At 43.6% G+C, this 72089-nt stretch overlaps 1 protein-coding gene across 1 annotated transcript; it reads left to right on the forward strand.

Annotated features, from left to right (window-relative positions):
* Positions 1-8006: 8006 nt before the first annotated feature.
* Positions 8007-48717, forward strand: LOC124789704. The gene is made up of 4 exons (XM_047257156.1): positions 8007-8156; positions 39056-39283; positions 43421-43482; positions 48325-48717. Exons 1-4 carry the CDS (start codon positions 8015-8017, stop codon positions 48565-48567), a joined length of 675 nt encoding a protein of 224 aa, XP_047113112.1. The 5' UTR covers positions 8007-8014; the 3' UTR covers positions 48568-48717.
* Positions 48718-72089: the final 23372 nt, after the last annotated feature.

A 72089-nucleotide genomic window follows, 5' to 3' on the forward strand; every position in this document is an offset into this window, starting at 1 on the left:
CCAGGAGCAACAGTGTCCCTAATTTGCTGGGAAGTGGCGGTGCGGTCCCCTACGGCACTGCGTAGGATCCTACGGTCTTGGCGTGCATCCGTGCGTCGCTGCGGTCCGGTCCCAGGTCGACGGGCACGTGCACCTTCCGCCGATCACTGGCGACAACATCGATGAACTGTGGAGACCTCACGCCCCACGTGTTGAGCAATTCGGCGGTACGTCCACCCGGCCTCCCGCATGCCCACTATACGCCCTCGCTCAAAGTCCGTCAACTGCACATACGGTTCACGTCCACGCTGTCGCGGCATGCTACCAGTGTTAAAGACTGCGATGGAGCTCCGTATGCCACGGCAAACTGGCTGACACTGACGGCGGCGGTGCACAAATGCTGCGCAGCTAGCGCCATTCGACGGCCAACACCGCGGTTCCTGGTGTGTCCGCTGTGCCGTGCGTGTGATCATTGCTTGTACAGCCCTCTCGCAGTGTCCGGAGCAAGTATGGTGGGTCTGACACACCGGTGTCAATGTGTTCTTTTTTCCATTTCCGGGAGTGTATATATAGCAGTTCATGACATCCATTCTTACAAATGTATTGTTTCTGATGGACACACGTCCAGATCATCCGCTCTCAAAAATCCGCCATCTCACTTCCCCACATCCACCACTGCTGGCGGCTCACCTCCAACTGCGCAACGCTACGCGCTGTTAACAGCCAACTGCCCAACACTACGATAGCAAATTCCAACAATGCCATCCAGCCACAGACTGCATACAGCACAGCCAGTGATTTTCATACAGAGCGCTACGTGGCGTTACCAATATAAAAACCTAAACAGCCTAGTTACACACTGTCTACTGCCTCCCAGTATTTATTACCTTTCAGTCTCTTTCCCACTGCCACTGTCTCCTTCCATCTTAGCATAGAGAAGTGCGAATATGTTCGCATGCCAAACGTTTTGGGAAAATTTTAAAGGTGCTCAGGAAGGTAGAGTCAGGCAGTTAGTACCCTACCTATAAGCCAAATTCTTTTAATTAAGCATATTCTAATTTTTTGTGCTCCGATAGGAACACTTTTCCGCTGGTTTCCTTCTTTTCCCTGCTGTAGCAGAGCATGTCACTTATATGAAAAGGACCGTACAGGACTGTAGAATACTGATAGTTTACTCATGTGAAATTGAAGCAACGCAAAATTAGTTTTACACCGCAGATCAGATTTTACGTGCAAAAAAATTTTGCGTATGCTTCAGTACTACAAGGGGTTTCCAGAAACCTTACGATGATAACAGAGGCGCTTTACAGCATGTTTCTCCGTGCTACGCCACTTTATAAACTCCGTTTTCGCCTCGCAACGGATTTTACTTGCGTATTTTTAAGTATACAAGTAGGAACCTCTGTGTCTCGAAAATTGATGGAGATACTGTATCTAGAAAATTTTCGGGGTTGCTCGAAATCGGGATCTTAGGAATATATCGAAAAAATTTCATCCATTTGCTGTCCTTAACCGTCTTGGAACAGCGACTCTGTTGTAGTACCCAAATACCATGTTCTTGGATTGTTTCTCGATAATGACGGGTAGTAGGCTAACTTTGAATCTCTGTATCTCAGAAATAGATAAAGATATAAAAAAAATTTCTAGATTGTTTGAGATACTGATCTTAGGAATATATCGTCAAAAGCGGAGCCATTTCTGTGCACAGTCGTCTTGGAACTCGAGGCTAGGATTTGGTACGAAAAACGGCAAAAAAAATGCTTTTTTCAGGTTCCCCAAGAAATCGCCCACGCACTAATGGCGTCCCTTAAACCCCATAATGCATATCGTAGAAAACAAACGATTTGCTTCGTTTGCCTAAGCTGTAGGAAGAGTGTAATATTCATACACTGACCCTGTAGTGTAGGATAGCGACACTAAGAGGATCCTTCTATTAGGCACTCTAACACTCTGGTCCAAAGACTATCCAAAACACTTGACCCTACTACTTCATCACCAGCAGAAGCCTAGGTACGATCCGCGGAATAATCGCAGTTTTAGGAGCAGCGTTTTGGAACATATTGGTAAGCGTGATATTAAACTACCAATACAGAGCTGACTAGCGTCGCAAGCGTGAAAAGTGCTCCCAAATACAAAACTCTCCTCTACTTCGTTGCACTGCGTACACAAGAATGCGATTTTTCCGCGTTTGCGAGCACACTTCATTAAACAGTTCACCTTCGCTGTGCGTTTATAAAAAACATCTACATCTACATTTACATCCATACTCCGCAAGCCACCTGACGGTGTGTGGCGTAGCGTACTTTGAATACCTCCATCGGTTCTCCCTTCTATTCCAGTCTCGTATTTTTCGTGGAAAAAAAGAGTGTCGGTATACCTCCGTGTGGGCTCTAATCTCTCTGGTTTTATCCTCATGGTCTCTTCGCGAGATATACGAAGGAGGGAGCAATACACTGCTTGACTCCTCGGTGAAGCTCTGTTCTCGAAACTTCAACAGAAGCCCGTACCGAGCTACTGAGCCTCTCTCCTGCAGAATCTTCCACTGGAGTTTATCTATCATCTCCGTAACGCTTTCGCGATTACTAAATGATCCTGTAACGAAGTGCGCTGCTCTCCATTGGATCTTCTGTATCTCTTCTCTCAACCCTATGTGGTACGGATCCCAGACTGGTGAGCAATATTCAAGCAGTGGGCGAACAAGTGCACTGTAACCTACTTCCTTTGTTTTCGGATTGCATTTCCTTAGGATTTTTCCAATGAATCTCAGTCTGGCATCTGCTTTAGCGACGATCATCTGTATATGATCATTCCATTTTAAATCACTCCTAATGCCTACTCCCAGAAAATTTTTGGATTTAACTGTTTCCAGTTGCTGGCCTGTTATATTGTAGCTAAATGATAAAGGATCTTTCTTTCTCTGTATTCGCAGCACATTACACTTGTCTACATTGAGATTCAATTGCCATTCCCTGCATCATGCGTCTATACGTTGCAGATCCTCCTGCATTTCAGCACAATTTTCCATTGTTACAACCTCTCGATATACCACAGCATCATCCGCAAAAAGCCTCAGTGAACTTTCGATGTCATCCACAAGATCATTTATGTATATTGTGAATAGCAACGATCCTACGACACTCCCCTGCGGCACACCTGAAATCACTCTTACTTCCGAAGACTTCTCTCCATTGAGAATGACATGCTGCATTGTGTTATTTAGGAACTCTTCAATCCAATCACACAATTGGTCTAATAGTCCATATGCTCTTACTTTGTTCATTAAACGACTGTGGAGAACTGTATCGAACGCCTTGCGGAAGTCAAGAAACACGGTATCTACCTGGGAACCCGTGTCTATGGCCCTCTGAGTCTCGTGGACGCATAGCGCGAGCTGGGTTTCACACGATCGTCTTTTTCGAAACCCATGCTGATTCCTACAAAGTAGGAAAGTCATTATACTCGAACATACTACGTGTTCCAAAATTCTACAACTGATCGACGTTAGAGATATAGGTCTATAGTTCTGTACATCTGTTCGACGTCCCTCTTTGAAGACGGGGATGACCTGTGCCCTTTTCCAATCCTTTGGGTCGCTACGCTCTTCTAGAGACCTACGTGTATTGGTTGGGAATATTTTTGCTGTTTATGGTGTTATCCACTGTCGATGTGTGTTTTTCGCCTTGTTTTGTTTGCGTTGTGATATCTACAGGGTGCGTCCAAAAAATGTATACACACTTTGAACTGTCATAGACAATTTATTTCCCGTTCTACAAGGTCAAATATCTGTGAGAAAGTAATGTTATGATTCTTCAACAGGTGGCAGCAGTGGCAAGGAAGTAACTGCAACATGGCGGACGTGCGTTTGAGCTTCGAAGCCCGGAAGCATATAATTAAGTGATACTGGAAGTTTAAGAATGTAGCTGCGGTTCGAAGACAGTGGAGAAGTGAGTATGGTACAGAACCACCTTCAAGGTTAACAATTACACGTCTACGAGACAAATTCGAAAGTCACGGAACAGTGTGTGACGTGCATAAAGGTCGATCAGGGCGACCTCGTACAGCTACAAGTGATGATTCCACAACTGCGGTCTTGGAACTGTTTCAGCCTTCGCCTCAAAAATCTTCAAAGCAAGCGGCATGTGAGAGTAATGTAAGTGCTAGTAGTGTGCTACGCGTTCTGAAGAAAGGCAAGTTTCGTGTGTACATTCCATGGCTGGTGCAACAGCTAAGTGACGACGATGCAGATCGAAGGTTAGAATTTTGTGAATGGGTTCAAGGAGAACCGGGATTTATGGGTAGCATAATTTGGTCGGATGAAGCCCAATTCAAACTCAATGGAACTGTCAATAGGCACAATTGTGTGTACTGGGCTGAAGATAATTCTCACATTGCAGTTGAAAAGGCTGTGAATTTGCCTGGTGTAAATGTGTGGTGTGGTTTGTCTGCAAGGGGACTCATTGGGCCTTTCTGCTTTGAAGGTACTGTTACTGGAGAAACGTACCTAACAATGCTTGCTGACTTCATATTCCCTGCCATTCGTGCATTATACGGTAATGATGAGTTTTATTTCCAACAAGATGGCACCCCGCCACACTGAGGCGTAGCGCCTTCGCATCGCTCCTGTCACTTGTTAGGATGATATCGTTATAGGCATGAGTCATCGACAGATGTCACCAGCTGACATGGACCTGAGTTACAGAGCTGCACGTAGTTGTACTAGTAGGCGGCAGAGGTCAGCAGTTGACGGACAGTGCTAGCAGTCGTAGTCAAAACAATGTTGTAAAGTTATGTTTGACTAATATTTAATGTATTTGCATAATTATAATTGTTTTATATGTGTAGTAATTAGCAGTGTAAGTGTTGTATGAGTGAAGAAAAACAGAAGTAAATGAAAAGTGTTTTGTTTATTCACGAAGTACCAGTTAAACTATACAGGGGATTTACTATAATTAAAGGCAGTCAGTTTATGGTACTAATAAATCGTGAGTAGAACACAAATTAATCGGTAATTTCAGAAGGAGTAATTTTATATTTCATACTTTTCTAAATTTATTTATTTAGCAATTGCCATAGAAAGAAATGTTTTACTATGACTGGTCATAGAAGTAAAGCTCGGGTTAGCGTGGGATAATGCTGCAACCTGATTTGCTGTTTGTGATATCAGCCAATCAGAAAAATGGAGGCTCGCGCCAATCTATGCTGGGAACAAAGCCTTTGGTGTGATCTAGGTCGGTCAGGACTGAGGGCTCGAACTAGTAAGATCTGATTGAAAGCAGCTCCGACGAAAGTACTGTAAAATCGCAGAAAAACGCTAATTATGAGTTCGCGAAGTAGTACAAAGCGCATTTAAGTGAACGGTATAGTGGAAGTCGTGTGGAATTTCGGACGGAATATCAAAATTATTACTTTTGACTGTTAGTTAAAACCGCGTGGCGTATTGTGCGAGCTAAGACTGGAACAGGTATTACTTGTAGAGCAGAGTGCACAACATTTGAGCGAGCATTTTCATAACTAAACGATCTAGTGAACTCTATTAACTTCGGTAACGGTTGTAAATACCATAAACTGGCTACGTGTGTGATTGTGGTGTGCGTGGGAACTTTACATTGTGTAGACACTTAGTACGGACTTGGCAGTATTAACTGTGATCTTTATCGTAAAAATACACCTGAAAATTTACATTGCCAAGTTAAAACTTTTATTTCAGTACTAGCCACATCCCATTTACCGGACAATTCTACACTCCTGGAAATGGAAAAAAGAACACATTGACACCGGTGTGTCAGACCCACCATACTTGCTCCGGACACTGCGAGAGGGCTGTACAAGCAATGATCACACGCACGGCACAGCGGACACACCAGGAACCGCGGTGTTGGCCGTCGAATGGCGCTAGCTGCGCAGCATTTGTGCACCGCCGCCGTCAGTGTCAGCCAGTTTGCCGTGGCATACGGAGCTCCATCGCAATCTTTAACACTGGTAGTATGCCGCGACAGCGTGGACGTGAACCGTATGTGCAGTTGACGGACTTTGAGCGAGGGCGTATAGTGGGCATGCGGGAGGCCGGGTGGACGTACCGCCGAATTGCTCAACACGTGGGGCGTGAGGTCTCCACAGTACATCGATGTTGTCGCCAGTGGTCGGCGGAAGGTGCACGTGCCCGTCGACCTGGGACCGGACCGCAGCGACGCACGGATGCACGCCAAGACCGTAGGATCCTACGCAGTGCCGTAGGGGACCGCACCGCCACTTCCCAGCAAATTAGGGACACTGTTGCTCCTGGGGTATCGGCGAGGACCACTCGCAACCGTCTCCATGAAGCTGGGCTACGGTCCCGCACACCGTTAGGCCGTCTTCCGCTCACGCCCCAACATCGTGCAGCCCGCCTCCAGTGGTGTCGCGACAGGCGTGAATGGAGGGACGAATGGAGACGTGTCGTCTTCAGCGATGAGAGTCGCTTCTGCCTTGGTGCCAATGATGGTCGTATGCGTGTTTGGCGCCGTGCAGGTGAGCGCCACAATCAGGACTGCATACGACCGAGGCACACAGGGCCAACACCCGGCATCATGGTGTGGGGAGCGATCTCCTACACTGGCCATACACCACTGGTGATCGTCGAGGGGACACTGAATAGTGCACGGTACATCCAAACCGTCATCGAACCCATCGTTCTACCATTCCTAGACCGGCAAGGGAACTTGCTGTTCCAACAGGACAATGCACGTCCGCATGTATCCCGTGCCACCCAACGTCCTCTAGAAGGTGTAAGTCAACTACCCTGGCCAGCAAGATCTCCGGATCTGTCCCCCATTGAGCATGTTTGGGACTGGATGAAGCGTCGTCTCACGCGGTATGCACGTCCAGCACGAACGCTGGTCCAACTGAGGTGCCAGGTGGAAATGGCATGGCAAGCCGTTCTACAGGACTACATCCAGCATCTCTACGATCGTCTCCATGGGAGAATAGCAGCCTGCATTGCTGCGAAAGGTGGATATACACTGTACTAGAGCCGACATTGTGCATGCTCTGTTGCCTGTGTCTATGTGCCTGTGGTTCTGTCAGTGTGATCATGTGATGTATCTGACCCCAGGAATGTGTCAATAAAGTTTCCCCTTCCTGGGACAATGAATTCACGGTGTTCTTATTTCAATTTCCAGGAGTGTATGTATGTTGCGACCTGCAGTAGACAGTAGTGGCCTTGTATTTTCTACTACAGCTTTTAGCTAGACAAATGAACATTGCTGGACACTGGCAGGGCGGTAAAAAGAAACGTGCCGCGCCGCAGCACTATCATAGGGACGTATGAGCACACCTGGATCACAATGTGCCAGGCCAGTGGATAGGACGAAGGGGACTAATCGAGTTTCCTGTACGCTCTCCAGACCTCACGCCGCTGGATTTCTTCTTATGGGGCACAGTAAAAGATGAGGTGTACAAACGTAAACCACGTTTGTACACACTTTGGAATGAGATTCGGGCAGTGTGCGCAGGAATCTCATTGGACACTTTGTACGACGTATGGAATCAGTGGTGACTCGTACTCAGAAATGTATTGACGCTGAAGGCCACCAGTTTGAACATTAATCACATTTGCAAAGTACATTTATTTTTCCAATTGTAATTTAAGCTTTCCATTTCCAGAAATGTAACATTGTAGAACGGGAAATAAATTTTCTATGACGCTTCAAAGTGTGTATACATTTTTTTGACGCACCCTGTATGTATTCGTTTGTTTGTTGTGTTGGTGAATGTGGATGAGAGACGTGTTTCAGTAAAGCAATTTGCGGTTGTTGTTTGTTTTTTGTTGTATGTTATTCTAGTCAATAGTTCACAAGTTTGAATCAACAGCCTAATAGTCAGTTTCCGCATTTGCATGGCGTATGCAATGTGTTTTTTGCAGGCGCTGGTGACGCAGAAGGTGATGCCTGTAACCGCAGTGGGGCCCGCCTGCCGTGTGTACGCTGCCTGGAGGTGGGGGTCTGCAGATATAGGCGGCCGAGCGGCCGGCGCCACGGCAGTCAGCAGTGGGCGAGCCATGGCGCTGGTACGAGTTGTGGCATCTGTGGTGGCGGCCGTCGTGCTGGGGCAGCGCGCCGCACTTGCGGAGGGCGCCTACTCCGTGCCCGAGCCCCGCATCCAGGCGCTCAGGCCCAAGGGGGTCCGCTTCTCCATACCAGGTACACCACGCTACCTGCCACACTCACTGCTACCGTGCTCTAGACCAAAACTAGTTTTCGTTCTATTCCACTTACAATCTGAAATTTCAAGGGTACCAGTGATCAGTTGTTTGGAGAAAAAGGTCCTCCACAACTTGTACAGAAGAATAGAAGGATGTGAAAGATAGACGTAGCTGAGAAGGGACGGAGACAGAATTGTAGGCTATTTGCCACATTGTTCAATTTGTATGCTAACCATGTAGTACAGGAAACTAAAGACAAATGTAGAAAGGAAATTAAACCTCGTGGAAACAGTAGGGGCGTAATTTTCCGTTAGAAGATCGTACAGTCTAGAATCGGTATACCAATCATGCAAAATCGCCTTGAGCATTGAGGCAATGATCCCACCGATGCATCAGGTTGAAGCTATCCGTTTGGTCCTCTTGCATGAAGAAGTCCGTAACTGCCTGCTGCACATTATCGTCCGATGCCTTTTAAGGGCCCGAAGGCATGAGAGATAAGGACTATTGGGCGGATATGGGGACGTGTATTATCAAGTCACGGTTGATTTTCGACAAACGTGCTGGCCCATACACATTCTTCATTCTCCGATGGGTGTCTATCGGTGTTTGTCCTTCGGCAGCCAAGAAGAGAACAACAGCACGTTGGTCCTGTTTCGACACATTTGCTAATAACCTCGCCATTGTTCACGTTTCCGCATTTACAGCACCCACTTCGAAAGACACAAATGCCACACTAATCCCTTGAGCAGGTGTCAGCGCATTTATACGCGCATCGGAGTCGCGCTACGTTTAGCCAACGTACTCAGATGGAAACTTTTTGATCGCCCCTTATAATTAAAAAGTTCGAGTATAATTTCTTAGACTTTCTCGGTGATTCGTTGTTGTCTAGTAGAATCGGGCGTACTCCGGTGGTCCGCATCTTCCCAACACGATGTTTCGGCGCCGTAACTCGGCGTCTTCATCAGGTGTTTCCAGAGACTGACGAAGACGCCAGGTCATGACGTCTAAATATCGTTTGGGAAGACGCGGACCACCGGCAGTACACCCGATTCTACGAGATGACAAAAACTTTGAGCTTTGCTGATGACATTATAATCTGTCAGACACGGGGAAGGAGTTGGAACATGGGCTGAACGGAATGGACAGTGTCTTGAAGAGCGTTATAAGATGAGCACCAACAAAAGTTAAATGGGACGAATTAAATGAGGCGATTCCGAGGGAATTGGATTAGAAAATGAGACACTAAAAGTAGTAGATACGTTTTGCTAGTTTGGTAGCTGGGGCTTATGGGCGCTCAACAGCGAGGTCATCAGCGCTATTTGGTAGCTAAATAACTCACTTTGACAAAAGTAGAGACGATATAAATGCAGACTAGCAACAGCAAGAAAAGTTTTTCTGAAAAAGAGAAATTTGTTAACATCTGAGTTTTTTCTGAAAACACGTGTCTTGTGTGTAGCTTTATGTGGGAGTGAAATAACGATGAATAGCACAGACAGTAGCTTTCGTAACATAGTGCTAAAGATGAACCCTAAAGATGTGGTGGCTACATCGAAAAGCTAATGAAGAGGTACTGAATCTAATAGGAGAAAGAGAAATTCACGGTAGAACTTGACTAAAAGAAGAGGTTAGTGGACAGGAGACATCCTGTGGCAATATCGTAAATGGCAGGATTCCGAGCGTGCTGAACAAGAAGGTTGGGGGAGAGGGGGGATGAGTAAATTTTTGAGGGAGATCAAGGCTTTACGATAGAGTCAACTCAATGTCAGTTGCTATAGTTGTGCAGCGAAGGAGACACTTGCATAGCATCGGCTAGCGTGAGCTGTGCGTCAGACCAGTCCTCACACTGAAGGTCAACTGGTTTAATAGAAAATAAATGCCGGAGGAGAAACTAAAGAGGGAAGAAGGAAGAGTACAGTTTAACGTGCCGCCGACATCGACGTGATTAGAGACGGAGCAGAAGCTCGGAACGTTTCGGGGATGGTTAAGAAAATCGGTCGTGCCCTTTCAGAGGAACCATCCCGGCATTTGCCTGGAGCGATATAGGGAAATCATTGAAAACGTAAACTCGGATGGCCGGACGCGGATTTGAACCGTCGTCCTCTCGAACGCGAGTCCAGTGAACTGATCACTGGGCCACCCCTCTAGGTGTGGAACTGAAGAGGAGATAAATGTTGACTGGCAATAGCCACAAAAGTTTTTCCTGGAAAAGTGAAATGTGTTATCATCGAATATAAATTTGTTAGGAAGTATTTTCTGAAGTATTTCTGTTGAGTGTATCATTATAAGAAAGCAGGCAGTGGACGATAACGGAGGCTTTTTAAAGATGCTACAGAAGAATGCTGAAGATTTGATGAATGGATCAGAAGAGGAACAGAAGCGAATCTAGGCGAAAATTGCTTTGTGAAGCAATTTGAAAAAAGCACGAGTAACGTAGTAGAACAGTTACTGAGGAATCAAGAATAGGTAATTTGTAATGGAGGGGAGTAGATAAAGATCAAGAATTGAACGTATACACAGTTTCGAATGGATGAGGAAGCATCAGATAGGGATGATGTTACCTAGTAACGAGTCTTTGGACGAACACCACGACTACTTTAGTATTGTAATACTAGTTTGAGGCTTGGTTCCACTATGAGGTATGGTCAGATAAAAACGTAAGTTAATGCTTTCCTCAGCCCAAAAGCAGTTTTAACATTGCAGTGTTTTATTAGGCACGGGGTGCTACGTCTTTTTCTTTCTCCATCCTTTGAAGTCAATTACCAGAGCAGTTACAGAGGTACCAACAGTATAACGTGCGCTCAGAACTTGGCATTTCTCACACATGCAAATCAGTGCCAGAGATTGGAGAAGCGGTAAGCAACAGAAAAAATCCTAGTGCCAATCCCCACACCACTGGGTATTTAGTCTGACACCCGCGCAGTCACCGTGCCCACATTTAGTAATTTGCGACTTAATACTTTCTTCCACCGAAGTGCCGCTTCATTTATTGGTAAACCACAAGATAACAGTTCTTTCATTTAAAGTCTGAGACAAGACAAGTGCCCTGGAAAAAATGCGAAATTCGTTGCGCCATATACTACTTGAAACTGTCCTGTCAGCAGCATCTATTCACACAGCTGTGCACAAATTCAAACTGAAGTCTTACAAGGTAACTACAGTGCTTCATCTGAACAGATAACGTTGTTTGACGTCAGTACTTCAAATGGCTATTGCAGTCTGAGCGCAATGTGGGAGCTGATCTTGAAATGCTCATTTTGTATGAGGTATGGCTGCATTTATCGAGGCGCGTGCAATCGCAGGCCAATAGATGTTGCAGTACCGAAAAACTTCAGCAGTTACATCAAGAGCATCTGCATGATCTGGAAACGGGAGTGTGGTGCGCAGTTAGCGCAACACAAACTACTGGACTGATCTTCTTCCACCAAGTCGTACCTTTTGATAGGTTTGTGAACAATATACTGCAAGCTTTTTTCAGTGAACTAACAGCTAATAAAAAGACTTAAAAGTTATTTCCTGCAGGACAATGATAGAGGCCACACCTCTAACGTGTCTGTAATAGTATTATGAGGATAGTTCCTATAATCAGAATCAACTTTTAGTATTTTCAAACTCGTATGGCTCCACAAACCTTTCGTTTTTTCGAGTAATGGTCTTCCGTAGAATTCTTTCGTCACCTTTATCTGCCAACTTAAATTTCTGTGTTCTTTTCTATACTGTGTTCCAAACGTACACTTTCAGAAACTTCTGAGTTCCGCACCAATATCAGATATCAGCAGAGCTTTCTTTGTCTGCACTTATTTGATTCTGATATATTCCTTACTTCCTCTGTTGTGTATAATCTTTCTTTCTCGTTAGCAGAATTGTATCACTTCTTCCACAACCATGTTGATCCCGACTTTGATGTCAAGCAAGTTATTCTCCTTTCAACGACTCTTCACCATCTTCGTCTTTGTTTATAATTAGCAATATTCTGCGCTAAATATTCTGTCCATATCTTACAACAGACCATCAAAGTATTCCTTAAATCCAAGCAAACTAAAAAGATTCTTTGATAGAGTAATCCAAACTATGTTGGAAATTATGTTTACATATTGATAAGCATTCAGAAAATGTGACACATATTGAAAATAGCTTCTTCGTTGTTAATCTATATCTGTGTAACATAAAGACGAATGCATGTTTGTATGTATGTTCTACCTCTCCTCCTAAACCAATGGATCGATTTCATCCAAATTAGGAACATATACTACTTATTGTCTGGAAAGAAACGGTAAAAACCACCGAAGTTCCATAGAGGCAGGGGTGGGAGTGAAAAGGGATGGTAGCCACTGACATCTAGATTGCTTCGCAGGTAGTAACAGAATGCGTTACAGAGGATATACATGCGGATGGGCATGGCTGGGATGAGAGAATGGGAGGAGGAGATGCACAGAGAGAGAGAGAGAACGAGACGGATTGCTGGAGGGAATAGGGTATGGAATGAGAGGGGGTGTAGGAGATGGACTGACTGACAGGGGAGAGGAGGAGATGGACAGATGGTGGGAGGATGAGATAGAGAGAAGCGAAGGAGGAGATAGAAAGAGAGGGGGGAGGGGGGAGGAGGAGGTAGACAGAGAGAGACGAGGAGAGATGGACAGAGAGAGGGGAAGAAGGTGGACGGAGACAAAGAAAGAGAAGATGGATAGAGAGAAGGGGGAATGGACAGACGGAGAGGGGCGAACAATAAGAGGATTATTAGAAGATGGAAGAGGAACAGGTTGTGAGGATGCAGATGGAAAAGGGGCAGATGTGAAGAGGCAGATGGAAGATGGACAGATGTGAGGAAGCAGATGGAAGAGGATCATATTGTGAGAAAGCAGAGAGAAGATGTACAAGGTGCGATGAAGCAGGTGGAAGAGGGGAAGAGAAATGGGAGGGGGAAGCTAGGGTAGGGGAGACATTTAAATTTTTCCTGATTATTTTTATGGAACAACAGCTAAGATCTACCATCATGTAGGCAGCCGGCGTGGCTCCTGTCCTCTGTAAGTCTGTGTGTTGAGAGGTAGTTGGGTTGCAAAGACAGTGACATATCAATCAGACCATCTCTGCAATGCCTGAAGCAGTTTTTCCCAAACTTGGTACACATATCAATTGCAACCTGGAAAAAATTACTCTTACAGTTAGATATCCATGGCACTCCTGCGACTGAGGTAAAGGTGAAAAGAATTGACGTAAAGGCATAACTCAGGGGCGCCTGAAGCAATTTCAACAAACTTAGTATATAAATGACTCATTTATTTGTATATAAACAGTGTGGTAAAGATACCCCTATAGCCCCTAGGGGTGGGGATGGGAAGGGAGTGAAAATTGTTCTAAAACAACCGGTTTTGGTATTTCTCTCCTCTATTTAGCTGACATAGAAAACTTTAGAAGTATGAAGTGCAATTTGTCTCTTACTTTTGCTGTTCAGTGTGTCAACCAGGTTGCGAGAATGAGGCGAGCCAATACTTTTGTCAATGTGTTTTTGGACCAAAGATTATGTCACACAGCTGAATACCACAGATAAATTCAACATCCTCTCTGAGGTCGTATGTTGTAAAACAGCAGAGATTGAGACATATATGTGTGAATTATATATATGACACTCACTTAGTAGGTGAAGCAGCGGGTAAAAAGCTAATTTTCAATATAAACTGCACGATACCGGTACTGTTTGATCTGATGTACTTATGACGTCAATTATTTCATATTCCTTTCACCGCTGATCATTCCATACCATACGCCAAGGAAAGCAAGTTCACGTTTTAACCTTAGCAATACCAACGCAGCACCCCCAGAAAAAATTAAAGAGAAACAAAATTCGTTAATTGTTGTTACCTTTGAACAACATACTTTTTAAAGAGGTACTGATGTCTTAGTAGGAGCCAGAACATGAAAATATCTTTTAGCGCACCCTTAGCAACATCAACGCACTTTCCAAAATCAACGCTCTTTCAGTAACGTGTACTAACAGAGGGGGGGAGGGGAGGGGGCGAGGCGAGTACCTTATCCCCACCCTTAAATCAAGTTTAAGATATGCAGATTTCGTTAACTTGTTGATTTTTGCTCACAACATACGTTTTAGAGAGATATTGATGTGTAAGTAAGATCTGAGCCGAAAATATTTCATACGACATTCATTGTGGAAAGTGATCGCTACTACCAGGACTTAAATTTGAGGTTAAGTTTAATTCAAAGTTTAAAACATTCATGGAATCAGAAGAATTCACCAAAAATAATGATTTTTAAAAATTTTAAAATACAAACTAACTCGATTACAATATTTCCAAATGGTGGGCGTGAAGAACACTCCCCTCCCCCTTGGCACTGCGAGCGTTAATGCTGTTGCTTTATTCTTAACTATTGGAAATTAAGTATCGGAGTGCTTATAAACCTTCCGCAGTCTTGCCTTGAGAATGACAGGGTGTGCGCCTGTCGAAATATTGGCGTTTGTCGACGACGTGCCCGGCTTCATTTCCGTAAATTGTGTCAACAGATGTAAGTTTGTTTCTGAAATACCACAGAGGGTGTTATAACGCCGTTAGTGTTTACAATGCAAGGCTTTCATAAATTACTTGTGTAGAAATCATTAATTGCGAAAAGATTAAATAATTCATATCAGTGTAAGGCCAGGAGGCGGCCACACGGGTAGGGGGAGCTGTGTGGCGTGGACTGGGCGGTTTTTTGGGTTAGAGGGTCTCAGAGAAACACAAAAAGGGCTTCAGTCTCAAAGGGTGCAGGTTGAACACAGGAAATACGTAGATCTAAGAACAATCGGGGTAACAGTTGTAAACTGTCGTAACTGTGTTGGAAAAGTATCAAAGCTCCAAGCGCTAATACAAAGTACTGATGCTCAAATCATTATAGGCACTGAAAATTTGCTTAAGGCGGAGATAAGTTCAACCGAAATTTTTGCGAAGGACCTAACAGTGTTCAGAAAGGATAGGCTACATACAGTTGGCGGTAGGGCGTTTGTTGCTGTTAGAAGTAGTTGATCTTGTAGCGAATTTGTAGTAGATAGTTCCTGTGAGTTAGTATGATTAGAAGTTATTCTTGGCAACTGGAATAAAATAATAGCTTGAGCCTTTTACCGACCTTCCAGTTCAGATGATTCAATTGCTGAAAGGCAATTCACACATCTACCGACTTAAAAAAGAAAAAAAAGGTTCAAATGGCTCTCAGCACTATGGGACGTAACATCTGAGGTCATCAGTCCCCTAGAACTTAGAACTACTTAAACCTAACTAACCTAAGGACATCATACACATCCATGTCCGAGGCAGGATTCGAACCTGCGACCGTAGCGGTCACGCGATTCGAGACTGAAGCGCCTAGAGCCGCTCGGCCACTCTGGCCGGCGCCGACTTCAATTTACGAAATTTTCAAATGTATGTGAATTCCTAAGGGACCAAACTGCTGGGTCATCGGTCCCTAGGCTTACACACTACTTAAACTAACTTATGCTAAGAACAGCACACACACACACACACACGCATGCCCGAGGGAGGACTCGAACCTTCGGTGGGAGGGACAGGTTTCAGCCCGAAGGCAGACGTAAAGCATCATCCGAAATTGTGCTAAACGCATTCTCTGAATATTATTTCAAGCAGTTAGTTCATGAGGCCACTCCAATAGTAAACTGTTGTGAAAACGCACGTGACCTCTGAGCAACCAATAATCGTGAGATGATAACGAGCATCAAAACGAATACATGGATTAGTGAACACAAGGTTTTCATAGCGAGACTGCATATTGTAACTTCCAAATCCTCCAAACATAAATGAAAAATATATCTATTCAAAAAAGCAGATAAAAATTTGCTTAACACCTTCCTGAGAGACAATCTCTCCACTCAGTCCAAACTAACAATGTGAGTGTACACCAGATGCAGCTTGAGTTCAAAGAAATAGTATAGGCAGCTATTGAGAGCTTACACCAAATAAATTAACAAACGACGAAGCTTACCCCCATGACAGAGAAAATAGGTCAGAACACTGTTGCAGAAACAAAGAAAAAAGCTTCTCAAATTTAAGCGAATGCAAGACCCCCAAGATAGGCAATCCTTCATATAAGCTCGAAATTTAGCACGAACTTCAATGCGAGATGCTTATAATAGTTTTCACAACGAAACTTTGTCTCGAAACCTGGCAGAAAATCCAACGAGATCCTGGTCGTATGTAAAATATGCTAGCTGCAAGGGGCAGTCAATGCCTTCTCTGCGCGACAGCAATGGAAATTCTATCGATCCCAATGCTGCTAAAGCAGAGTTACTAAATACAGCCTTCCGAAGTTCCTTCACCAAAGAAGACGAAGTAAATATTCCATAATTCTAATCAAGAACAGCTGCCAACATGAGTAACTTAGAAGTAGGTATCCTTGGTGTACTGAGGCAGCTTAAATCACTTAACGAAGGTAGGTCTCCGGTATGCACTGTATACCAATTTTGTTCTTTTCAGAGTATGCTCATGCACTAGCTCCATGCTTTACAATCACATACAATCGCTCGCTCGACGAAAGAAAGGTTCAAATGGCTTTAAACACTATGGGACTTAACATCTGAGATCATCAGTCCCCTAGACTTAGAACTACTTAAACCTAAGTAACCTAAGAACATCACACACATCCATGCCCGAGGCAGGACTCGAACCTGCAACCGTAGCAGCCGCGTGGTTCCTGACTGAAGCGTCTAGAACCGCTCGGCCACAGCGGCCGGCTCGACGAAAGATCCGTACCCAAACACTGGAAAGTTGCACAGGTCACACCGATATTCAAGAAAGGCAATAGGAGAAATCCACTAAATTACAGGACCATATCATTAACGTTGCTATACAACACGATTCTGGAACATGTGACCGCACATTACGAATTACCTCGACGAGAACTGTCTATTGACACACACTCAACACGGATTTAAAAAACATCGTTCTTGTGAAACACAACTAGCTCTTTACTCTCACGAAGTGTTGAGTGCTTTTGACAAGGGACTTCAAATTGATTCCGTATTTCTCGATTACCAGAAGGCTTTTGACACCGTATTTCCAAGCGGCTTGTAATCAGATTGCGTGCTTATGGAATAGCGTCTCAGTTATATGACCGGATTCGTGATTTCCTGTCAGAGAGTTCATAGAGTTGGAAGAAAGTCATCGAGTAAAACAGAAGTGATATCTGGAGTTCCCCAGGGTAGTGCTATAGGCCTTCTGCTGTTCCTTATCTAGTCGTATACAAACTATTTAGAGAAGCAGTCTTAGGTTGTTTGCAGATAACACTGTAGTTTACCGCGAAGTAAAGCATCAGAAGATTAAAACAAATTGCAAAAGATTTCGAAAATGTATCTGTGTGGTGGCAGTTGACCCTAAATGATGAAAAGCGAGAGGTCATCCATATGAGTGCTAGAAGGAATCCGTTAAACTTCGGTTACACGTTAAATCAGACATATCCAAACGACATAAATTCAGCTAAATACTTAGGAACTACAACTGCGAACAACTTAAAATTGTAAAGAACACATAGGAAATGTTGTGAGGAGGGCGAACCAAACACTGCCTTTTATTGGCAGAAGATGCAACAGATCTACTAAAGATACTGCCTACACTACTTCAACGGCAACACGTTTTTTATTATCGGGAAATAGGGTTGAGAGTGTCACGGACTTGACATAGGATTGGGGTGGACATCATTAAAACAAAGGCGTTTCTTCCTGCGGCGGGATCTTCTCACGAAATTTCAACCACCAGCTTTCTCCTCCGAATGCGAAAACATTGTTTTAACGCTGATCTGTGTGACTTGTAGAGTATCCATGTAAATCAGATGTAGATGCAGATACAGCACTGAATGCAATGTTTCTTTAAGTTCTGTTCCCGCCTAACACTGTTAGTTCCAGATGTTCCCACTAGGTGGCATGCGCGAAAGAGTTGTTCCAACGGACACCATGGAGTCGTATAACGGTACAGAGCGTGGCGAGTGTTGTTTGTGGTTTCATAAATACAAATCCGCTTCAATTCAGGACAAAACGTCGCAAGCCACCACCTCAAAGGCAAACTGTTATTACTTGGTACAATCGTTTCCCAAAAACGGGCTGTGTATCACGTAGGATGCGAGGTCACGGTCGGCTAGCAGTCTCTGATGAAGCAGTTGATCCATTCGTACATTCGTAGTCCGGATAAATCAGCGAGACATGCCGGATAAGAATTGAATATCTCTAGTGTTGCAGTGGGGAAGATATTACAGAAACGCCTGTCACTCAAACCCTACAAAGTGGAGCTGTTGCAAGCTATAAGTGAAAGTGACAAAGAAAAACGAGCTGAGTTTGCGTAGAAATTATTAACAAAACGCAGACTGCAGATAATTTTCTTTGTGAAATTGTGTTCAGTAATGAACTACCTTCCATATCTGTGGTAAAGTGAATCTGCATAATATTTGGATATGGGGTGAGCAGGAACCACATTACGCAATCGAACATGGATAGGACTCACCTAAGTAAATTTTTTTTTTCTTTTTTGTGTGTTGTAAGCTGGTATAATAAGATTTACGGTCATTTCTTTTTTGCTGAGTCAACCGTAACTGACATAACGTACCTGGATATGCCAGAACATCACCTAATGTCTCAATTACAACAGGATACGGGCACAGAATTTATTTTTCATCTAGATGGTGTGCCACCACGTTATCATCGTGATGTTGTCGCGTATCTCCGTAGGAATGTCCCGACTTGGATTGGACGCGGCGGAACAATATCCTGGCCTCCACGATCACCTGAGTTACTCCCAATGGACTTCTGTGTATGGGGTCACATTAAAGACAGAATGTTCGTTCCTCCGCTTCCTGGAAACGTCGACGGCCTGCGACAAGGAATATTACGAGGGTGGTTTGAAAAGTTCTCGGGCTCGCCACGAGAGGTCAGCGCTAGCGCAACGAGTTGTTCAAATGATATTCATTGGAGTGTTTCCAGTAAACATGTGCCACGTCAGTGCTCTTGGAAGAGAGCTGTGGCGGTGTGTGGCTCTGTTGTTGTTTCCGCGTAGTGATTTGCGACGACGAAAAAAATCGAGATTCGAGCAGTGATTAAGTACTTCGTAAAGGAAGGTATGAAAGCAAAGGACATTCATGCCGACTTTCTGAATACACTGGGGAACTCTGCTCCTTCATATTCAACTATTGGTAAGTGGACAAATGAATTTAAATTTTGTGCGGTAGCGTTCTCGCTTCCCGCGCCCGGGTTGCCGGGTTCGATTCCCGGCGGGGTCAGGGATTTTCTCTGCCTCGTGATGACTGGGTGTTGTGTGATGTCCTTAGGTTAAGTTAGCTAGGTTTAAGTAGTTCTAAGTTCTAGGGGACTGATGACCATAGATGTTAAGTCCCATAGTGCTCAGAGCCATTTGAACCTTTTTTTTATTATTTAAATTTGGTTGGGAAAGCTTAGGTGATGATCCGAGCAATGGTAGGCCAAGATGTGTCACTACTCTAGACGTCATTGCAAAGGTGCACAAAATGGTCATTGAGGATCGCCGATAGGAAGTGCGTGAATTTGCTCACGCTTGCCAGATGTCATCTGAAAGGGTATATCACATTTTAACTGAAGAATTAGAAATGAAATAATTATCTGCAAGATGGGTGGCGCGACTCTTGATAGTGCATCAAAAGCGCATGAGAATGGAGAATCGGAACAATGTTTGGCCCGTTTTAGGAGAAACGAACAAGACTTTTTGCGCCAGTTTGTAACCACAAATGAAACTTGGATGCACTACTATACCCCAGAGACAAACAACAGTCAAAGCAGTGGAAACATGCTGATTCTCCGCCGCCAAAGAAAGCAAAGATAATTCCTTCTGCGGGGAAGGTCATGGCATCAGTGTTCTGGGATGCGAAGGGGATTCTGTTTGTAGATTATCTTTTCATAATGGTTCACATGGCTTTGAGCACTATGGGACTTAACATCTGAGGCCATCAGTCCCCTAGAACTTAGATCTACTTAAACCTAACTAACCTAAGAACATCACACACATCCATGCACGAGGCAGGATTCGGACCTGCCACCGTAGCGGTCGCGTGGTTCCAGACTGAAGCGCCTAGAACCGCTCGGCCACACTGGCCGGCAGATTATCTCCCCACTGGGCAAACAATTACTGGTGAATGTTATGCTAACCTCCTGAACAAATTGCAACAAAAGACACGTAAAAAAGGCCAAGTTTAGCAAACAAGAAAGTCATCTTCCATCAAGACAATGCGCACCCGCACACATGTGCCGTCGCCACGGAAAAATTACACGAACTAAGGTATGAACTGTTGCCACACCCGACTTATTCATCTGATATGGCTCCACCAGACTTCCATCTCTTCCTAAAACTGAAAATTTTTCTTAGTGGACGAAGATTCACATCAAACGAAGAATTGGTAGCAGGAGTTGACAACTATTTTGCATGCCTACAGGAAACTCATTTTCGAGATGGGATCAAGGCACTGGAACATCGTTGGAGCAAGTGCATTAATCTACAAGGAGACTACATTGAAAAATAAAAAAAGTTTCAGTGATGTAAGTACTTTTTTTCTATGCCGTTCCGAGAACTTTCCAAACCGCGCTAGTACAAGCAGCTGCCACCATAAATCAAGACCTGCTCCATAGAATTCGGCAGCTGACAACAGTATTTGTGGTATTACAAAAAGTAGCTGCATTGAACGTTTGTAAATAAAACTTAAAGATATACTGCATTCAATGTTGTGTCAAACATTGGTGACAATTATTTACCTTTTCCACAATTAAAGGTTACTATTGCATAACTACGAGGGTTGGAACTTTAGTAAGTGGCAACTATTTATTTACAACTCGTACAAAATAGATACGTGTCACAAAGTTTTACTAACCTTCAAAGTAGTCACCAGCATTGTGTATAACCCGTTGCCAGCGATGTGGAAGTTATAGGATACTCTTACAAGGGAACCTCCTCATCGCACCCCCCTCAGATTTAGTTATAAGTTCGCACAGTGGATAGGCCTTGAAAAACTGAACACAGATCAATCGAGAAAACAAGAAGAAGTTGTGTGGAACTAGGAAAATATACAAACTGAGAAGTCCATGTGCAGCATAGGCAACATCAAGGGTACCTCGAGCTCTGGAGTGCCGTGGTCCCGTGGTTAGCATGACCACCTGCGGAATGAGAGGTCCTTGGTTCATGTCTTCCCTCGAGTGAAAATTTTATTCTCGCAAAGTTATGATCTGTCCGTTCGTTCATTGACGTCTCTGTTCACTGTAAGAAGTTAAGTGTCTGTGTTTTGCGACCGCACCGCAAAACCGTGCGATTAGTAGACGAAAGGACGTGCCTCTCCAATGGGAACCGAAAACATTTGATCGCAAGGTCATAGGTCAACCGATTCCCCCACAGTAAAACACGTCTGATATATTCTATACGACACTGGTGACGGCATGTGCATCTCATGACAGGAATATGTTGTTGACCCACCTAACTTGTACAGTTGGCGAATGGGTAAAAAGATTCTTCTACTTTGCCCGATTTAGGTTTGCTTGTTTAGGTGTAGCGTCCGCATATTACGGCGCAGTTACCTCGCATCGGACGGACGGATAATAATTGTCTGAAAATAAAAAATTAAAACTTTTCACTCGAGGGAAGACTTGAACCAAGGACCTCTCGTTCCGCAGCTGCTCACGCTAACCACGGGACCACGGCGTTCCTGAGCTTACACTTTCCTTAATGTTGCCTATGTTGCTCATGGACTACTCAGTTTGTATACTTTGCTAATTTTTTCATAGTTGCACATAACTTCTTCCTGTTTTCTCGATTGATCTTTGTTCAGTTTTTCAAGGCCTATCCACTTTGCCAACTTATAACTATATCTGAGGGGGGTGCGATGGGGAGGTTCCCTTGTTAGCAGTGCCAGTTGTGTTGACAGTTCGAGCGGCGCGGTCTATTGCCCGACGAATTTGTAGCAGTTCTGAAGCGAATGGCGTGAAGTGTTTCCTTTAGTTTAGTAGTCGAGTTGAACTCACGAGGGCTTAAGTCAGGGGAGTGCAGTAGGTGGTATAGCACTTAGCAGCCCCATCAGTCAAACAAATCAGCATTGTCCTGCAAAATGATGGTCCGGTCGTGCAGAAAGTGTCATCGCTTCAGCCTCTATGCTGTTCATTTTTGGAATACAGCCTACAACCAGCTTAGAGACAGAAATGATGACACTTTCTGCAAGACCTGACCATCATTTTGCAGGACAATGCTCAAGCACGTACAGTGCAATCAGTTACTGATTCTTTGACTGATGGGGCTGCTAAGTGCTATACCACCTACTGCACTCCCCTGACTTAAGCCCTCGTAAGTTCAGTTCGATTTCTAAACTGAAGGAAACACTTCACGGAATTCGCTTCAGAACTGCTACAAATTCGTCGGGCAATAGACCGCGCCGCTCAAACTGTCAACACAACTGGCACTGCTAAAAGTATCCTATGACTTCGACATCACTGGCAACGGGTTATACACAATGCTGGTGACTACTTTGAAGGTCAGTAAAACTTTGAATCACGTATCTATTTTGTATGAGCTGTAAAGAAATAGTTGCCACAATTAAAGTTCCAACCCTCGTAATTTATTAACACCCTGTATATATATGAAGTTGGTTTGATAAGTCTGGCAAATAATAGTAAGAAAAAATGTTCGTTTCATAAGCAACTCACCTTACTTCTCAATATAGTCGCCTCTGAGGGATATAAACTTGGTACAGCGATCGTCCAGCTTTTTCGTTCCATCGAAAAAATAGGTTCTGCAAAACTCTGTAAAATACTCGTTGACTGCAGCTATCACTTCCTCATTTGATGATAATTTCTTCCCAGCAAGCCAAATTTTCAATTTGGGCAAGAGAAAGAAGTCACTGGGGGCTAAGTTTAATGAATAGGGTAGATAAGCAACTAGTTCAAAGCCCAGTTCATGCTCTTTCGCCATTGTTATCCCTACTGTGTGGGATTGTGTATTATCCTAGTGAAGGAACAATTTTTTGCGTGCCAATTTTGGACTCGTTTCAGCCAACGCAAGTTTCATACGATACTAGCATAGTAGGATCCAGTTACGGTTCTGCTTTTTCCAAGTATCTATGGGGATTATTCCATAGGAATCCCAGAAAACAGTGACCATCCCCTTATCAACTGAGGAAATTATCTTCTCCTTCTTTGGTGCACTTTCACCGCATTTTGTCCATTGTTCTGAACATGGCTTTGTCTCTGGTGTGTAATGATTGATTCGGGTTTCATCAACAGTCACAAATCGGAGCAAAAAGTCTTGTGGACAACGATTAAAGATCGTCAGACATTGATTTGAAATGTGCTGGATGCGCTTTTGGTCGACTGTGAGCAATCACGGCATCCACCTCGCACGCAGCTACTTCATGGACAATTCTCCATGCAAGATATTATGCACTCGCTCAGTTGAAATGTCTACAGTCTCAGTACTCACGAAATTTTATTCGGCGGTCTTGCATTACCATATTATGGATTTTGTCAATGGTTTCCTTTGTGGTCGGCTGGAGCGTGATCGTCTTCGGTACCTGACCAACTGCATTTATATTCATTAATCCAAATGTAAATCACCTTCAAAGATGGTGTAGAGTCCGCATGAACTGCATCCAGTTATTTTTTGATTTGTGTGGTAATCCAACCCTTCGATTGAAAATGTTTAATAACTGCACAAAACTCCATTTTCAATCACAATCGACACTCTGGCAATTCCGGCGGCTGCCAATAATGAACTGTGCAGTGTACATTGTTGAAAGTCCTTGGAATAATCAAGCTTACCCAACCATGAAAGTGCAACAAAAAAGTTCCATTTACCAGACTTATCAAAACACCTTCGTAAGTGATCTGGCAGATGACGTCGGGAAGTTGCAACTCCAGAAGACAGCAGCGAAAAAACGATTGATGCAGGGACAGGCAGCTGGTTCTCAACGTAAATAAATGTGACGCATTGTGCATAAATAGGCGAAGAGCTCCACTATTGTTCCGTTACACTTTCGTGATAAAGCACTGGAATCAGCAACTACCATAAAATAGCTACGAGTAAGCTTCTGGAGCGAGTGAAACGGCCACACAAAGCTAGCAGCAAGAAAAGTAGGTGCCAAGCTGAGACTCAGTAGAAGAGTCTTAAGGAAATGTGATTCATCCACGGAAAAAAAGTCTTATGAAACTCTTGTTCGACCGACTGTTGAGTATTGCTCGTCTGTATGGGACCCTTACCATGTCGGATTAATGGAATATATGGAGAAGGTCTGGTGAAGAGCAGCGCGGTTGGTCACGAGATCGTTTAGTCGAGGCAGAAGCATTACGGAGATGCCGAACAATCGTCACTAACAGACGCCACAAAAGAGGCGTTGTGCATTAGAAAAGGAAACATACACTCGGCTTCTTAATCTCCTGCCTGTCGGGTTCCGTTATTGAGAAGGCTACTATATCTCCGACAGGAAACACCTGTGTCAGTACGAAAGAGATGTTAGTTAAGCTAATAGGCATCATCCAACTGGTAATTAACAACATGTGGCGTCTCACGAGGTTTCATCTAAGGACCTTTACTTTTTATAGTGTACGTGAATATCCTTTCATCAGTAACATAGCCAGATGCCAAGTTTGTTTTGTTTACAAAAGAGACAAACATTTGCAAAAAAATATCAAATCGAGTGTAACCCTAGAAAGATCGATTAATGCAACTGTCATGGACATTAATAAATGGCTCGCAGCCATTTCTTTGTCACTAAACTTTGAAAAAAAAAACACTATATGCAGTGTAGACTCGTAACAAGTTTCCCGTCAGTGCTTATATATGGCTAACATATTACGCGAGCAGATACAAAAAGATGACAGTGTTAGATTCTTGGGATTACAGCTTGATAATAAATTCAAACGAGAGGAACATACCACAGAACTTCTGAAACCCGTAAACAGATCACTATTTGCAGTGCAAATGTTGTCAGACAAGGTGATAAAAAAATTAAAAAGGTAGCATGCTTTGGTTAATTTCATTCCATCATGTCATACAGGATTTTTTTTTTTGGGTAATTCATGAAGCCAAGCCAACGTTTTCCGAGTCCAGGAACGTGGCATGTAAAAAGGATTATTTGCGGTGTGAAAACAAGGACGTCCTACAGAGGCCTGTTTGTGGAACGAGGGATACTAAGGTAGCGGTCGTGGTTCAGGGACACTACGAGGTGCATTCAAGTTCTAAGGCCTCCGATTTTTTTTCTCTGGACTGGAAAGAGATAGAAACATGCGCATTGTTTTAAAATGAGACCGCGTTCATTGTCAATACGTCCCAGAGATGGCAGCACTGTACGGCGAGAATGAGAACTGTTTTAAATACTTAAAATGGCGACGTTTTTCTTACTTGAACAGCGTGCAATCATTCGTTTTCTGGATTTGCGTGGTGTGAAACCAATTGAAATTCATCGACAGTTGAAGGAGACATGTGGTAATGGAGTTATGGATGTGTCGAAAGTGCGTTCCTGGGTGCGACAGTTTAATGAAGGCAGAACATCGTGTGACAACAAACCGAAACAACCTCGGGCTCGCACAAGGCGGTCTGACAACATGATCGACAAAGTGGAGAGAATTGTTTTGGGGGATCGCCGAATGACTCTTGAACAGATCGCCTCCAAAGTTGTCATTTCCGTGGGTTCTGTGCACACAATCCTGCATGACGACCTAAAAATGCGAAAAGTGTCATCCAGGTGGGTGCCACGAATGCTGACGGATGACCACATGGCTGCCCGTGTGGCATGTTGCCAAGCAATGTTGACGCACAACGACAGCATGAATGGGACTTTCTTTTCGTCGGTTGTGACAATGGATGAGACGTGGATGCCATTTTTCAATCCAGAAACAAAGCGCCAGTCAGCTCAATGGAAGCACACAGATTCACTGCCACCAAAAAAATTTCGGGTAACCGCCAGTGCTGAAAAAATGATGGTGTCCATGTTCTGGGACAGCGAGGGCGTAATCCTTACCCATTGCGTTCCAAAGGGCACTACGGTAACAGGTGCATCCTACGAAAATGTTTTGAAGAACAAATTCCTTCCTGCACTGCAACAAAAACGTCCAGGAAGGGCTGCGCGTGTGCTGTTTCACCAAGACAACGCACCCGCACATCGAGCTAACGTTACGCAACGGTTTCTTCGTGATAACAACTTTGAAGTGATTCCTCATGCTCCCTACTCACCTGACCTGGCTCCTAGTGACTTTTGGCTTTTTCCAACAATGAAAGACACTCTCCGTGGCCGCACATTCACCAGCCATGCTGCTATTTCCTCAGTGATTTTCCAGTGGTCAAAACAGACTCCTAAAGAAGCCTTCGCCGCTGCCGTGGAATCATGGCGTCAGCGTTGTGAAAAATGTGTACGTCTGCAGGGCGATTACGTCGAGAAGAAACGCCAGTTTCATCGATTTCGGGTGAGTAGTTAACTAGAAAAAAAATCGGAGGCCTTAGAACTTGAATTCACCTCGTAGATATTGAGCGTCAGTGACAGAGGGGAGCAAAGGTCATTATTTTGTCAGGAATGGTGGGAAGGAAGCGACACTTTGTGGGCGGTACAGTGGACTCTTTCCTCGGCTCAGTAGGGGAGGTGTGAGTGAAACATTGGTGGTTTCACTAACAGTCATGTACTGAAACATAAGACCCTTTAAACAAACAGATTAATACATTGTGTTTTAACTCGCTCAATTCCTCGCGGCGGCAGATCGGCGGAGTCGCAGCGTGCTGACTCCGGTAACAGCCGATGCAGCGACGGCTCGTGCTGCTGCGGCGCGCTGGTGGCTTATTCTTCCATTGAGTACTGTGCCCGTGACTCACTGCGGCAGCGGCGTGGTCTTTGCTCGTTGCGTTAGTAACAAGCGGCTACGGCGTGACGAGGAGTGATCCGTCCCGGAATCGAACCGGCGACCCTCAGGTTGGGCGTCTTCTGGCGAAGTTCATCAACCTCTGGGCTCACAGGTCACCCATATGGCGAGGCCGCAGCCCCTTCGTCGTCATCAGCCACCTGGGTAAGTACCACTCGAACTTCTTTCTGGTAACATCTGGGATGGCATCTTTTGCGTTGTCCTATTGGCGCGGTATCGACTTCTGCTTCTGTCGAGCAGCGTTGCGGCTAAGTCGTCTTAACGAAGTATGACGTCCGCTGACTAACCATCGGTCTGTCCATCCGGACGACGTTTCTTCGTGTCTTCTAGCACCCCTTGAAGGACCTCCTCAAAGGACCACCTTACACCCGTTTGTCGGAGGTATTTATTCGGTGTTTTTTCCAATGTCGCAAAGTTTCTAGGGCGGCGACTGACTCTTCTGTCGTTGATCTATGCTTCTCACGTTGGGCGTAAACGTGACTCATGTGTCGGCTTTCCATTGTTTTACCTCTGTGCTGGTGTGGTCGGGCATTGCCCTGTCGTCTCCTCCGCATCGCCAGATACGTCACGTACGTGAGTTCAGCATGCTGACAGTTCCTGGAGCATTGACCACTGATGTGCGAACAGCGCTGGTCTTTGTTCTCCTTCGAAGCGTTGCCCGTCTGCTCGGTCGCCGATCTGTCGAAGTACTGCTGCTGCGCAAACTCCGCTAATCATCGGCCTTCTCACGTTGAGCAGAAACGTGACCAATGTCACACACGTGGCGGTTTTCCTTGTTCGACTGCTGCCGCTTCCGAATATTGTGGCTTAAGTCTCTAAAATGTTCACTTAACCTATAATAAGTCTCTCTGATTCGAATAAACATAAACAACACATAATTATTATATATAATTATTATACACTCTATAGTAACTACTGCTTCCCAATATATTTATTCCTTAATTAAATTGTCATTAAAATATATCTCTTTTTCTAAACCAATATTAGAAATAAGAATAAATTTGACAAAGATTAAAAGTCACATGCTTTGTCCCTGAAAGGCGTCCATTATCCACGAACACAAATTTTCAATGATTTGGCAAATCCATAAAAGCTTTAACTACTTACAAAGTTCAGTTTAAGAGAAGTCTAAAGGCTTTAGTTTTGGTCAACGCCTTCTACTCTGTTGTATTTCTTAGCAAAAGCGTTTGATGTGTACATATTACGAATATTTTCAGTTAACGCGAGTAGTGCGTACAATCTAAATTCGGTACAAATTCAGTGCCGTAATGTGATCATCGTAATGTGTAAAAGGTGCTGGGAAGGAATCACTAACTCAGATCTGCATATTTAATAATGGTAATATAAAAAGGATAAAAACTTATAAACGATCAGCACGTAGCCATGTGGACAAATTAATTCGTGATGTGAATACAAACCGACTCTTTCCATGTCATTACGATTTATCGTGCAAATGATCCATGAAACATGAAGCAAACTAACCAACTAAGCGTTGTAGAGTGATTCTTCTATTCGGTGACGCATGGTTGCAATAGCCTAAGAATTATGATATGAATATATTTTGTGATAAGTTTATTAATACCTTCGAAATGAAATTTAACATTTATTTGTCTAGATCTCGAGTTTAGGAAATATGACCAGTTTAGATCGTGCTAAAAATCATCTTCACACCGTAAGACGTCATTGCAGAATGTGTGTTACATGTTGTGTATCAAGTACAGTGTCATTAAGACTTTTTAAATGAAAAAAATGGTTGAAATGGCTCTGAGCACTATGGGACTTAACTGCTGAGGTCATCAGTCCCCTAGAACTTAGAACTACTTAAACCTAACTAACAGAAGGACATCACACACATCCATGCCTGAGGTAGGATTCGAACCTGCGACCGTAGCATAAATGAAAACATGTTAAAAATTTCTTAACATTGCACATACAGGAGGATAATTACACTTAGGATCTGTGGAAGAGACGGCCGCTGTGGTCGAGCGGTTCTAGGCGCTTCAGTCGGGAACCACGCGGCTGCTAAGGTCGCAGGCTCGAATCCTGCCTCGGTTATGGCTGTGTGTGATGTCCTTAGGTTAGTTAGGTTTAAGTAGTTCTAAGTCTAGGGGACTGACGACCTTAGATGTTAAGTCCCATAGTGCTTAGAGCCATCTGTGCAAGGTACATTAGAATATGTTTCTTCTTTGGAAAAATGTACTGTGTATTCTCTGACATGTTCTACTGCCTGGTGGATCTCCTCAATGTGGATCTTTGGGAACGAAAAGCACATTTGATTTAATCATCACAAAGAAGTTTACTGTTGAAATTCTGAGAGGGTACTTTCAAAGGATAGTTGAGCAACATTCCATTTCTTCCTATATACATCTCACAAAACGAAATGATGAGAAAATTTGAGTAGTTATAGGCCATACGGTGGCTTACCGTCTGTAATTATTCCCAGCTCACAACTGTCAAATGGACTGATAGGTTTACGAAAGTGTTCTCCGCTACACACCGTACGTTGGTTTGTGGAGAATAGATAGCGATGAACTACCTGTCGAAACAGAAGAGGGACGCGTTGTATTTTAAGAGTAAGTCATTTCTCAAAGCCGACTCCCGATGCTACCGGTCATTATCTTGATGGATACTTTGAGAAAGATGCTGAAGTGGGAGAGAAAATGGAGAGTGCCAGGGGGACGCACAGGTACACAGAGTGGGCGCCAGCTGTGGCCCTGACCTTTGGCGCGATGGGCGGAATTCCCCGCGGCTGGCGGGAGACGCGTCCATCTCGCCTAGCCCGTCACCACGCGCTGCGTCTTCTGCCTCGGGCTGGCTGCAGGGTCGGCGTTAGGTAACGCCGCTAAGAGGCACCCACAACCCGCAGGCTGGGCTCCCTGCGGTTTCGCCGCTTCCTCTCTGCGTGAAACCGTGCCGGAAGCTTGTGCTTACGAAAGGGTCCACTGCTTTTCTGATAGCTCACATCTGGTGCGATATGGAAGTTGGGAAATACCATACGGTGTAGACTATCTTCACAACACTGCCGTGTAAACAAAACAGTTTGTTATCACAACGTAACACCAGAGCAGTTGGAGAGGACAACAACGTTTATCTTACAACTGAGGCACAACGCTACCGGACATTGATGAAATTTCCGTGGATAGCATCGTACCAAAGTCTCCGACAAAATGGGTATACGGACGTCCTTGGAAAGAGAGGAATGCACAACAGGCAGCCATACATACCCAAACTTAAGGCGAGTACGTATAAAATATGGATGGATGATTAGACTTTAACGTCCTGTCGACGGGGTCGTTAACTCGGACTGTGGAAATTATAGAAGGCAACCCATCGTCCTCTTTCGTCCCAGTATTCGCCTTAAGAGATCTAGGTAAACCACAGGAAAGATGGCTGGACGGGAATTTCAATCGTCATCCTCCCAGATACGAGTCTAGAGTCTCATATCGCTGATTTATGCTTATAGATGGCGGCAGAGGGAGCGAGCGCTCCGCCTCCCAGAAAGAACAAAGAAATTTTGTGGTTTATGGATTGGGCATGGGGTGGACACCACAGAGAGGTGCCACTGTCACGGCAACTTCCTACTCGGCCACCACGGAATAGGCGTCAGAGGCTCTTCACTTGTTTGCGAGACTCAAGTGCAGGTGTTGTAAGTCACGATTTCAAAAAAATGGTTCAAATGGCTCTGAGCACTATGGGACTTAACTTCTGAGGTCATCAGTCCCCTAGAACTTAGAACTAGTTAAACCTAACTAAGCTAAGGACATCACACACATCCATGCCCGAGGCAGGATTCGAACATGCGACCGTAGCAGTCACGTCACGTTTTCCTTGCGGCCAAGTGGCAAGCCTGTCAGCAAGTGACTTCTGCAAAAGACTGTGCAAATTGAAACACTAATTTCCCACCTGTATCATCACTCTTATCACATTAGGGAAAGAAACAACTTACGTAATCATCCGTGTATTGTTTAATTCTCACGTAATGCAAGCCATCGTATAACCAGAACAAATTACTATATTTGAATTGTTCTTTATTTTTTTTCCCTCAGTAATTTGAAAGATATTTGTTGTTTTGTTCGCCTGTTGCCATAACAGAAAATGGCAGCTGTGTTGAGAAAGTAAGACGTAGAATATCTATGCGTAAAAGAGCTTTCAAAAAGTTGGAAGGTTTGTTGACGGCAAATATAATTCCAACAGCCTAAGAAACAGAGTCACCAAGTGTTTCGTCTCGACAATAGTATTATATGGCTGTGGGTCATGGACAATCAAGAAAGGGAGGAAAAATACTTGGATGATTTTGAAATGCGTTTGTGGGGCCTACAGTTTAACGTATACTCGGAACCACGGGGCGGCTGATAATTATTATTTCCATTATTATGTATGTATACCCTGGCCGATGAAAAATAGCAGAAGATTAATATTGCCTGTTCTGACTATCTTATTCCTCTCAGGAGCCCAGCTGGTAATGGGTTGGTACATGACTGGTGATGCCGGGGTTTCTGAGCTGAAAGCTCTTCAGGACCATAAGTCTTCTGTTAACATAAACTCTGGGCAAGCTAGAGCGACAATCCTGGGGCGTGAAGGTGGAACGCTACGTGTCCCAAAGAACAGATGGTCCTGACTTCACTGCCCGGATAGCGAGAATGTTAAAGCTCCGCCGCTCTGGCCTCAGAAGGACCAATTAGGACAGACCGACTCCCTTATCAACATCAGCCAATGCGTCATTTGGATGCGGTATGGAGAAGTGTGGGCTCAGCATACCGCTCTCTAAGCCGTTACGGGATTTGCAGACGTTGGAGCCGCTTTTTCTCATTGAAGTAGCTCTTCAGTTGGCATCGTGAGGCTCAGTGAACCCCGTTCCAGTCCTTCCATCAAGGAAAAATATCTGGCAATATCGGGAACTGAAACCGGTACCTCCACACGGCAAACCACCATGGAGACCACTCAGCTAAGAGGGTGGACGAGAATGGTAAAGATCTCTATAAGAACCTATCAGTCTCCAGGAACGAGACTTCTTGACAGATTGAAACTGATTTCTGGGTAGGGATACGAACCGGGAACTGCCCTGAAAACTTTACTTCTACTTCAGAAACTTCACATAAGCTCCCCTACATACCTTGCTGGACTAACACTCCTGGAAGAAAGGATGCTATGGAGATATGTCTTAGCAACAATGTAGGGGATTGTTTTCACAATGAGAACGTTCAAAGCAGTGCACACAACTTTGCAGAGTGAATACTTTGATTCTTTGAGGATCCAACACATTGCTCTGTAAAAGATTGCAGAGATTACCGTTTTTGTACAGTGTTATCGTTGAGTCAATATTGCAATTGTGCCGCTTAAACCGTAGTTGTTATTGTGGTCTTCAGTCCAGAGACTGGTTTGGTGCAGCTCTTCATACTACTCTATCCTGTGTAAGCTTCTTCATTTCCAAGTAACTACTGCACCCTACACCTTCTGAATCTGCTTTGTGTACTCATCTCTTGGTCTCTCTCTACGATTTTTACCCTCCACGCTGCCCTTCAATACTAAACTGGTGATCCCTTGCTGCCTCAGAACGTGTCCTACAGCTTAAACTAGAGAACGATTTAATTTTGGAGTCAATGTCATGGGAAGTGTCTAAAATCAAGGAATTTTAAAAAAACTCACATCTTCGCTATGTGCTTCCTATTAAGTATCTTCTCCTGTCATCTGCTTCCCTGTAGTTTTTTTTATCCACACAGGGCGATTCTTATTAACGTTTAAAAACACCGAAGCGATGTAGATGACGCTGAGACATATAATTTAATATAAGACTCAAATGGTCACAAATATCGGAAAAAACCCAAAAATGGATGAGAAATGTTGAACATGTGACGTCACCAGATGAGGTACCTCGCCGCACGTGCAGTGGTTGGGCATGGAAGTGAAGGTATGACTGAGCGATGCAGTACTTGCATTCGATCAAACGGTGCAAATTTCGAACACCTTCTGTAAAAGGTGCAATGTGATCCGTTGTAAACGTAGACGTTACAAAATTATTGTCCTCACTATAGCCAAGTAAAAGCTTTTCTTACATTGCATTTCTTTGAAAGTAAAGAAAACATTGGTCATTTACTGGTAACGACGCAATTCGGAAGCTTACGCTCATTTATTTGTGACTCAGTGTGGTTGGTTTTTGTTGTACTGTACTTTGCAATAACCCGGAGGAAACCGCGAGACCGGCAAATAAAATTAGATATCTTATGTCAATGTAAATATAGAATTGTCTAAGGCAATGAAAAAAATATTGCCTGCTAGACGTAAGACTCGAACCTGAGCTCCACGCTCACCTGCGCACCTGAGCCGAGCGCTACACCGACATGAATACTTCATTGGCGTTGGAAAGATCAGGTGCGAAAGACGACGTTTGACGGGGTATGTCATTTGGTGATGTCACGTTTTCGACATTTATCATCCAGTTTTGGGATATTTCCCACATTTCCAACCCCATGTGCCTTGTATTAAACGACATGTCTCAGCGTTATTTATATCGGTTCGGAGGTTTTTAAACGTTAATAAGAATCAGCCCCTATAATTGAAAATTTTATGCTTCTCTTATTAAATACAGTTCTCGGACTCGGTTTTGTAAATCATTTTCCGATTCTGTTTTACTCCGCTTGTCATAAAAGTTGAATGACAAATTAAAAAAATTTAAAAAAACAGGAAATTGCACCTACCAAGTAATGAAGCTCCTATCGAAGTAGTTTCCTTGACTATTTTCACACAGTTGCCAACGTTTCTGGAGGTCATGGAAGGAAGGAGGGAAATTTTCAACTGCGATGCTGGGAAACTACTTTGTCTCAGCCCATTGGATTCTCCGATATCTTTATGAAGCTTTCCTTTCAGTAGCCTTTTCACTCGCGGATACAGGAAAAATTCGCAAGGCGAGAGGTCGGGTAAAATTGCGGATGTGGGATGGCAACAACAGAATGTCTAGCCAGATATTCGGTAACAGATAAAGCAGTATGGGGGTCTTGCATCGTCGAGCAGTGAGAAGTAGTCCTGAGAATGCCACAAATCAGGGCGGCGACGTCGCGTTGCTTGTCGCAAACGTTTCAGTACTTCGATGTAAAGATTTTGGTTCGCTGTTTGACCTGGAGGAAAATACTCATGGTGAACTAAGCCTTTACTTTCAAAGAATGCGGTCAACATTCTTTGTTCTCGAAAGTTGTTGTCTGACTTTTTTCAACTCTGGTGAGGGTCATACTACTGACTCCAACTTTCATTCCCAGCAATAATCTTTGGCAGAAATGAGGGATCACGTCTGGCTCCACAGAGTTGTTCAGCAGAAATTCTTCATATTTACTCATTCGGGGCGGCCGAGCGGTTCTAGGCGCTACAGTCTGGAACCGCGCGACCACTACGGTCGCAGGTTCGAATCCTGCCTCGGGCATGGATGTGTGTGATGTCCTTAGGTTAGTTAGGTTTAAGTAGTTCTAAGTTCTAGGGGACTGATGACCTCAGAAGTTAAGTCCCATAGTGCTCAGAGCCATTTTCCTCATTCTGTTCGTCTATTACTGCGGGAGGGACGAGTTTTGCATGAAGTTTCCGTTTCCCTAAATCTTCACGTAAAATCTGATGACACACATCACGATTCAAATTGAGTTCTTCTGATATCGCACGCACAGTTACATGACGGTCTTCTTCCAATAGCTGCCTTACACACTCCACGTTTGGATCAGTATGTGCTGTAGACGAATGATCATCTCTGGGATCGTCCTGTACTGAATCTCTGCCTTCACGAAACCTTTTGCGCCACTCGAAAACACGAATTCTTGAAAGTTCCTCGCCTGCGTATGCTTGCTTAATCATTTTCCATGTTTCACTAAGGGTTTTCCCGAGGTTAACGCAGAACTCAATGTTCACTCTTTGCTTGCAATCAGACTCTACTGTGTCGCCGCTACTAATGCGCCAAGTACCCAAACAGCCCTGCCACCTGGTGAGTTTGTGCAGAAATGCGGCGAAGGCCATTTCAAGGACGCCCACTTACTAGTTAACATAAAAATAGCATTTGTTCCTTTTTAGTATTGCAAAGTCAGAAATAAAAAACATGTCTTGGAATTTTTCTGACAACTTGTCCCCCTCTGTAACCGAGTGGTAAGTGCATCTGACGGCCGTGTGGAGGACCTAGGTTCAGTCTCGGTACTGTTGAAAAGGTGTCGGTGGTAGGAGGACTGTAACGGGGTGAATTCAGCACTGTGGTGCCAGGTGAGTAGCTACTTGAAAGAGAAGAAGCTGTTCCCAGGTCTGGAAAGCCGACGGCGACTAGGAGAGCGGTTTGCTAACTCTTTGCTCCTCTGTGCCACAGCCGAATTATGCCACATGGCAGAGGATAACAGCAGGTCGGCATTGCATGGTCCTCTGGGTTTGAGTGTACAGTTTAGTTTCTTTCTCTGGTTGTAATTACTTCGCCATTTTCAAACAGTTGCAAGTTGATGTTTGGTACCACGTTATTATCTTGGGTTGGTGCATAAGTTCGTAGCGTTTTACCATAAGTTTAATAAACAGAACAGACACAACATAACTTTAGTTATCAATAATAGGAAAGGTAAAGGCACGAGAGAGGCAATTCTGATGTTGCGGTTAATAATGCATGCAAGACTAAAGAAAAATCAAGACATGTTCGTAGGATTTGTCGACCTGGAAAAAGCGTTCGACAATGTAAAATGGTGCAAGATGTTCGAAATTCTGAGAAAAGTAGGGGTAAGCTATAGGGAGAGACGGGTCATATACAATATGTACAACAGCCAAGAGGAATAATAAAAGTGGATGACTAAGTGCTCGTATTAAAAAGAGTGTAAGACAAGGATGTAGCCTTTCGCTCCCGCTGTTCAGTCCGAATATCGAGGAAGCAATGATGGAAATAAAAGAAGGGCTCAGGAGTGGAATTAAAATTCAAAGTGGAAGGATATCAATGAAACGATTCGCTGATGACATTGCTATCCTGAGTGAAAGTTAAGAAGAATTACATGATCTGAACGGAATGAACAGTCTAATGAGTACAGAGTATGGGTTGAGAGTAAATCGAAGAAAGACGAAGGAAATGAGAAGTAGTAGAAATGAGAACAGCGAGGAACTTAACATCAGGATTGATGGTCACGAAGTAGATGAAGTTAAGGAATTCTGCTACCTAGGCAGTAAAATAACCAATGACAGACGGAGCAAGGAGGACATCACAAGCAGGCTAGCAATGGCAAAAAGGGCGTTCCTGGCCAAGAGAGGTCTACTAATATCACATATCGGTCTTAATTTGAGGAAGAAATTTCTGAGAGTGTAAGTCTTGAGTAAAGCATCGTATGGTAATGAAACACGGACTGTGGGGAAACCGGAACAGAAGAGAATCGAAGCATTAGCGATATGGTGCTACAGACGAATGTTGAAAATTAGGTGGACTGATAAGGTAAGGAATGAGGAGGTTCTCCGCAGAATCGGAGAGGAAAGGGATATGTGGAAAACACTGACAAGGAGAAGGGATAGGACATCTGCTAAGACATGAGGGAATGATTTTCTTGGTACTAGAGGGAGCTGTGAAGGGAAAAAAACTGTAGAGGAAGACAGAGGTTGGACTACATCCAGCAAATAATTGAGGACGTAGGTTGCAAGTGCTACTCTGAGATGAAGAGGTTGGCACAGGAGAGGAATTCGTGGCGGGCCGCATCAAACCAGTCAGAAGACTGATGCCCAGAAAAAAAATCTTCACCTTCACTGTTTGTCTGTCAATGCTGGGGTAACTTTTCGACTCTGCGACTGCAGAAGTCACATGGTTTTCAGGCGAAGAACTCGTCGAGCTAGGTTCAGAGAACGTTTTCATCCGACAAGGAAGTTCCTAGTAGAGTGTTCAGCACCAGTAACGATAGAGGATAGGAATGGTTGGTGTTGTTCACGAGCCCGTTGATAACGTGCAAGCAGAGACAGACATATGTCCATCCGCTGATTTTTGTGAGTTTGACTTAGAGCACGCGGTACCCATACACCCGATTTTTGAACCTTTTCCATTGCATACAAATGTCAGACGATGGTGTAATGATCACAGTTTATCATATTCGCTAGTTCTCGGATAAACTGCCGTGGATTAATGCGTTTTAACGATCTTCATCAAACCCGGAAGGGCTTCCTGAACGTGGAGATTTACTAATGTCAAAACGATTTTCCTCAAAACCAGAAAACCATTTTCTTTGCTATGCTCTGTACACTGACATTGTCCCCATACATGGCCGCCTACCCTGCCGTCACCCCGCTATTGAACTCAAACATAAGAATATGTCGGGAATGTTACGATTTCTCCATTTGGCACTCCATTTTCCAGCGTCCACAGCTCCACTCACTATCTCCAAATGACAAAATGACAATGTGTAAACTCAAACAGCAACAGTGAACTACAAGTAATAAAATGACGTGACGAAATGACAGAATGTAATATTAGACAGCAACAGTGAACTACAAATAAAAAAAATGCCAATCGATAAATAAACATAGCAGCCGGAATACCAACACGCAAAACTAAAACACTACGAACGTATGCACCAAGCTAATATTTGACAGTAAAGTACGAGTTAGTGGCGTCTTTGGAAAGAACGCACACCAGGTTTCAGCCCTGCTGGTCTATTTCTTTGTGTTTGGTATTCTTGTGAATCAAGGAAGTCGAGTGATTGTCAAAAATGGACGAAGAAGAATTTCGTGTGATGATTAAACAATACTTTATGGAAAGCAAACCACATCAGGAGACCAAAGAGAAGCTTGATAAACATTACGGTGACTCTGCATCTTCGATTAGAACAGTTTATAAGTGGTTTCAAAATTTTCGGAGTGGCCATATGGGCACAAGTGATGCTGAACGTTCTGGACGCCCTGTGGAGGTTACGACTGCAGAGATCATTGATAAAATCCATGATATGGTGATGGATGACAGAAGAGTTAAGCTGCGTGAAATTGCTAGTGCTGTGGGCATCTCGAATGAACGGGTACATAATATTTTGTATAAACATTTGGACATGAGAATGCTATCCGCAAGATGAGTTCCGCGATTTCTCACGCTTGACCAAAAACGGAATCGTTTGAAGTGTTGCAAGGATGGTTTGCAGCTGTTCAGGAAGAATCCGCAGGACTTTAAGCATCGTTTCGTCACTGTGGATGAAACATGGATACATTACTATACTCCTGAGACCAAACAACAACCTAAACATTGGGTTACCAGGGGAGAATCTGCACCAAAAAAGGCGAAGACCAGTCCTTCGGCCGGAAAGGTTATGACGACTGTCTTTTGGGATTCACAAGGGATAATCCTCATCGACTATCTGGAAAAGGGCTGAAAATATTACAAATGCATATTATTCATTGTTATTGGGCCGTTTGAAAACCGAGCTGCAAGAAAAACGCCGGCGATTTGACCGCAGAAAAGTCCTTTTCCATCATGACAGTGCACCACCACACACCTCAGCAGTTGTAGTCGCAAAATTAATGGAAATAGGATTCCAACTCGTTTCACATCCCCCGTGTTCTCCAGAATTGGCTCCCTCGGACTACTATTTGTTCTCCAATTTGAAGAAATGGCTGGCGGGACAAAGATTTTATTCAAACGAGGAGGTGAATGCAGCAACTAACAGCTATTTTGCAGACAGTTCCTATTATTCCGAAGGGATCAACACATTAGAACAGCGTTGGACGAAGCGTATAAGTTTAAAAGGAGACTATGTCGAAAAATAAAAAAAGGTTTACTCCAAACATGTAGTAGTTTTAATTTTTGCACGGACTTTTCAAACGCCCTTGTACGTCTTTTAAATCACTAGAAGCGCATTGTTTTTAAATATTCAGTACTAATTGCAAAAATAAATTGTGCGCGATGCAGTTTGTTTGTTTAGCATATTAGAATTCATCAGACGAGAAAGCCACCAGAAGAAGCCATTATCGTCGACAAAAGTGTTTCAACCGTCGGTGTATGCTGTCGGCCGTGTAGCTTACTGCTGACTGACACGGGGCCCTCTCTCTTGCAGACGAGCCTGGCGTGGAGCTGTTCGCGGTGCACGCCAACATCAACAAGGAGATGCGCGACCTGGAAGCTGGACAGTTGTCCGCCGACGTGTTGCGACCGCGCGACGGCCGCTGGGTCTTCGAGGACCACAAGACGGCGCTCCGACCCGGCGACCGCATCAACTACTGGCTCTACGTTAAGCACGGCGGTCTGGGATTCCGCAGGGACGGCGGCACCTTCACGGTCACAGGTTGGTGCCACTGCTACTTCCACATGCCCTTCGGGTGGTCGAGTACGTTTCACGCTGCTTTTTACAGGAACTGACGTAATCGTGTCGTAGTGGCGCTGTCAGGGCAACCAGAAACGAAGCTTTAGATTTCTCGATCGCTGTAGCTTCGAGCTGGCATTCTTGGATGTGTTAGTGACAGGAGAAACCAGAGTTGCAGCGAGAACTCTTTAAGGGATGTGTTTGTGGTTGCGCAACATGTGAAAAATTTGTGACAAGGAAGATTATGAGTTTTACTGCTCATCGTTTCACTCGCAGCAATTTAAACGGCCTTCTTAGGTTCCTGTCTAACCACACATTCCGAAATCGTCACATATACGGAAATAAACAGCTAAGCATTTATGACAAGGAAGAATACGAATTATATTGCCTGTCGTTTCACTGGCACCACTGTAAGCCTGTCATCTTAGATTCCTGCCTAACCACACACACCACATAATCAGAAATAAACACCCGAATATTTGTTTCAGCCTTGGTTGTCTAATCAGACGGAAATGTTAAAAACATCAAACACTGCAGAAGACACTTGTACTACACTCGTAACCAAGTCCCAGATTGTGTTAACAACAGATGAAAAAAATTAGCGCGGAATAGGATGCGAACCCATATCCTTCCACTTCATAAACCACGACAGTACCCACTATGCAACAGCTTATTCGCGCGACCGATATGTCATGTCTTTGCTATCCTAATATTTCTTCAATTCTTATGCCGTTACTGCAAGTTTGTGATACATTTTTATTGCGCCATTGATTTGAAATGGCACACTGTGGCACACACATTACAAAGGAAATGAGTAATCAAAATGCACGCAGCTTACACATAAGTCGTCCACACACGCTCGCAAAATGCAATAATCGAAAAGCCATTAGTGACGTCACGACAGCGAAGAGTAGTGTGAATTCTACTCGACACCCCCCCCCCCCCCACACACACACACACTTCCCTACATGAGAGGCTTGTGTTGTGTGTTGTCTTGAGCGTGCGGAGCTTATTAGCTAACGTTGATTATCTCATAAGAAAGGCAGGTTAGTGGTTAAGCACAGAGCGATTCTTTACAGTTCGCTCGCAGTACTGCGGCCTTACGTAGCGGCAATATTCAAAATGTTGAAAGAGTTTGACAAGTTTTCGAACATGTGCCTCGCAAATTAAGTATTATTCACGAAACTTCTCGTTGCGACAACTTGCGGAAGCGTTTAAGCAGTTGTTCTTTTCGCAAAACGAGCTCTCAAGAAAAGGAAAAAACATAGTGTAGTCAGGTGTTTTTCTTTCGAGAAAATGATTTAAAAATCGTTATCACCCAGATTTTCTACAGGATTGCAACTGTAACCTTTTGATTGGTACTTACAAGTCGTCTTCCAAAATGTCAGAAATACTCCACATCACCAGGTCTTCCTCCCCCCTTCCCCCCCCCCCCCTAACAGTCGTATCGGAGCCGTTGTACGTCATACAATGGGAAGTAGCGTGTGCATACAGCTCACTGTAGTTAGACACTTCGTCAATAGAGCTTCTAGGCGCAACACACAATTTAGTACCTCTGCACTCTTTGCACAATGCAAGTATGTAATCGGGAATGGTTTGCCACTCTGAAGCAGTTAATCCAAATAGTAAGTATCGAACTTATGTCAGCACAGCTTCTACGCAGTTTCCTTGGTTGCCCTTTTTTTCCCCGTGGGAGTGAGACGTGTGCTTCACTCAGTTATTACACGTGTCAGATAATCCACTTTCCATCATTGTTACCGCCACATGCTGTTTTTTTTAATTGCAAATTTAATATTATGATATGTCAGCGTACCTTTACTGATTGTGTAAGTAAGTATGGCGGGGTTGGGAATCTCGGGCCTCACCCACATATTGTAGTTACGTTTGTCACAAACCCATACCTGTGTAGTTACCAGTTAACCAATATGCCGCGCGGAGTGGACGCGCGGATTGAGGCCCCAGGTAACGGACTGTGCGGCTTCTCCTGCCGGAGGTTCGAGTGCTCCCTCGGGCATGGGTGTGTGTGCTGTTTTTAGCTTAAGTTAGTTTAAGTAGTGTGTAACTCTAGGGACCGATGACCTCAGCAGTTTGGTCCTAGGAACTCACACACAATTGAACAATCTGAGGAAACACATCCTATGGTGGATATCGTCCAGAGGATAGTTTTTTGCGTTTTACAGCAGAATCATTATTCTATCAGTAACTTCAGTGTTTCGGAGCCTTATGGCATTATTGCGAGATTTGTATGATAAGTGCTGGTAGTTTCCCTAATGTGGCAGCTCCCGTACGCAGGTTATTTATACCATGTAAAAAATAACAAGACCTACTAATTACCGATTATACGCGTCAGTGTAGTGCCAGAGCTGTCAATACAAGCCAGTGATATTGATTACAAAATGATGTATTACTTTTAATAGGTGTTCACTTTTGTATATTATAAATAAAAATGTTTATATGCATGAAATGCATTTTTACATTAGTTACTTTAATTTTCTTAAAAATATATGTGTTAAACTTGTCAGAGAATGCTAGATTTAACTTAGGCCTATATTTTTGTACCAGTATGTATGAGTATGGCAGAAAACTGCACGTCGTTACTACAACACAAGATTTTTGTTTAAATTTTCAAAATGTTTTGCCACAATTTAATGGTGCCCTGTCAGATTTCGTATCTTAGCAGTTTAAATTTCGGAATTCAAAATCCGTCAAATATTCAAGCGTACATCTTTGAGGACAGTACGTCAAATTACACATTGCTGGGACTCAGATGCATGGGCAGTATGTCATATGTTTTTAACATTTGACTAACACTACGTACGATGTGTTAAAGCAGCATGACAATGGCAGCCGGGAACCTTCGGGTGGAATACAACAGTATTGGCATGCGTTAGCAAACTTAGTTACGGAGGCGTGCATAGCAGAGGGCTAAATAAAAGGAAGCAATTTCGCAATCACTCTACAGAAAATGTACGGTGCCAACGAATTGCTTATCCGCACTCTGCCTGGGACGTCAATGGACTGTATAAGGTAGACGCACCTCAAATAACGCTAAAAAACATTTTCTTGTTACTAAATGTCAGGCTAATTTTGGAAAGCCCTCAGCCTACATAGCCTGATGTCAAAGTCTGATCAGTCGACGAACTGACTACGTTTTATTGTCAGGACACTTAGAAAATGTAAACGGACCTACTAAGACTACTCTTGTCCGTCCTCTTTTAGAATACTGCTGCGCGGTGTGGGATCCTTACCAGATAGGACTGACGGAGTGCATCGAAAAAGTTCAAAGAAAGGCAGCACGTTTTGTATTATCGGAAAATATGAGAGAGAGTGTCACAGAAATGATAAAGGATTTGGTCTGGACATCATTAAAAGAAAGGCGGTTTTGATGCGACGGAATCTTCTCACAAAATTCCAATCACCAACTTTCTCCTCCGAATACGAAAATATTTTGTTGACACCGACCTACATAGGGAGGAACGATCACCACGACAAAATAAGGGAAATCAGAGCTCGTACGGAAAGATATAGGTGTTCATTCTTTCCGCGCGCTATACGAGATTGGAATAATAGAGAATTGTGAAGGTGGTTCGATGAACCCTCTGCCACGCTCTTAAATGTGATTTGCAAAGTATCCATGTAGATTTAGATGGATCGCACTTTCTCCTAAGCCGCCATCAACTTCAAAAGAATAACTCGAACGACTCCGTTTGCAATAACCAGAGATTTTGACTGACTTGCTTCCGCAAAATGCTTCCCGCTTGAGACTATCAATAACCTTTCAACACAATGTGGTTTGCCCGGTTACCAAATCGCAACGACTCTCTCGAAATAGAGCTTCCATTCTGCAGCGAAGTGTGTGTTCGATGAGGCTTACAGTAATTATAAACCGACTATTTGGCCTTTTACTTTAAAGAAAGTCATACAATAGTGCCAGGATTTTAGGTATTAACATACAGACAAAATTTGGGATTTAAACCTTACCATTTATTGTTTTGTGGCCGACAGGTTGTGAAACGTAGTAACATAATAGAACGAGTAAGTTATTTGTATTTATTGCTTGGATAACTTGCAATGTGCCTGAGTCTGCAACGCCGTAATAGGTACATCTTTTGTACACAGAGCTGGTGGACAAAAACGCGCCAGCATCTCCTCCGTTGGGCTCATCCCAGCACTGCCCCCAGGTATGTACATTGTCTGCTGAGCAACTACACTACACTATGCTATACACTACACTATATTCTACACACTCTATGAGGTTTGGACAAAAATATGGAAGCGTCTTGAGGTATGGATGCTCAGACATGAATGCCAACCAAGTCTGCAGGTTGCAGTAATGTATCTGACCACGAACGGCACCTTCTGCCAGTGGCAGTCGTGTTCAGAACAGTATTTTGTGTAGTCGTGAGTGCACTGACTCGGAGCTGAGGGAATGCGAACGATGGAAAATTCTTGATGCTCGTGTGGCGGGTGCGTCCGTAACCAAGCGAGCCGCAGTGTTTGTAGTTTCAAGAGGCACCACATCAAACACTTGTACCGCATACAGGAAAAGCGGAAAAACGTTATCCGCTAACTCAGAACGCGGACGGAAGTGTGTGTTGACTAATCGTGACAGGCGATCATTGACGAGCACTGTGACGAGAAGTAAGAGAACGACAGCTACAAAGGTCTCTCCCCAACTGAATGCCACACATGCGAACCTGTCAGCTATAAAACAACACGAGGGGAGCTCCATAAGCAGGGAATTTCAGGGCGAGTTGGAATCCCAAAACCGCTCATCAGTGATGCAAACAACCATTACAGGAAAACTTAGTGCCAGCGCCATAAAACCTGGACTATGGATCGACGGAAGAAAGTCATTTGGCAGGCTGAGTCTTGTTTCACACCGTTTCCAATTTCTGGTCAAGTTTATGTCCCAAAAGTGAAGCATGGCGGGGGTTCAGTGATGATTTGGGGAGCCACATCGTGGTGTTCCATGGGCTCCATTGGCACTCTGTAAGGTCGCATTACTGCCAAGAATTATGTGACCAATTTGGCTGATCAGGTCCGTCCCGTGATTCTACGTTTGCTTCCAGTGGTGGCACTGTGTTCCATGACTACAGGGCCCCTGTCCACACAGCTGGCATAGTCCAGGACCGTCTTTGTGAGTGCGAGGATGAACTGTTGCACCTACCCTGACTACCACAGCCACCAGATCTTAACGTTATTGAGCTTTCGTGGTCTATTTTGGAGAGAAGTGTGCTTGATTGCTATCCACTTTCATTGTCGTTACCTGAACTTGCCAATATTTTGGAGCAAGAAAGGAATAAGATTCCCTCGAAAACCATTAAGAACCCGTGTTTATCCATTCTGGTGCATTAATGCCAAATGGTATCCTACACCGTATTAAGCATGGTAATACGATGGTTTTTCGTGTTTCCATATTTTTGTCCAGCCTCTCTATATGCTACACGGTGATCGCACTGCAGAGCGCTTGCTTGCTGAATCCAAGTGCACTGCATTCAGCATCCAGTAGTTGGACCAACATTCAAGGTATTCTCTTACTAATTTCCGTTAATAATGGTTCATTTTACCATTTCCCACTGAAAAGATGGTAATGACAGTATTAGTTGTAATCAAGGAAGCTAATATGTGTCTAAAAAGCTGCAGAAACTGCTAATGACCCCCGGTGTTAACTAGTGTTACATATAAGAAGCATACAGTGCATTTTTAAAATAGGCGTCCCATATTCATACAAGAGGTAGAACTTAACGAATGTAGGGAAAAAAGTCCTTTAATCATGTGTCCGGAAACAAGTACTTGTTGACATATGGGTCATTTTCCGTCTGTCAAAAGCTGTCATGTCTCAGTAATGTAGCCTGTCCTCATGTTGGCGTCCATTGTTCATTTCTTATTGTTTGTGTTCGTCTCCGTGCTTCAACTTTACCTGGCTGAATAAATCTAGCTTTCAAACTCTAAACTTTTGACGACTTGAATGGAGCTTGAGCTAATGATTATGGTGCAACAAGATGGTGCCGCTGGTGAAATTGGAATTCTGGACACTTATCTGTGACAAAACTCTTCTTAAAAGATTCATTGACTTTTACATACGTAGTACGGCAGTTACGGCCGATCGTAGTAAACTCATATAGCTTCAAATTATAACACATTCATGTCTGTTGACGACTTATTTCTCAAACAGTCGATCATATACCACATATTAAAAATGAATTTTATTTTTGTTCCCCATGCTATCCCTGGCGTTACCCCTTAGATTTAGTCTGCGGTCAACACGGGCCTGTTCAACGACAAAGCGTCACTAAGCTTCAGCGTGTCGAAATGGTTGCTGCACCAGGTACATTTTTAAAGTGCTCAACAAAGGTCCGTGGGTGGCACTAATTGCTGAACTGGGAGTCTTGGACGGACCCGTTGCTGTTTTATTCACGTATGTGTCAATATCGGAACTCCTTGTGATCACACCACAAGAGATCGCGAAACAGGACAGCTGAAAAAGGATAAACATCCTTTGCTGCTCCCAATCACGCTCACATTTATTTTCCTCCTGCGAAATCTGTGGGAATCAATGGCCCAAGGGAAAGGGTGGTTGGAATGACGCCATTTATGCCACCCCCTGACGCCTTTTCGTGTCGATACTGAGCGACAGTGTGCCTGAAATGATTTCCTCTGCCATCCACAAGAAAACGGCGTGATTTCAACGCTGGGCGTCGTCATTCTGATCTCCATCGCAGAGATGTCAAAAGAAGGGGTGAAATGTGGGTGAGAGCAAGAGGGAGTTCGACGAACCTCCCATCGTGTGACACGTCGACGGTGGCGTTCGGCAGAATTGTGGTGAATTCTGGTGCGACTGTGACACCTTACACCTCACAAGAACTTCTGGCCGATTTTTCGCATTTGTCGAAGCCCTGCGGTCTAAAGTATCACGAGCCCGAGCATGACTTCGCAGGGCGCCATGCTTTTGCACCATTGCAGAGAAAGATTGTAGGCATCTTTAAGTCAATTTTCAAACTTCTGCGTTACTACGGGAGACAATTAAGGGGTTTCGAAAAAGTAACCTAATATCTGTGTCGCGCATTGTGCATATTATTACATAGTACGGTACAAGTATATTAGAACATTTTTCTTTTTGCGCTTATATGACAGTTGTGTTTCAATAAATACATTCACATAAAAACTTAGCTAATATTTTATTTTCATTCAATAGCAAATAGTCGACAGCAGTAGCTAGTTGTTGGTTAGATTTTACCAAATGGGTCAATAATTCTCTTCGATGACTGTCGTACTGCCTGCAAGAGAGAAACACGTGATTCAAATCTCCAACGGACGTTCCATCGCACGCACAGGATAGGCACTCAATAATTTTAATTCGATACGACTAACTAGAAAATACAGGATGTTTATAAATGAATATCGAGGTTTTAACGCTTCATTATATTTATTATATTAAACTTACAGTTATAAATGATATGTTAAATGAAAGAGCAACTCAAACAGTTTTGCCAATAACCTTATAAATGTTCAATGTGAGCACCTTTGTCACGCGGCACACATCAAGTCTATAGCCGAGTTCTTTCCAAACGTTGGTAAGTGTGTCTTCAGAGATTGTAGCAACAGCTGCTTCAATCCGGTTTCTTAATTCATGAAGGTCTGCTGGTAGCGGAGGCACGTACACACGATCCTTGATGAAGCCCCAAAGGAGAAAATCGGATGGCGTTAGGTCGGGTGAACGTGGAGGCCATGCTAAGCAAGCCCTGTCATTGGGCCCCTTGCGGCCTATCCAGTTTGGGAAGAACTCGGCTATAGACTTCATGTGTGCCGTGTGACAAATGGTGCTCACATTGAACATTTATAAGGTTCTTGGTAAAACTGTTCGAGTTGCCCTATCATTTGACATATCATTTATAATAATGTAATAACTATTATAAAGCGTTAAAACCCCGATATTCATTTATAAACATCCTGTATATTGATTAGATGTGTTTGACTCTCATGCTTATTGGCGATGTTATTTGTCTTCTGTTTGCTTTGAACGAAAGAAACGAAAGTTTAAGGAGAATATCTGCCTGTACTTCTACATAAGTTTTGCCTCTCATAATTTTAGATGGATTCCTCCTGCTTTCCCATCCTTCAAAGCTCGTTTTTAACAATACTATTAATTTCAGTTCTTGATAATTTGAAAACGTGTGTTCGTAGCATGTTCGGTGAAATGAAATGATCGTATCGCACGGACTGGAAGATCCCATCTAAGGGTTGTTTGGCCGTCTGGTGCACGTCTTTCTATTTGATCCCACTTCAACAAATTGTGCCTCATTGTGATAAATATGAGACGAAACGGTGACAACACAAACGTTGAGCCTCGAGTGAAGAAAATCGTCGACCCGACCGGGAATCAAACCCGCGACTTTACGATCTAGATGCAGCGACGGTAATCATAAGACCACGAGGCAGATTAAAACTGTGTGCCGGACTGAGACCCGAACTCGGGACTTTTGCCTTTCGCGGGCAAGTGCTCTACCATCTGAGCTACCTAAGCACGACTCACGCACCGTCCTCACAGCTTTACCTCTGCCAGTATCTCGTCTCCTACCTTCCAAACTTTAGAGAAACTCAGATGGTAGAGCACTTGCCCGAGTTCGAGTCTCGGTCGGACACACAGTTTTAATCTGCCAGGAAGTTTTATATCAGCGCACACTCCGCTGCAGAGTGAAAATGTCATTCTGGATGAGACCACGAGTTGCAGATAGCATGTTCAGCGCCTGTTTTGCTAGCTTATCCGCATGCTCATCGAATGTTACTTCTCACAAATTGTACCTACTGGCAAATTACTTTCTTTCAGTTTTTTTTTTTTTTTTTTTTTTTTATAGACTGAAAAAGTTTATGAGGGATTTACATCCCACTGCCTCTCGAGTGGTATATGAAGCTACCGATAAGACAGACATTTCTTTGAATGGATGAATTTTTCTACATGAGAAAAAAAGTATTGGTCTTTTGTACGCAATTTGTCGTCAGCACTGCCTTGTGTTGCACAGGGTTGCTCCCATGAGGGAGTCAGCGGCGGCGCGGTCGACCCGCTGACGGAACAGCGGCTGCGCCACGCAGAGGAGCTGCACCAGCAGCGCATGCGGCACACTGAGGAGCTGCACAGAGAGCGCCTGCACCAGCTGCAGCTGCAGCAGCAACAGCAGCGCGCCGGACACGGTCCTGACGGGGTCGGCCCCGGCGCGGACGTGCAGGACGTGTCGGCCTTCAAGCGCATCGGCAGCAGGCGCTGATTCCTGCCCGCTGTCCGCCAACTGCCCCAACACAGCCGGTTCACAGTACTGATCCAAAATGGGCAAGGACTGGTGATTTTCATTTCTCTCAAAAAGAGCTTGAATTACCTTATAATAACATTTTAATAAAACATGAGGATAAAACTTGAACTTCGATACAGAAATTGATTTTTACACTATATACGGCACAGAAATGAGCTCCTGGGGTAACCAATCCTACTACTCTTCTGTCAGGGAGGCTCTGATTTAATTTTATTATTTTAATAACTGATATTCAGAAAGCGGGGTAGTTCACAGAAGCAGTCAATTCTGTTACTTGTACACTATTTAGTTTAATTTATTTCAAACTACAGAAAATACATAACAAAATATTCACTGAAACTTCCTGGCAGATTAAAAATGTGTGCCGCATCGAGAATCGAACACGGGACCTTTGCCTTTCGCGGGCAAGTGCTCTACCAACTTTTTTTTTTTTCTAGGCGGACGTCACAAGACATCCGTTCAAGTTGATCGTTGATTCTTTGACTCAGTTTTTTTTTGTTTTTTTTTTTTTTATTATTACAGAGAGCACGCAGCCCTCTGACCGAACACGCTGAGCAACCGTGGCAGCATAATTCTCATTTGTTTGTCTCGGAGGGTGGCGTCCAACGACACCTCAATCGTTCCGCCACCCCACCTTGTGCGTGCATGGAGGCGGGTGACGGGGGTGGGGAGGAGAACTTTCAACTGAGCTACCCAAGCACGACTCACGACCCGTCTTCACAGCTTTACTTCGCCAGTATCTCGTCTCCTACCTTCCAAACTTCACAGAAGCTCTCCTGCATACCTAGCAGAACTAGCACTCCTGGAAGAAAGGTATGCAGGAGAGCTTCTGTGAAGTTTGGAAGGTAGGAGACGAGATACTGGCAGAAGTAAAGCTGGGAGGACGGGGCGTGAGTCGTGCTTGGGTAGCTCAGTTGGAAGAGCACTTGCCCGCGAAAGGTAAAGGTCCCGAGTTCGAGTCTCGGTCCGGCACACAGTTTTAATCTGCCAGGAAGTTTCATATCAGCGCACACTCCGCTGTAGAGTGAAAATCTCATTCTGGAAAACATCCACCCGTACACAGTATGTACGAGTGGATATTTTCCAGAATGAGATTTTCACTCTGCAGCGGAGTGTGCGCTGATATGAAACTTCCTGGCAGATTAAAACTGTGTGCCGGAGCGAGACTCGATCTCGGGACCTTTACCTTTCGCAGGCAAGTGCTCCTCCAACTGAACTACCCAAGCACGACTCACGCCCCGTCCTCCCAGCTTTACTTCTGCCAGTAGTGTGTCACCACACTTCATTAACAACTGTATTCATAAAATACATGGGTCACACTGATTTTATGTATACACAAGTAACTAAATTTTAACCATTTCAGTACAAGATTCTATACAACTGTAATATGCAGGATCACAGGATGATGAAACCTCTGTTAATAGTCAACTGATATTAGATTATCAGTATTTGCTGTTCATATCGTTGAGATTCTGCACTGCCAGTTCAAGTTGTTTGGGGCTGCAACCCACCCTCTCCCCTCTAATTTCCCTCTCCACCCCAGATATAACTGCTCTAACTTGAAATATTGTATTGTTTAACTGGAAAATATAGGAATTCTCGCCATATCCTGCCAGATGTTAGTTTAGTACAATTTTTTGGGGTTAGAAAAGTAAGAGAAAAGTGATTCCTAATTAAGAAAAGCAAAGTTCCTCATTTTGGCCCTGATGAGCCATCAAGACCAACCGACTGCCATATCATCCTCTGCCAATGTGAATGTTGTAAGAGTTTCTTACGGCAGGAGTCAGATACTTAGGGGCAACATGAAAGGTACACTGCTACAGTATTAGAGGAAAGGCCGTAGGACCTTGTAAGTGTGCCACATCCACTACGATCAAGTTCTTCGGTAACCTGGCAGACAGCCGTTGGACACTGTGATGTTGACCCCACAGTAGGGCCAGCACATTGCTTTGGGCCTTCTACATTTTGGAGCCGTTACCTCTCACTCAAGGACTCACAGATTCTCAGTTATTATCAGGAAGCTGAGTGCGCCCTGTTCCAGTCGCCTAGCCAAATAAAAATCGCTGACAGTACCGAGAATCAAACACAGGTATACGCATGACAGCCAAGCTCACTAGCGAATGCGCTATGTAGGGAGTCAGTTCCAAATTAAGGAAATGCCAGATTTGAGGAAAGCCAGGAAAGCCATTGTAATAATATTGACTTGCCCCTGGCTAACGTTTAAAACTATAGGTGTCGCACTGTCATCACTTTTGATATTGCCAGAAAAACAAATTATATTAGAAATCCCTGGTTGAATTTTGCTGAGGCTAAATAAGAGGGACACCAAGGCTTGTTCTAGAAGCTGTCCATATCATGATGTGATGCGGTAGCCTACTAATCCAAAAGTTTAGTGTTAGAGCCTCTTTCATCTTTGGCTACGATATGTTGTAGTAACAAATACCAAGTTGTGGGAGTCCACATTAAACTACAGGTTCCTCTACAACTGGCTGTGTGGGTCCCTTCAGTGGTCAGAGGAACGCTGTAGCACACAGCCTCCAATAATACCATGCCTATAGTCCGTACAGCAAAAGAAGAGGCGTGGCAGTTACAGTGGCTTGGCGCGACTGATTCGTGCTCCTACTGCAACCAAGCACGTAACACGATTTTGTATATGTCTCTATGACAAATCCCACCGTTGACACAGCTTTATAGATGATTATTGTTTTCAGTACCTTTCACACTTCGCAGCTGAAAGCTAGCAGTAGTGCTGCTATGTCTTAGGGCTCTTCTTTCGCCGTATAAGGTAGACGAAAGCACTACGGTGTTCAACATTTGGGTAGGTAACATGTTCACTTTTCAACAGTCAACAACAGGTTCACTTCTAACACCCAGTTATGCAACCTCCACAGGTACTGATCAAACAGCAACCAGTCGCGAGGTCTATGGCTGATGCAACTCTACTCAAGGTCGCATTGGACAGAGAATCGCGTGCGGCAGTGGGCATTCCCCACGTCGTCATAGGAGAAAATCTTACTGAAGAAAGAGTTACAAGGAATGCACTGCAGACTGTGCACTTAGAAGAGTACATTCTACGCATCCTCTAAGAGTGTCTTACGGCAGGAGTCAGATACTTAGAGACAACATGAAAGCTACACTGCTACAGTATTAGAGGAAAGGCCATAGGACCTTGTAAGCGTGCCACATCTGCTAGGATCAAGTTCTATGGTAACCTAGCAGACAGCCATTGGACACTGTGATGTTGACCCCACGTGTGGTCTCATGGGACCACTGAGTCGTTAGGATAGGGTGTCAGACAGAATTTTGGATTGATCAGAATGACGTTACATGAAACAGTGATGAACATGAAACAGAAGATTAAGGAACAAGGTTATCAAAGTAGGAGAAACGCTATGTAAGGAAGAATACCAATTAATAATACAAGTGAAAAGACAGCGATAAGGAATTATTTAAGAAGTAATGTCCTGATTGAGAGTAACTCAAATGATCAAAATTAACAGCTCTGTACAAGCAATTATTAACATAATAAGAAATGATAATTGCCATACGCAGTTTCAACTAAGTTTTCATGGTTTTCTTAGAGAACAGTTTAGAATGACACTAATCACAGAGAGAATAGAATTGTAGCAACATTGAGGAGTGGGAAGGCGAATTGGAAGTAACAAGGTTGAAATGCTAGTAGTATGGCTATGATGATTCTGGTGCTCTTTCACCTTTGCCCTTCCGGTTGCCTATACACTGGGTGTCAGGTCATACCTTCTTTTTTCCTTAGGTCCCTTGTATAGAGTAAAATATTGCGGCCAGTCGAAGTAGGCACGATCTCTGAGCGCCACAGTGGTGCAGAGTATAGAAACAGTTATTAAATTAATCTGCAGAGGGAACCACAGTAGCCATAGACAATAGATACGAACTACATTAAGAAGAATTCAGTGGAGTAGCAAAGAGTGGACACTCTGAATTAACGACACAGAAGAAATGAATTTTTTAAGAAGATAACTATATAAAAAAGATAGACAATTGTTCTTTGCAGATTAGAGAGAAACAGACTTTGTGATTATTTAAGAATATCATTCTAAAAAAGTGGCACAGAAAGTGAGAAGAACTTTCATAGTCTTACGTGAAAAATATAATAATGGTAAGGGGAGCAGTGTCAACAGAAGTAATTACCAAAAATTAAGCAACAAATTTTGTATCTTAGGTTTGGTTACGAGAATAGTATTTCAGTTTATTTGATCAATTAACTAAATGTTTAATTTTCTGCTTCAATCCCAAGCAAACTGAATTTTCCTCATACAGTGTCATCTACAAGACTTTGTGCTCAAGGACTGGTTTCAGAACACAGATATATTAGCCACAGCCCAGCCAAATGTGAGACGATGATCTGGGCTGCTAGAGGAAGAATAGCGGAAGTATTTGTGTGGCTTTTGCAGGTCTGCAATAACCAGTTTCACAGTTGGCTTTCTAATGAATATGTAGCTGTGAGAAACAAATTACATAACAGCAACACAAGGTGGTCATTAGCTGATAAAGCTACCATATGTGGCAGGTCCACAAATAAATAAAATTAAAGAAAAGTCTCCAATCACTTATCACACCAGTGATGAGCTAGGGACAGAGGTTTGCCTACACACACAGCGGCAATGGCGTCATTAAAATGGTGGGAAACTCAGAAATTCAAGGTAGCTCCAACAGGAAATTAAAAAAAATGGAGAGACTTGTTAAGGGTAACTTTCTTGGAAGGAAAGGAGGGAGAATACGAAGTTCAGTCTCTGCCTATTGTCGAAGAGCAAAGGAATGAGGAAACTGTAAATGTGTTAACTGATTCAGGATCTGATTTGCATCAGATTAATAAAACTAGATGGAGTGGAGTAAAAGACAGGAGGGAGGCAAAGTCTTTGGCAATTAAAGGAATACATTTACAAGGAATAGTGGGAAGTCAAAGCATAAAGGTGGACAAAGTGGTTAGAATGTTTCCATAGGTGGTACGGAGTTTCTGCCTCCTCTCTATTGTGGTGTCAGACCTAAGGGGTCCCGTTTTATTGGGACTAGACTGGTTAAAGAAGTGCGAAGCCAATATGTTATTTGGCAGTCAAAACATAAGACGTGAAAGTAAGAGAGATACATTTAACAGCGTAGATACTAATGTTGCTGTTGAAGAGGTGGAGAATGCATGGGGAGCTGTGCTGGCAAATTGCAGTTCGAAACAATAGGTTATACAGCAACTAGAGGGAAGAGAAAAAAATAAAATATGATTCCTGGGAAATGTGTAAAACGGTAAAGAAAGAAATTTAGGCAAACTTGAGTCGTTATAGACATGTGTTTTGAGACCCAGCATCATTACTGGATACGGTTGTAAACTGAAGATGAAAGTGGGAAATCAGTTTTATAAAATACCTTATCTGACCCCTCTGAGTTCGAAGAAAAAGTTTTGGGCTGAGATTAATCGAAAGATAGCAATAGGTTATACAGCAGCTAGAGGGAAGAGAAAAAAATAAAATATGATTTCTGGGAAATGTGTAAAACGGTAAAGAAAGAAATTTAGGCAAACTTGAGTCGTTATAGACATGTGTTTTGAGACCCAGTATCTTTACTGGATACGGTTGCAAAATGAAGATGAAAGTGGGAACTCAGTTTTATAAAATACCTTATCTGACCCCTCTGAGTTCGAAGGAAAAGTTTTGGGCTGAGATTAATCGAAAGATAGCATAGGGTGTTATTGAAAGATCACAGAACCCTTTTCAAAATCCTAATGTAAATCGTAATATCAGATTATTTCTGGATGTGGAAATACTCAGTCAGTGTGTAGAAGTTGAAAGAGATCGAACTATAAGCATAGGAGAAAAGTTAACCAAATTTTCAGGAATTAAATATTGTAGTTCACCAGATTTGATGGATGGGTACTGACAGGTATCTATGGCCTAAGATTCCAGAAAATACAAATCATTCTTGTTTGATGGTAAGAGTTAACAGTTCAGGGTCTTGTCCTTTGGGCTCGGCGTTAGTGTGTCGAAAATTATAAGAGTGATGGACCAAGTTTTAGGGGAGAAGATACCAGAGATAATAATAATTTATGTGAAAATCATTATAATTGCCACTAAAACAAGGGAGACGGACGTACAAACAATTCAAAAAGTGTTGGAACGACTTGACAGAACTAACATTATAGTCAAACTGGAGACAGTTAATATTGATTGTGCTGAAATAATTTTAGGAGACATTATTAGTTGTAAGGGTATTAAGCTGGATTCAATCAAGATAGAGGATGTCATGAAATGCCCCACAACCAATACACAGAAACAGTTGACATTTTTCCTTGGATTGATTGGATTTTACTGGAGATCCGCGCCAATTTGACTAATTTACTGAAAAAAGGAGTGGACTGGAGATGAATGGCAGTGTGTCAAAAGGAGTTTGAGGAGATAAAAAGAGTTTTACAAAGCAATATAGTGCTAAGCCATCCTGACCTCACTGGGACTTGTCATGCAACAACTGATGTATGAAGGATACAGAATATCATGAGAGATTTATCAAGTAAAAGAGGTGGAAGGGCAAAGAGTGTGAAGGCCTACTGTTTTTGCCAGTAAATTTCTTACACAGTGTGAATGTAATTATTCTACCATGGAAAGGGGGGCACTGTCAGTAGTTTGGACTTCCAAAACATCTTGTTATTTGTTTGCAGGAATAAGGTTACTATTCACTCAGATCATGGAGCTTATGTTTTCCTAATGCACAGTAAATTATTGAACAGTAGGTGGACTATTCTTACAAGAATTTGATTTTTAGGTAATGTATATAAAAGAAGAAATGAACCAGGTGGCAGATGCTCTATCAAAGAGCATATTGATGACTATGAATTCAAAAACGATGTCTGAGTTTATTTTCTTTCAGAAAATACAACAAGGAGATGAAGGAATTAATAACTAAGATTCGTCTAAAACAGAGGATAGATTCATGGATTAGTAAAATACTGGATAAACCTGAAACAGAAGATGTTTATCATAGATTAAGAGAGAATTTTTGTTGTAAAAGCTGAAGCACTTTACGTAAAGAGGTTTGGATTCCCTGTTTGAGACTTGTACTCCACAAAGTTGTGCAGTATCACTGGTCAAATATATGCAAACTGAATACAGTCATTTTAGGCCAAAAATGTATTAATCAGATGAACAAATTTTACTATTTCAAAGGGATGAATAGCAAAGTCAGGAATATTATGAAAATGTGCAAGATATCTCAAAAGATGAAGTGGAAGACAAAATGAATTAATTATCAAATGGTTCAAATGGCTCTGAGCACTATGGGACTTAACGTCTCAGGTCATCAGTCCCCTAGAACTTAGAACTACTTAAACCTAACTAACCTAATGACATCACACACATCCATGCCCGAGGCAGGATTCGAACCTGCGACCGTAGTAGTCGCGCGGTTCCAGACTGTGCGCCTAGAACCGCTCGGCCACCAGGCCGGCAATTAATTATCCTTGGTATGCAATTTTACCAAGAAATTTATGGGAACAAGTAGTGGTAGATCTTTATAGGCCACTGCCAGCAGGTAAGGGAGAAGTGCAATATATTTCTGTGATCTTGGAAGTTTGGTCGAAATCGGTGAAAATTTACTCAATAGTAAAGATGATGAGAAAAAGACTTCTACGGATTCTCAGAGATGAGGATTTCAGCAAATTGCATAGACTGAAAATACTTCTGTCAGATAACGAACCTCAGTTTACAGCCTAGAATTTTAGCAACTTTGTAAGAGAACAAGGCAAGAAACATATACTTAACTCATATGTTTCATCCACACGGAAATCCAGCAGGGAATGTGGTGTGGGAAATCGAAGAATTGTTTAGGACATATTGTGAAAAAAGACAAACTCAATGGGCACAATATATGTGATACTTGGAAATCATTTTAAATGATTTGTCACATGCTGTTACAAAGGTATCACCTACAGATGCTATTGGGGAATGTAAGCAAGGGAACCAATTTTGAAACTAACTGAGTAGCCAGATGTAGATAAGGAATGACAAGAAGATACCACAACCTTAGTAGATAAAAATCTTAAGTAGAAAGTTATGGATTATGAAGAAAAAGTCAAGCTAATGGCTCAAGAATCAAATTACCAGATAGGAGAGAAGGTTTTAGTGAAAGTACATAAAGCTTGGGAACAATGTAGAAATGTTCTTTCCTGTGTACCAGAGACCCTTAGAATTTATTGAAGTTATGCATGCTAAAGCATATTTGCCTAAAGATCCAGCATGTGACAAACCATGGGCTTATATAGAGTGTCCCACCTAACTCTACCACCTCATATATTTCTGAAAAGGAACGAAATGTGAAAAATGCAATTGGCCAGCGATGCTCCAATGTCATGGGCTCCCACAATGTGTGGGAAAGTATAAGCCATAAAGGTCAGCTAACACCACATTCAACATAAAGTAAGGTTTATAAAATGGCATGTATGTTTTCTTCTATGGAAATGATTAACTAGAGGTACAATTAGTGAGGGCACGCTTTGTTTCACTGTTATAAACCTCATACATTCTGAAACATGAGACTTTCAGGGATAATGGCACCAGTTTCTGCCATATTGCACAGGGTAAGGGTTACCTGCACTGTGCTGCAGCCTGCTGTCAGTGGCTCACACACTGGGCAGAAATGCGCAGTTCATAAAAGTAAATAAACATCACTTTCAACACAAAGCTATGTTTATTTAAATGATACATGAATCTTTTTTTCTACAGAAATGAAAAGCTGAGGTACAGTTTAGTGATAAGATGTGGTTCTAGTCTCATAAACACAATTGTTAGTAGCATATAGTTTCAAGGTTGTGCATGAAATCCAGCACGAAAAACACACTCACAAATAACAGGTAACAGCCCGTCCAATGACCTTTGTCACTTCAACAGAAGTACGTAGTAACGCACAATTTGCATCAATACACTCCTGAAGACGAAAAACAAGTGAGCAATGCACCCACATTGGTAACACATTGTTGCAAATCCTCTGATATCATGAGGATTTCGTAGTACACACACTCTTTCACTGTGCCCTAGATTGAGAAGTCTAACGGCGTCACGTCGTAGGACCAGGCTGGCGCGCTCACAGAGCCTCCCTATTTGATCCACCTATCTGGAAACATTGCCTCCACAACTGCCCTGGAAACATGTGTGTAGTGTACGGTGCGTCCGTCATGCTTAAACAACATTGATAGCCGCTTCTCCAATCTCACATCCTCCATGAGAAGGGGTAGATTATCTTGCAGAACTGATGCATATCACCATCTGGTTAACACTTTCGCTGCGGCATCGGTGCAGGCGCGCAACTCCCCAGTGCGGCCCGGCAAAGTGCGAGTGCGGGTCGGTAACACTCTGAAACGGCAGGTACTGTCATGAAACAGATTCGAAAGCTGTGTTTCCACGCTATCATCACTCTGCAATTCTTCTGCAGCCTCTAAATAATAATCTCCGTGGTATGCCTCGTCCTCACTACACAGAAAATCACTATCGTCTAGTACACTAACAAGGGAACCTGCCCATCGCACCCCCCTCAGATTTAGTTATAAGTTGGCACAGTGGATAGGCCTTGAAAAACTGAACACAGATCAATCGACAAAACAGGAAGAAGTTGTGTGGAACTATGAAAAAAATAAGCAAAATATACAAACTGAGTAGTCCATGCACACGATAGGCAACATCAAGGATAACGTGAGCTTACGAGCGCCGTGGTCCCGTGGTTAGCGTGAGCACCTGCGGAATGAGAGGTCCTTGGTTCAAGTCTACCCTCGAGTGAAAAGTTTAATTTTTTGTTTTCAGACAATTATCAAAGTTCAGGCACTTACACATAATCAACTTCGCTCTCCAGAATTCCAGGACATATTCAGATTTGCTTGGACATATGCAGGATTTGATGGTCTACACAAGGAAAAATTTGAAAACGTTAAAAACATGTTTTGACAGAGCACAGGGAAAACTGTGCGACTGTGAAACTGTTGCATTCATTTGTTGCAGTTTATGTGACAAACTCTTATGTTTTCATCAGTTTTTTGGGAGTGACTATCACATCCACAAGAAAATCTAAATCGGGCAAGGTAGAAGAATCTTTTTACCTATTCGCCAAGTGTACAAGTTAGGTGGGTCGACAACATATTCCTGTCATGTGAAGCACATGCCGTCACCAGTGTCGTATAGAATATATCAGACGTGTTTTCCTGTGGAGGAATCGGTTGACCTATGACCTTGAGATCAAATGTTTTCGGTTCTCATTGGAGAGGCACGTCCTTTCGTCTACTAATCGCACGGTTTTGCGGTGCGGTCGCAAAACACAGACACTAAACTTATTGCAGTGAACAGAGACGTCAATGAACGAACGGACAGATCATAACTTTGCGAAAATAAAGAAATTAAAAATTTCAGTCGAGGGAAGACTTGATCCAAGGACCTCTCATTCCGCAGGTGCTCACGCTAACCACGGGACCACGGCGCTCGTGAGCTCACAGTGTCCTTGATGTTGCATATCTTGCACATGGACTACTCAGTTTGTATATTTTGCTTTTTTTTTCATAGTTCCACACAACTTCTTCCTGTTTTCTCGATCGATCTGTGTTTAGTTTTTCAAGGCCTATCACTGTGCCAACTTATAACTAAATCTGAGGGGGGTGCGATGGGGAGGTTCCCTTGTAAGTAACTGTTCCTCTGTCAATTTAACTCTTTTCTTGCTCCTTTTCACATTGGAAGGTCCAGGTGTCTGTTCATTAGTCTCCATTACGAACAATATATGTTCAATAACTGACCACACAAAGTTGTACACGCTTTGATGGTAGCTTAGCCGCTGCAACTGGACTGAGTAATCCGACAGTGAGCGCGGACGCTTGTCAGCGTCAGCCGCACTGGCTCGTGGCTTGTTGTGACGCATATAAGCGTCAGCCGCAGCGAAAGTGTTAATGTTCCCTGATAAAAATATGGACCTACAATATGATAGCAATGATGCCACCCCAAACACTGACACCCTACTGTCGCTGATGAGCAACTGCGTGAAGCTAGTGGGAATTTTGCACAGATCAGTAGTACATGGTTCTCAGATTCACATGAACATGCTTTGTGAACGAAGCTTCATCTGTAAACAAAGTATTACATAGGAAATTAGGATGACCTTGAAACCACTGAACTGCAAAAGGTCAGAATTCAATGCAGGATTCAAAGTCATTCCCATTCAGTACTTGGTGGCGTGAGACATGATATGGATGAAATGTATACCTACGAAAAATTCTCCACACACTGCTATGGCTTATTCCAGAGCAGGGTGCAATCTGTCATACACTCACCTCAGGATTGTATGCTACAGCAGTCAGAACAACGCATTTGTTGTCATTGTTATTTGCTGTGTTTGTATGTTGTCACTTCCTGGGTGCCAAAGTGCCTGTTTCCATGTGACTTGTGCAGATGTTGGAAATGGTGCGACATGACGGGTACCATCAACGTGACTAGCGTTTAGCGTACCGTGCTACAGCTGTGATTGCATTTCTGCGACAGTCGCCGTAAATTAACATCATATCTACTTTTACTTCGTTAATGAAGACAGTGTGGGTAGGACATATGTACTGATAGTGTTTGTTTGCAGCAGACTGCAGTTTAGTGCAGGCAACTCTCGCCCGCGCATTACAGCAGAAACCATGTCGCAGTTGCCACGCTTTGAAGTCTAATATTTCAGAATGTATATCGCTTAGGACAATGAAACCAAGTATGTCATCACAAATTCTATCTCCGGTTTTTATTCATGTAGAAATAACATACATGTGCCATTTAAAATATCTAACTTTATTTTGAAAGTGGTGTTCATTAACTGATGGATTATGCATTCCTGCCCATTGTCTGACCCCCTGACATAGGTGCATCCCTTTCCAATTGCATTTTTCACATTTTGTTTCTTTCCGGAAATATATATGGTGGCAGAGTTGGTGGGAAACCCTGTACACTACACACAGTTTGAGAAAATTTGTGGAGAGGCAGGACAATGTACTGAGTGAGGTGCCAGGAGTAGGTGTGAAAGACAAGGGAGAACATAACAGTTAACTTGATAATGAGGAATTGAGAACACAGGGAAAGAGGATGGGATTAGGTGAAAGAAAGTGGTCGTCCGAAAGGTGTTCATAGACAAGTGATGAGATGTTAGATACGCAAATAGAGAGAAGGCTGAGCAATGACATGGTGTCTGAAATACAGTCACTGCATGATCAAACTCAAAAAGTATTAACAGAATAAAATTAAGAGAAGGTGCAAGATTACGACCTACAATCAAGGGAATAGTCAATTCCATGGATTTCGACATTATACTTGATTCAGATAGTACTACCAGCCCAGTTAAAGGACAATTGTGGAACAGCATTGGAGGAACCTATGAGTAGTAATATCAAGTGACAGGATAACGAATACGAGGAGTGAATAAAAGAAACAGAAGTTACCAAAGAATCATTCCTTAATTTTAATGTTAATGATATACATTTAAGTCAGTCAATGTTAGTGGTACGAAAGATGAGTGTTGTCGTGTCCCGACAGGAAGTAAGAAGGACAAGTTTTAATTACAAGGGCTTACTTCGATCGATGGCATCAAAGGGCGACTTTTGTATGGGCAGCTGGTAGAACTCCACCCTGCAAAGAATCTACAAGATAAGAGGGTGTTCAGAAAGACAGAACTCGGTGTTAATCTCAGGGAATCTCGTATTTAATTACACTCCAAATAACAAATGGTTCAAATGGCTCTGAGCACTATGGGACTCAACTGCTGAGGTCATTAGTCCCCTAGAACTTAGAACTAGTTAAACCTGACTAAGCTAAGGACATCACAAACATCCATGCCCGAGGCAGGATTCGAACCTGCGACCGTAGCAGTCTTGCGGTTCCAGACTTCAGCGCCTTTAACCGCACGGCCACTTCGGCCGGCCCAAATAACAAAGTTCAATGACTGTTGACTTATGGCACTACTGACTTAACACGTCTGTTCAATGGGCGCTACTACTGTATTCGGCTCACTCAGCTCTAACAATTAGCTTCTTCCTACCTCGGGTCCTAATACTATCTTCTCAGTACTGTCCCGTTCCTTACACGGCTCTAAAAATTCTAAGTACTCAGCCTGGCGACCTCCAGCACAGGCGTAGCGTTCCAGACAACTATCTGCTGTGCTCTGCCTTTGGTTTAGGGCGAGTCCCCTCTTTATACCGCTCACCAAGGTGCTGGAACATTCCCTCTGATGCACATCGCCGGCAAGGGTGTGTTCACTACCATATTCGGGGCAACTCATGATGTACTTAGGTCACTGTGATGTACTGCTGTACGGGACTTGGATCACACGTTGGCTGACGGTAGTCCGTCTGCATATGTGTATAGTCTATGAACCGTCCGTTGCCAGCCTGTCGCTGTTTGAATAATCTATTGCGCCAACGCTTCTGCTGCCTTCTTTGGACATCTCCTAGGTGCAACTTGAATGTAATGCCTTATTTACTCCTTTAATATTGGAATCCGTGACACTTCCCATCCCCCGAGCAAAATTTTCTAGACCCTGTCCTCAGGAATTATAAAATTCTCTGGTCGCATGATCAGTAGTGCCTTTGGCTCTCCAGTTCCTTTTATGCATTCATTTTTTTTTTACTTTCAGCAGAATTATGCAACAATATATACATTTTAGAGCTGATCAAACAGTAATACTGATCTTATTCTTCATTCACAATAAATAAGGCAACATCTTTTAAAGTATCGTTTTCCAGTTCTTGCTGGGACTTTTCGTTCGTCAGTGCCTAATTGTGGGGAATTTGTTTTTGGGGAGAGGGATTCAGTCTTCTTGATTCTCCTTGGCAGAGGACCGGCAGCCCTCCCTATTCTGCTGATGGAGAATACTGAATTGACCTGGTGTCATAAGAGTCCAGCCGCTTCGCCTCGTAGTCCATATTGGTATGGTGATCTGGGATATATCTGACATGTGAGATTGGGACACGTTCATTTATAATGGTATTTGCTACGCAAATTCTAGCACAATACTATATACTTGCTATTAGATACAGTTTCTTACGAAAATTCGAACAACGTCCACAATAACGACACAGGCAACACAAGATTATAAATACAATTAACATAACAGGTCCTGATGTTTGGTTTGTGGGGCGTTCAACTGCGCGGTCATCAGCGCCCATATAAAGTCCCAGTGTTCACACAGTCCAATTTTTACCCAATCCAGTCTAGCCACTGTCACGAACGATGATATTGATCATGATAAAATGATGAGGATAACACAAACACCCAGTTCCCGGGCAGAGAAAATCCCCAACCCGGCCGGGAATCAAACCCGGAACCCGGTGATTCAGAGGCAGCAACGCTGGCCACTAGACCACGAGCAACGGACATAACATGTCCTGACTATCCCCAGGTCAAGTATTCACTCATGGACAATCCGTTGAAGGTCATTCTTTGCTGATTATATATTTCGTCTTGTAACTCGTCAATTTTATGTCCAGCGGCTTTCAAATCGTCCAGCTGGCGAAATAGGTGCTCTAAAGGTAACGTTACATATATTTCTTATATTTTCTGATTTTCATGTTCTGTAATACAACAGTCTATTTTTGTATTTAAGACAGGTGCTATATCTACATAACTTATATTGGTAGGTATTGTACGCTCTGATTGTAGCATGATCTGGGCTCCTTAGCCCTTGCATTTTCCTAGAAATGTTATCTTGCCCGTACCGCTACTCCAACGTTGGCCATCTGTAATTCATCGTGTAGACCTGTCAGTCCTTCCTCTTTGGCAGCTACGAATAAGTATTTATTGTCCCGTATGTGCGTCCAGGCACTTTGGCTCAAAATTATATATTTAAGATTGCAATCTTTAGATTCCTCTCGGACTGGCTGCAGCATTCGTGCTTCGCGTCTCTCATGATCATAGGTAGACATGGGTACAAAACTTTGTTTACAGATCTGGTGCCTATTATTAATATTTTTAGATTTTAATTATTCAAGAGACAGTAGCGCATATTGCCTCCTAGCTTCATCGATTATTAAGAATTCGTTTGTGGTGGTAATATAGGTAAACGGTCTCTTAGTTGTATCAACTTCGACAGGTAATGGCAATATCTTGCGGATCGTATACTCACTGCTGTCCACTAGTGGTACATTCAGAACTCTGCTTAAAGTACTGCCAGCTAAAAATACATCTACATCTATAAGCCACAGCAATTGCTAACCTCAGTTAGTGCTATAGGAAACATTTTGTCTTTCATGTCATCTTTAATTGACTCTAACTACCGTACCACTTGTGCATGAGTTATTAAGTGAGGCCGAAATAAAACAAATCACATTCTCTTTCTCATTCATTAAACATTTCTGTTAATTGTACCAGCTGTTCAGTTACCGTTATCAGAATTAATGCCTGCTGTACCTTCTTACTCACACTATTTTCATAATCTTCCAAATTTCGTCAGCGATTATCTTTTCATTCTTCGTAACCACATTGTCTGTCTGATTAAAACTCGCTAGGCAGGCCTTCACCAGTGTCACTTGGCCCTTGGATAACCTTTATAATTCTCGTTGCTGTACCTTCAGAACATCTATCTTACCCTTGAAAAAAGATGCGTCCTCCTCTTCTAACGTGTCAAACAAAATCTTACTTGCTTCTCCTATAAAATTCAAAATTCCTCTTTTCGGTCAGGCGGCTTCATGCTTAGCTAACCTATCAGTTCTTTCGCTTTACTTACTTTTCCCTACATGCCATATTGCGGCTTGCTGTGCATGTTCACTTTCGACTGTGGCCAACTTAGCGGTATGTAAGCTCGTTGTGCAGTTCGACACCGCTTGGTTCGTGGCTTGGCGAGTTTTGTTAAACTTACCGTGCAATTCCGTCAAATTAAAATACGCTATTATACGCCAAGTAGTACTGTATAAACTAACCGTTTCTTGGTTGTCGTGATAAATCCGTAGATTGGAATCGTTGTGACCGTACGTCCCTCGCCGTCTATGTTCCGCTATCGTGGTCACCACACTGTTGATGATTATGTTGAGCGACTGACAATTCGCAATTTCTCACAAACACAACTTTTATTGAGGTACGTTCACAAGTTTGAAGACTGAACAACAAACGAAAAGGTAACAATAACGATGCCAGTAAAAGTCTCCTAATTGAGGCAAACAAAAGTTCACTTCTAATTTTCCACACACACACACACACACACACACACTAGTAAGAGTCCAATTCAGAGACGAAGACGTAATCTTCAGCGGTCGAAGTACACAAGGTCGGCATCCGAGTGAACTGAACTTCGGGGCTGGTTCTAGCCCCTAAACAGCTGTCTCCAGCCAATCAGGTTCTGGCGAAGTGATACTTCCTGCAGGCCGTGGCTCGAGCTCCCCCTGCAGGAAGTAGTGCTCGGGATGTCTGTTTGCATTATCTTTTATGTAAATAGCCAGTGTTTAGCATAGTGCTTTTGATACGCCTTGGACATAGACAACCTCGTCCTCTGTGGTGTAATATGGTTTGCCGGCCCTCAAGGGCTACCTTGGCTCCAGCATAACAGATTGGCCATTCCAGAAAGTCTCGTAATCATTGTAGTTGTCGACTTCGTTTGTAGAAGTCCCGGTATTGCATTTTCTGCCGAAGAAATAATTCAAATGGCGTATACCCTGTAGCACTAACGGTGGTTGTGTTGAAAACGGAAGTTGTGAGTGGCACGCACCCATATGTCCCAGTCTGTATGGTGTCTCTTTATGTAATGTCTGAGCATCTCAGTTAACGTCCTGTGCTTTTGCTCCGGTGCACCGTTTGTTTGCGGGTGGTGGCTCGTAGTTTGCAGCTTCTCAATCCTTAACAATTTGCATACATGTTTCATCGTGTCGCCCACGAAATTACTACCCATATCACTCAGCAGGGCGGTTGGTATCCCAAAATTTACGATAATGTTCTCTACCAAGTTCCTCGCGACGGTATCTATATCCTGTCTGCCCAGCGGCTCTGCTACAACGAATTTTGTAACTGAAATCTGAAAGGTTAAAAGGCCTGCGACTATGGTAATGGTCCGTCTATGTCCACATTACATATTTCGAACATAAATTCAGGAGTAGGCGTTATCTCTAATGGCTGCTTAGTTTTAGCCACGGTAATTTTATTTTCTGGCAACTTACGAACTCACGAATATAGGCCTTTATGTCTGTCTTCATTCCTGGCCAGCTACAATGTTGCTTTACTCTCTCGTACGTTCTACCCATACCCTGATGACCTCCAATAGGAGACGTATGCATTAGCTTCATTATCGCTAACTTCCTCTCGTTACTGAATTTTATTTGCTTTAGCGGCTCTCCTGCCGGTGTTTCTGACGCTTGGAGCATACTGTTGTCACCTCGCGCTATCTGTAGGCAGTCACTGGTGGCCATGACCACAGCCTCAGCAACGCTGACTGCATTTACAGCGTTATATTCTCCACTCACTGCGCTTTCCACTGTTCTAGTCGCTGGGTCACTTCCTCTATCATGTGCATTCCGAATGTGAGACATCTCATCTGCCACCTTATTTTGTTTGCCCTCTTCGTCCGAAAGCTGGTAATCGTATTCCTCTAATTTCAGCGAACTTCATGAGGCGGGATGACGGATCGGAAATACTACCTATCCACGTGAGTGGTTTGTTATCTGTCATTATCTTGAAATGTCTTCCGAACAGGTAGGGTTTAAATTACTTCATGGCTGACACTACTGCGAGTAGCTTTCTCTCTGTGGTGCTATAGTCTTGTTCACCCTTGTTGAGTGTCTGAGCTATAAAGGCTACTGGTAGATCTTTGTCAACTAATTCTTCACCCAGAACCGAACCAAACTCTTGTTCAAAGTCTGGGTAATGTAATAAGAGCAGACTAATTACTTTCTCTTTTAACTACTGGAAAGCTTCTCCTAGCTGAGTCGCCTAGCTATACAGAATTCCCTATTTCAATAAGCCATACAGTGGTTTGGCTGTCTTACTGAAGTTGCTTAAAAGCGCCTGTAGTATCCCAAGAGGCCTAAATACGTTTCAGCTGTGTTGTCGTTTGTAGTTGCGGGTATTTCCTGATGACTTCCACTCTGGACGGATCTGGCTGAAGTCCCTTGGCCGTCAACATATGACCCCAAAAACTGACTTCTTTTCTCAAGAATTCGCACTTATCTATCTGAACTTTAAAGTGTTTTTTCTTAACCGTTCGAACACCGCTTCTAATCGGGCGTTATTCTCCTTGAGCGAAGTTCCCACGATGACTAAATCATCTAGATATACGATGACTTGGTTACGCTGTATTCCTGCCAACAACGTATTCACCAATCTTTGGAATGTGGTTGGCACTGTCTTCAACCTCATGGTCATCTTATTGTATTCAAAGTGACTGTGGGCGTGCTAAACGCAGTTTTCTCGTGATGTCTTTCATCTGTAATCACTTGGTACCATCCATTTGTCAAGGCCAACGCTTAAATGTATTTTACTTTTCCTAAGCTGCCTGTTATCTCGTCCATACGGGGAAAAGGATACACCATGTTGAGAGATATCTCATTTAACTTTCTGAAGTCGGCTACCACCCTCCACCTCTGTTTTCCGCTTGCATCTACATTTTTAGGTAACGTAATAATGGGAATTCCAAGGACTATTACCAGGTGATATTATTCCATTTGCTAACATTAACATACTGTCAACATATTTCTTCAGTGCCTCTTCCTGGGCACGCAGTGTTCTGTAAGGCCATTGACTGATAATCGTGCCAGCTGCTTCTAGTGGTAACGGTATCTGGTGCATCACGACTGTTGTATGAGTTAATCGATCACCCAGTAAATGGAACACGTTTTTGTAGGCGACGCACAATTCTGAAATTAATTCTTTCTCTTCGTTGTTGAAATGGTCTTCTCGTATGTTCTCTAGCAGAAGACTCTTTCTATACTTAACAATAACGGGTGGCTCTCTTCGTACTGTTCTGAGTTTGCAGGGGTTTGGTGGAGGAACAGAATCTGCAAATACCTCGGGTACTTGTATTTGGCCGGCCTCTGTGGCCGAGCAGTTCTAGGCGCTTCAGTCCGGAACCGCGCTGCTGCTGCGGTCTCAGATTCGAATCCTGTCTCGGGCATGGATGTATGTGATGTCCTGAGGTTAGTTAGGTTTTAAGTCCCATAGTGCTTAGAGCCATTTGAACTTGTATTTGGACGTCTTCCTCGCCTAATGTTTATCGTGCTAGTAATACATGTTCGATCTTTCACGATCACAAGTGTCTCTGGGACCAACACGCGTGGTCGTATCTCTTGTTTCATAATAAGAGCTTCAGTCCCTTCATCTCGTGTTAGTCTTACTTGCAGAAAACGCTCTTCTCACGCTCCTATCCGCGTTTCTGTTTTAACCTCTTGTTGCCGTTGCTGCTAGATTCTTGCAGGTTGACTACTGTTTATCCTTTCCAGCCTGTCACCGCGTCGTTCTGGCAGAATTCTCATCCGCGACTCTTCTTTTTCTGTGATGATGACAGCCTCAGATTGGTTAAGTGCAGCTTGTCCCAACGTCCTATTCGGCTGCCTCTGTCTAGGATCCTTATCTCTAGTTGCGCTTGTGTTTACTTGCCTGGGTAAACTTCTTATCCTTGAATGGATGGCTGCTGCTTTCTGCGCTATCGCTTCCCTGTTTGCGTACCTCTGGTGCCTTTGTGCTAGATCTCGCTCCCTCGGTTCTCTTCTAGTGTCTTGAGTGTCCCGTGTCAGCACTTCTGTTTGGCGCCATTCCCAATCGACCTACTCGTTCCATATCTTAAGTCGCTGACCTGCATAGAAAATAACTACGCCGCGCTGGTCCATGAAGTCCCTTGCCACTAAACCACCAAAGGGTAAATCAATACTTGCTCCATTGACCTGGAAATTCTGTACACATCTTGTCCCCTGTGGAATGTACAAGACCAATTTTGCTCTCCCTTCCGTTCAGATCTCCTCATTTGTAAAACTTCGAATGGTGACAACTTTCTTTCCATCCCAGGATCTCCTGGGCTTGAATTCTTCCTTATTCATTAAACTTACATGTGACCCATTCTCTATTAAGTTGGCCCCAGGGTTACATGAATTAAGCATTTCCACTGAATAAAGTCAATCTTGCTGGTGGAGTCCGCGGCACGTATAAATGCCGTATGCAGTGTGGTGTGACTGCTCTATTAGGCTTTGTGTTCGTTTCCATGTTCATTCTTCTTACGCATATTCATCCATCAGCTGTCTGTACAATCCCTGGTGTAGTGTCCCGAGCGGTGACATGTTCCCGATTTTCCTCGTGTACACAGGGAGTGTGTCCCGTCAGGTTGCACTGACTGCAACTCTCTGGAGATGGGCGTTGCAGTCAGGATCCATTTCCTCCTTCATCAGTATGGGATTCTTACCAGGTTGGATTAATAGAAGAGATAGACATGATCCAGCGAAAAGCAGCGCGATTCGTCATGGGGACATTTAGTCAGCGCGAGAGCGTTACGGAGATGCTGAACAAGCTCCAGTGGCGGACACTTCAAGAAAGGCGTTACGCAATACGGAGAGGTTTATTATCGAAATTACGAGAGAGCACATTCCGGGAAGAGATGGGCAACATATTACTACCGCCCACATATATCTCGCGTAATGATCACAACGAAAAGATCCGAGAAATTAGAGCAAATACGGAGACTTACAAGCAGTCGTTCTTCCCACGCACAATTCGTGAATGGAACAGGGAAGGGGGGATCAGATAGTGGTACAATAAGTACCCTCCGCCACACACCGTAAGGTGGCTCGCGGAGTATAGATGTAGATGTAGATGTGTAGATGAAGTGACGAACGTCGACCAATGTGATCGATAGTCTGTTCGGAGCTTGTCTCGGTGGAGTTACTGGACCCTGATTAATTTATCTGACTTGATACTGTTGTTTACAATCGCTCGCCAGGTGTCTCCCCGAACATAACGTAAAACACTTTGTACTCATAGAGGCCCTGAATATAAATAAATTGCCCGTCCGAGTTTTCCGATCAATGCGTTACTTCCGGAAATATCTTCTGCATTCATTACCTTCTTCATTGCTTCCCTGAAATGATATTGCATCGCATCGATTCTCACACCCCACTGAGCCACACTTTCATCCCTTGCTTGCCTGCTGCCAAATAATCTGCAAGAATAATAGTCAAACGATCGCTTTTTCTCATAATTTTCAATTAAAATCTCACACACTGCAGACCAGGATTCCATATGATCACAGGCTAATAACTTGATACGAGCTGGTCCAGCGATTTGTCCTATGATAAAATATAAGTATACTTTTTTAGAGCTAGGATCCACTAACTCGCGTTTGTTGTCGCACTTGTTTACGAACTGAGACAATTGTTCACGATTACCATCAAATTTTCGTGGCACTAATTTGGTTGTCTCACTGTAACTCAAAAACTCCCAGTCCTACTATCTGGGAGTCCAGTCTCTGCTCAGAGGGTGAACTCAGAGTCGCTAATTATTTGTTGCTATCGTCGTCATGCTGGCTGCTGAGGTGTTCTACAAGGTGTCTGCTACGGGACAGAGGAGTCTCCAGCTCAAAGTCTGCGCGGGGGCGGCGGCGGTGCCTTTGGTACTGCGAGCCGCTCACTCAATGTAGCAAGCTGCAGCTGCGGCCTCTCCGTCTCTACATTGTTTCTTCGACACGGTCCCGGGCGCCGTTTAGTATACTGAGCTTCCCTATACCTGTTCCAGTGCCCTGACTTGATTCGATCCACATACATCAAAACACAACCACACCACCACACCTGACACTAAAATGAATTCGCCATCCTTGTCGTGTCCGAAGAGGGAGTAAGGAGGAGACGTTTTAATTGTAAGGGCTTACCTCGATCGATGGCATCAAACGGCGACTTGTGCGTGGGCAGCTGCTAGAACTGCATCCTGTGAAGAATGTACAAGGTAAGAGGATGTTCAGAGACACCGAAGTCGATACATATCTCAGGGAATCTCAGGTTCAATTAAACTCCAAATAATAAAGTTCAATGACTGTTCGCTTCTGGCACTATTGACTTTAACTCGTCTGTTCAAAACATGATTCTACTACACAACTTGTCATTAAAATTGCTACACCAAGAAGAAATGCAGATGATAAACGGGTATTCATTGGACAAATATATTATACTAGAGCTGACATGTGATTACATTTTCATGCAATTTGGGTGCATAGATCCTGAGAAATCAGTACCCAGAACAACCACCTCCGGCCGTAATAACAGCCTTGATACGCCTGGGCATTGAGTCAAACAGAGCTTGGATGGCGTGTATAGGTACAGCTGCCCATGCTGCTTCAACACGATACCACAGTTCATCAAGAGTAGTGACTGGCGTATTGTGACGAGCCAGTTGCTCGGACACCATTGACCAGACGTTTTCAATTGGTGAGAGATCTGGAGAATGTGCTGGCCAGGGCACCAGTCGAACATTTTCTGTATTCAGAGATGACCATACAGGACCTGCAACATGCGCTCGTGCATTATCCTGCTGAAATGTAGGGTTTTGCAGGGATCAAAAAAATGGCTCTGAGCACTATGGGACTTAACATCTATGGTCATCAGTCCCCCAGAACTTAGAACTACTTAAACCTAACTAACCAAAGGACATCACACACATCCATGCCCGAGGCAGGATTCGAACCTGCGACCGCAGCGGTCACGCGGTTCCAGACTGAAGCGCCTAGAACCGCACGGCCACACGGGCCGGTTTGCGGGGACCGAATGGAGGGTAGAGCCACGGGTCGTAACACATCTGAAATGTAACGTCCACTGTTCAAAGTGCCGTCAATGCGAACAAGAGGTGTCCGAGACGTGTAACCAATGGCACCCCATACCATCACGCCGGGTGATACGCCAGTATGGCGATGACGAATACACGCTTCCAATGTGTGTTCACCACGATGTAGCCAAACACGGATGCGACCATCACGATGCTGTAAACAGAACCTGGATTCATCCGAAAAAATGCCGTTTTGCCATTCGTGCACCCAGGTTCGTCGTTGAGTACACCATCGCAGGCGCTCCTGTCTGTGATGCAGCGTCAAGGGTAACCGCACCCATGGTCTCCGAGCTGATAGTCCATGCTGCTGCAAGCGTCGTCGAATTGTTCGTGCAGATGGTTTTTGTCTTGCAACGTCCCCATCTGTTGACTCAGGGATCGAGACGTGGCTGCACGATCCGTTACAGCCATGCAGATAAGATGCTTGTCATCTTGACTGCTAGTGATACGAGGCCGTTGGGATCCAGCACGGCGTTCCGTATTACCCTCCTGAACCCACCGATTCCATATTTTGCTAATTGTCATTGGATCTCGACCAACGCGAGCAGCAATGTCGTGATACGATAAACCTCAATCGCGATACGCTACAATCCGACCTTTATCAAAGTCGGAAACGTGATAATGGGAATGTCGTGTGGCTAGGGCCTCCCGTCGGGTAGACCGTTCGCCTGGTGCAGATCTTTCGATTTGACGCCA

This window comes from Schistocerca piceifrons, chromosome 3 (assembly GCF_021461385.2).
Source record: "Schistocerca piceifrons isolate TAMUIC-IGC-003096 chromosome 3, iqSchPice1.1, whole genome shotgun sequence".
Classification (NCBI taxonomy): Eukaryota; Metazoa; Arthropoda; class Insecta; order Orthoptera; family Acrididae; genus Schistocerca; species Schistocerca piceifrons.

What these genes read in the sequence shown, in the direction of transcription:
- LOC124789704 (XM_047257156.1), top strand. Translation starts at nt 8,015, where the DNA reads ATGGCGCTGGTACGAGTTGTGGCATCTGTGGTGGCGGCCGTCGTGCTG. An exon ending in GGTCCGCTTCTCCATACCAG is followed by an intron (nt 8,157 to 39,055) that starts GTACACCACGCT and finishes TCTCTCTTGCAG; the next exon opens with ACGAGCCTGGCGTGGAGCTG. An exon ending in CGGCACCTTCACGGTCACAG is followed by an intron (nt 39,284 to 43,420) that starts GTTGGTGCCACT and finishes TTTTGTACACAG; the next exon opens with AGCTGGTGGACAAAAACGCG.